The sequence below is a fragment of the Glycine max genome, chromosome 20 (genome assembly GCF_000004515.6).
Source record: "Glycine max cultivar Williams 82 chromosome 20, Glycine_max_v4.0, whole genome shotgun sequence".
Lineage (NCBI taxonomy): Eukaryota > Viridiplantae > Streptophyta > Magnoliopsida > Fabales > Fabaceae > Glycine > Glycine max.
The window spans coordinates 44,127,072-44,198,220 of NC_038256.2; the positions used below are offsets into that span (position 1 = coordinate 44,127,072).

Genomic DNA, 71,149 nt, shown 5'->3' on the forward strand with positions numbered 1-71,149 from the left:
TTTTAATAAAATAAATTCCGAATTTAGAAGTAATTGAATTAGTAGTGTACGTAAACTACATTAAGTATATCTACCACTACCTTCCCTCTCTTTCCATTTTATTTTTTGGGACGTTAATTTGATCTCCCATGTTCTAACTAAAAAGGAAAAAGAAAAAAACTTAACTATGTTATTGATTTCTCAATAATTTGAGTTACATGGAGTTTTATGTCTCTGGTTCCTTAAGTTTAAATTTATTTTTTCAGTTTCAAAAAATGTTCATTTAGTCCCTTTTATGGGTAAAAAAATATCACTACAAATTAAACTATGCATTTAAATTTTCAAAAAAATCAGTCACGAGAAACTAAAAAAAATAAATATAAATTTAGGAGACCAAAAACAATAGTAACTTAAATTTGAGGGCAAAAATATATTTAAAAAATAAAATAATTATTTATTCACTCATTTCTTTTTTTATTCCATATTTTTACATTTAGTTTTGGGCTACTCTTATGGTTTACAAGTATTTAACAAAGTGTTTTGGGCGTGAATATGTTCCAGATTTTTTTTGGGCAAAATTTTAATAGTTTGATCTATGCACTGTTAATAAAAAAATATAAATATAACATGTAATATGATATAATAAAAAAATATATAAACAAATAATGTGATGATGATAACACTTATGATTCTAAGTGTTATCATTGATGTTTTGGATTTGTTTCAGACATAATTATAATCTTTTGGTTTATGCACTATAACCAAGAAAAATATTGGTACGATAAATAATTAATATGATGCCATAAAAAAAAAATAATGAGTTAAGTAATGGAGTATATATTCACGTATCACTACTCATGTGAATGATAGTCTTAACTTCTTGATAAAACTCTTATAAATTAACTTGCACATAAGTTAGTTTTACTTTGTGACATGTCATTTTTTTCTTTTAGAAATATTTCTTGATAAGTTTACTCAAGCATTTCCTGATCCATATGTAGGCCGGTCGGTAAGCCCATCATAAATGGGCCGTGTTGGCCCTAGTAGAACTGATGGATACATTTATCTTTATATAATGGCGCTTGATCTAATGCACTCGCTATATATCTAACACTTTCACGTGAGAAAAGATCACCCATGCATCATTGCTCATTAATTTTGGATGGGCATAGAAAGTAAGAAACTAAAGTAACACAACACCAGGGGACTATGGATTGAGATTCAAGGATTTTAAGAGCTTTGCTTTGCCTTAAACGAGAGACACTCAAAGATATGTTGTTCTCATCAGCAAAGTGTAATATAAAAAGCATCTGGGCCAAGGCGAGATAATGTATCAACTGTAGCTGATTTTGAAATATCAAAAGAGAATGGACCCGAGAAAGAAAACTAACTCAAAAACGTATGTGCTAGTCAATCGCTTGCACATATTAAAGTTGATAATTACGCTTCAAATTTCAAATGTGTTAGCATATGCCCAAAGCCCCACTTGTGGGTGTGTGATGGTAGTGTTTATATCCGTTAATTACTACTGTTGTCATCGTAATATATTGATATATGGTCCAGACAATTGCAGAATTTATTTCAGTGGATATTTAAAGAAGTACATCTTCCTGAGTTTGCTTTTTATTATTTTTAGAACTTTTGAAGTTATATAGGAGTTAGTTTTAAGTTGTAATACTTGGTAGGGTCACACCTTCAAAAATCTAAATGAATATTAACTATTATATATATATACACACAGGCATATGACTTTGTGGAAATAATTAGTGGGTTACAATAAAATTTCGTCTTGAGATCATAATAAAATTAATGTACATATATAATAAATAATGAAATTATTAAACTTTTACTCTCTATTATTTTTTTATAAGTTGTTGGTGTTATAAAATTTTTAATTTATTTTAAGGTGCATATTTTAGACGAAAGAAATTAAAATTCATTTCTCATGTACAGATAGAGTATCATGTAAAAGCTTGAGTACAAATCAATGTTGATTATTTAATTTCACATATGTACTCTCATATATGTTCATGATGAACAATTTTTTTAAGCTGTTTTAAGATTTGTGTCTGGAGAAGCTTCTTTGTTGTTCAATAAAATTACGCAGTACAACATTTGTTCTTTCCTTGAACCCGGCCGTAACATTTTTCTTTTCTCTATTAGGGAAGTGGCACAAGATTATCTTTTTCTAAAGTTCAGATGAGCTTTCCAACAAATTGCCAATGATATCCTCAGTCATTTCGCATGTCTCATGAACCCCATAAGGGGTATGTTTAGAAAATTACATTAGAGAGGCACATTTCACGCCAGGAAAGGCCCCAGCAGAAGCTACTTGGTATATTTTCTCTTTTTCTAAACTCTATAATTTACTTACAAAGTAATTATACCAAATGTAAACTCTTGTTCCAACTTCAGCCCTATATATACGTGGATCAGACGAACCAATCCCGCAAGGCATCCTTTGCTTACAAAGCTAAGAAGTTGAAGAATACTACCTAGCTAACCTTAAGTTATTAAGCCGAATCATCACCATGTCACTGTCCAATGGAGATGATTCAACTGTCACTTCCAAGCAGCAAAAACCTCAGCTTCCGAACCCTTTTGATCTCACTGACTCTGAGATCCTTGAGAAAGTTTATCTGACCCACCTCCATGATGATGACAGGTGCGATGTAGAAGTCCTTTCGGACATTGTGTCAACTGTTGTACTTAAGGTATATATATATATATATATATAATTCACCTCTTCCATTCATTCTCCCACACCCAACAAATAACAATTTTTTGCTAATTTATTTCTCTTTCTATGCATAAATTTATAATTAATATCACCTTCACAATGTAAACGATGTATTATAAATGCACACTATATATATGCATGTTAATTTATCATCTAAATCTAATTAACGTTTTAATTGGTTATCGCGAGTCACAGACGAGGTTAGCTGAAGGCAAAGCATATCAGACCGTTTTCCAACCAGAATATCGTACAATGAAGCTGATTTCTTGTCAGGTTATCTTATGGTACAACTATCATTATTGTTATTCCTTACTTTATTTGCATGTTATTATTAGTGAATGTGTCACGCGCGAGTCACGCTTTATGATATTATGATATATCTTGTGTTTGCAACGTACATGCATATATAAAAGCCGATTGAATAATGAAATTTGAATCCAAATAAAACAACTTAACTATGATGACAGATCATAACGACACCACGTGGTGAACGCTACGTGCATCAAACAACAATGTGCATTCTTCAGCACCTGAGAAGCTACTCGTGGGAGGCAAAAGCACTGGTAACTCTAGCTGCTTTTGCTTTGGAGTATGGGAACCTTTTGCACCTGAGTGATGTTGCAACGCCAGAGAAGCAACTCACAAACTCGTTGAAACAACTGAACCAAGTTGAAGCTAGAAAGAAGCCTGCCACCACTTTGGTGGAGTTGGTAATGGAAGTGCTTCATGGCATCCAAGAGTGGACAAGATTATCAGGTCTTGATTATGACATAGTGGAAGTGCCTTCCTTGACAGAAGCCCAGCAAGAGGTCCCTGTTGTTGTGTATTGGATAATTGCTTCCCTTGTTGCTGCCACCGCCAACCTCGTTGGTCTATCGTATGTTATCTTTCTCAACTTCTGATAAGATCATCAGAACAACTTTTAGAATAATTTCATCACTCTCTGCATACTTATCGGGTCACGTCAAAACATTTACTAGGTTGTATATATGTATAGTTTAATTTTTAAATATATTTTTAGTTTCTATGATATTTTTTAAAAGAATTTAAATTTATTATAAAATTTATGTAGTTTTTTTTTTACATTTTTAACTAATTAAAAATTAGTTTATATATAAATTTTAAAATAAATATTATAAAAATTAATGATTCAAATTTATGATTAGATGCAATACAAAATCTTTTATATCGTTATATATTTATATTATTTCTGTCCTAAAATAAGTGTTAAAATAAATATGTTTTGAGTTATTTTATATTGTGTAATAAAAGTTAATAAATAAATAAAATAAAATAATAATTTTATAAAATTAATCTTATTAAATAGATTAAATAAAATAATATTAATGTTAGATTAAAATCTAAGTTGACATTTATTAGTAATATTATGGAAAAAAATAATTACTGGACACTGAAACGTTAAATACCACACTTATTTTAAAATAATTTTTTTTTAAATGCGATACATATCTTAGAGATGAAATGAGTAATATTTTTCTCAATTTAACACATTAGTTATATAACTGAAGTTCTTTATTAATTTTGTTTCAGGGAATATAAATTATCAGCTTTTCTGGAAAGGCTTTCTTCAGCTGCTTATAAATTCAAGGAACATCTGAAATCGAGCCTAGTGCAAAAAGGTTATGCAGTTAGTGCTCCCCAGTGTATATTAATTTGGGAGCACGGTTATTTTTAATTTTGGATCAATTGACGAATAAGTATGATATGAAACTGATCTAACAGGTTATGTCTATTTGTTGCAGGTTATGCAGATGAATACTACAAGCGCAGGAATGCAATTTCTAAACCCAAAGATATAGTAGAATTCTTGAAGCTTCTGATCCATCACAATGGATCAAAGGTTCAAATATATCACGGCAGCATCAAAACCAAAACTGTTAGTCTCTAGAACATTTGGACTTCCTTAACTTTTGTCTATTGTTTAAGAAGGAACCACCAATTATTCTATCCCCCAAAAGTTGATGACTACGCCAACATATATATATTTTTATGAAAGAATTTATGTAGCCTTTTGATTTTGTTATTTTTCCTAGGGGTCATCTTAAAAACAAAACTAATGATTATGTCCTTTCTCTTTTTATTATATGTATATCATACAGGATATCGAAGTCTTCAGCCAGAAATATGTCTTGTTGTTCATTTCAAGCCTCGACAAGATTGAAGATGAGATCTCACTTTTGAACTCAATCCATGACAGATTGCATGAGAATCCAAATGAAGTAGTAAAAAATTACAAGAAAGGGGATTTCAAGATTTTGTGGATCCCCATTGTGGATGCCTGGGACGTACAGGCAAAAACACAAGTTCAATATCTTGAAGGATACCATCAAATGGTACGCAGTGGAGTTCTTCACTGAATTGCCAGGCACTGACCTGATAAAAGAGAAATTCAACTACTTGGGAAAACCTATTATCCCAGTGCTCACCCCTCTTGGTGACATAATGAATGAAGATGCAATGAACTTGATTTTTCAATGGGGTATCGAAGCGTTCCCCTTTAGGAAAATTGATGGCATTGAGCTTACTCTAAAATGGAAATGGTTCTGGGACGCAACAAAGAAAGCAAATCTTGGAATACAGCAGGTAATTAAACATATTATGCATATTTCCCTGTTGTTATTTAATCACCTCATTAGACAAAAAAATATATAACAAGAATATCAATATAAGAGTTTAATGATAATGCATTAATAATGTAAAATAATTTTATATTATCATTTAATTACCTATTAATTAATTATTAATATGATTTCTATAATAATTTTATAAAAATTAACAAACATATCTAAATGGTAATTTCTAATTAATAATATAAAATTATTAATAGTAGAGTATTATTATTTATAATTAGAATTTAATACTTATGTATTTATTATTATTATTATTGAATTACCTTAAAATAATTATTTTAAAAGTTAATAAATTTATAATGATGAATTATATATGATCCGATAATTGATAATTGTATAAAACTTTGTATACTTGTATAATCATCTTTCTCTTATAATTAATGCATTATTTTTTAGTGATATATAAAGGAGATTGATACGAGGAAATTATCTGTGTGTACTTAATTTTGTTTTCAATGTGAATTAGGTCACTGGCGACAGGTACATTTTCATCTCTAGAGGTGCTGACAAAAAGTCCAAGACTTCACAGTGGCAGTGGAGAAAACAAAAGGGCATGCAACTATCTTGAACACTGATACAATAATAGATCACTATCAGTTGGGGAAGGAAGACCCCACGGATGTTCGTCGTTTCTGGATAGAAATAGAAAGGAAGAGACTGAAGAAGCACAAAGATGCAGTGGACTGTGAGATTCGAAAGATTGTGAAGACCTTGCTTTGCCTCAAACAAGATCAACAAGGATGGGCTATTCTCACCAAAGGCTCTAACGTTAGGGTTTTGGGTCACGGTGAACCAATGCGCCAAACTTTGGCTGAGTTTGACACATGGAAAGAGAAAGTGTTTCAAAAAGAAGGGTTTGACGTAGCCTTTGATGAGTACTATAAGACTAAGCTTGATGAGTTATATGCTCGCCAAGAATGTGATTTTGTTAAGAATAATGCAGATGTGCTAGTAACTATAGCATGCCCAAATCCCACATGTGGACGTGTGATGGAGGTGACATCTGTTAATTACAAGTGTTGCCATCGTGATGCTACGAACAATGTCAACATCTGAATTATGCGAGGGGATCGAGGAAATTGAGGTTCTTAGCAACCTCCATGAGTTTGCTTTGGTAAAACTCCGTTAATTTGAATTTCTTTTTGTTGTGTCTCGAGTTAATTACTATGTTATATGCATGTCTTTTGTGTCAAGATGAAAGCCTGAATGGTGTCATGCAGCCACTTGATTTGCCCTTGGGTCATGGGAAAATAAATAATGGCTCTGTTTCATCTGTATGTCAAATAGAAAACTGAATATATAAACTTAGCTTTGCCTATGCATAACTTGCGCCGTTATGTTTTTTGTTATGCTCTTGCTTTTGCTTTTGTTTTTGCAGCATTTTTTTTTCCTTATACTATTAACGTATAAATGTATAATGTTGTTTACGAGGGGTTTAGATTCTCTCTGTACTTCCAGCAAGATCGGTTGATACACCCACCTATCATTGGAATGTGACATCTGAACTTTTTCTTTTCCTTTCTCTTCCAAAACAAAAGGTTGTTTAGGTTAATTACTTTTTAATTACATGTCATTAGTATCAAAGTTGGCCTTAGGGAGCATGACTCTATCTAAACAAAATCTAGGAAAGATAATTAGCTTTGGTACGAGATGTTATTCCTGTTGGATGACATCGATCCAATTTTTTTTCATTAATTGTATGTTTAGATAAAAGTTTATTAACTTAAATTTAAATTTACAAATTTGTGAAATTGATTGAAAATCTACGGAGATAATCCTTTAAGTAATTAAGCATCGACTGATTATGATTGATATGGTAGATAAGTTGTGCTATAACATATCTATTCCTATAATAAGCATATGTCAATCCCAACCCGTTTAAGTTTACTCACGCTTAAACAATTTTGTTCGAAATCTTTCCAAAATCAGGCTCTAATAAAAAGCTAAAACTTATAAAGCAGGCAGGTTTTTTAAGCATCCCCACACCATGCATGGTGTAACATCCCCAAGTTGAAGGGAGTGATGGTCAATACAAAAGAGATGAAATATAAATTAATAAAGATGAATTCTTAGTAGAAAAGACACATCAAAAAGAATTTAAAGATTATATAAGTATAAAATTGTATATATTTAAATATGACTTAAATAAATTAATTAAAACTATCTATACTAATGAGATACATTTATTTTTAATATCTCATCACTTACATAAGAATATTATAATTAAACATGCTTAATTTAAAGTATTTATGAGATATATGACATCTTAAAAAGTTTCTTAAAAAATATTTAATAAAATTAAAATACACTTAAAAAAATCTTGTATTAATTTATAAGAATTATTATTGATTCTAAAAGTAGTTGAATATTATATGTAATATCAAAAGAACCATCCATGCTATAAGCAATGAGGAAGATACAAGTTAAAATGATAAAATAGCACGAGATTCATCTTCTTTCCAAATCCAAAAATCTTTTTCCCTTTTTATAGGCAAAATAGTAATGACAAGATTTCTTAGTTCTACAAAAAGATCTTCCTTCTATTGAGTAAAAGTCTCCTCCACCTCTAAGTCTAAATCCATCATTCACCCTCCAATTCTCCATGATTGCAATGACATTTTATTTATATCTGGAAATCTAATATAGTCTTAGGAAGGCGTTTGGAATCCTCATATTACCAATCCACTTGTCATGCCAAAATCTAATCTTATCACCACCACCACCTCTAAGTTTTAAAGCAATGGAGTTCGAAAACCAAAGTGGAAGGGAGTGTGGTTACTGGTTAGGCTTCAATAGAAACAAGATCTTTCCATCAAACATATCCTTTGTAAGAGAGTCATGCATGTAATATAAGAGATCACACCAAAAACCTTTGTCAGTCACTAAGAATCTCCATTTCTATTTACCTAATAAGATAATATTAAATAGTTTCAAAAAAATTTATTCGAAGTACTTCTTATTTCTTGGGGAGCTTTTCAGAACCAAAGTACCTTCACAAGATTAATATATATACACTAAGGTGACATACTTGCAATCTTGCTAGTTACGAGCCACTAATTTACAGCCAATTAGAAAGTTCAATTTAACCTTTTGTCAATGCGATGAATCGAGGAACATTGAAATTGCTACAGAGTGTTAACAATATTTGTTTCCAGAGGGTAGACTATGGGCAATATAATAGTTAAGATTTTTTTTTTATATATATATACAAGAAACCAAGTTCCATTTTCGGATAGTCTGTGGCTATATAATATAAGTCACGTAGTGAAGAAACAAAAGGAAAAAAATATTATAAAAATATCGTATAAATAATATAACTATTACTTAAAATGATACTCTGAAAAGGAGTTGTTGCATAAATTTATCAAAGCAATTCAGTTGTACTATTCCATAATTATCATAGTTATAAGAGAGAAAAAAAATATTTTTAGTCTTTGGGAAGAATTTAGTATTAGTTTTCCCAAAATTTAGAAGAAACCATTTTAATATCTCAAATTTATTGATGATGAGGGACTAAAAAAGAAAACCAAAATTGTTTAGTGTAAAAAACTAAAAATATTGGCGTGTGGCAAGGAGTGGTTCCCTATCCACGGTCATTTTAGCGGCAGATATTTGTCTCTGCGGCGCAGGGTAAGAAGCAGAACACAGAACAGAGCATAAGCTACTTCCATTGCTCCCAACACCATCATCTTCATCATTATTTTCTTTCTCTTCACTCATGTCACTGTGATTATGGCTCTTGTACCCACTCGCCCATTCTTCGATTCATTTCATTCTTCTCCCAACTTCCACTCTCTCCGCTTCTGCAACTCCCTCTTCCGCCACTCCCTCACACCCTCTCCCAATTCCACTTTCCTCCGTCGCAAACCACTCTTCATCTTTCGTTGCAACCCTGCCAAGAGTTTCTCCACCGATAAACACTGGTTGAAGCGTTGGAACGACCCCACAAACAACCACGCCCGTCCGAAGCCGCCATGTGCTGTTTTGGACTATTCTGAAAATGGGCACGCGTCAAAATCCGGTCTTGCGAGCTCTGACGAGGAGGGTGGTGATGGAAATACCGGTGGAAGCACCATGGATAGGATTGTGGAAAAACTGAAGAAATTTGGGTACGTTGAAGATGGGATTCAGAATAAGGAGAGGGTGATAGAAAAAGGGTCAGTGGAGGATATATTTTATGTGGAGGAAGGAATGTTGCCTAATTCACGAGGTGGGTTTTCTTCAGAATCTCCATTAGGGTTTGGAAGCTTTGGAAGTGATGATAGAGAAGTGAGGTTTCCGTGGGAGAAGCCGGTGGTTGAAGAGTTGGAAGAGAGGAAATCCATGAGGAGTAGGAGTAAGACCTCTCTGGCGGAATTGACTCTTCCTGAGTCAGAATTGAAGAGGCTTCTCAAGTTGACTTTTGAGAAGAAGCACAAGACCAGAATTGGGAGGAGTGGGGTCACTCAGGCTGTTGTGGACAAGATTCATGAGAGGTGGAAGACTTCGGAGATTGTGAGGCTCAAGTTCGAAGGCGAGGCCGCGCTTAACATGAAGAGGATGCATGAGATACTTGAGGTTTGGTGTTTATCTTTAGTTGATTCTATGTTCAGAAAATCTTGCTTTTGTTGCAAAACCTGTGGTGTGCATGATGGGAATGAGAAGCAAATGTGAGAGTTTATTGAAGTGAAGGATAATAGCGGCTTTGTGAAGTGTGTGTAAACTTGTTTTGGATAATTAAAAGAAGAGTGATTAAATTGCTCATGTCTTTGCAACTTAGGAGTGGTTAAAAGAGGAGTGGTCTAAGTCAATGTAGGGAACTAGGATTGACGGAATATGCCGTGAATTGCTGATAAGATAATCCTTAATTGCTCTAGTGAGTTTAGATTCATTCAACACTTTCCCTTTCCTGGGATCGTAGCTGGGCAACTTGATTATGAATGTTATATTAACCGAACAGATTTTCTTTAAGCTGTCCCCAGGACCTGTTCCGATGTTTGCAATTTTTTAGTTTTATTTGGGCTGTGATATCCACTTTTGCAAATTCTCTTGTCTAGTGATAAATGATTGATTCACCGTCTAGATCACTCTCTTGAGTTTACTTGCGAATTTGGAAATATTTCTCTTCTTCAACCACAATATTTGTCAAAGAGTCCAGATTATCCGTAGGATCGTTTGAATGCTCTATGATTGATTAGATTGTTTGTATTGTCAATGCTGCCTGTTGTGTATCATTGTGTGTAGATTCCATTTGGAGCTTTCCAATTTTTCTTTATATATCTCCTTTGACTATCAGTAACCATTGCTATATTCTTGTTTATTTTTAAAACCACATTCAGAGAAAAACTGGTGGTCTGGTGATTTGGAGGTCTGGCAACTCTGTTTCCTTATACAGGGGTGTGAGCTACGAGGTTCCTTCAGTACAACAGAATAAAAAAATATATAGGAAAAGCGAGAACTCTTCTAAGCTTTTACCAACACCTTCTTATAATTCTGTGGGGAATCCTTCAGACATTGCTTCTAATTCTGGGACAAGTGCACCATTGGCAAAATTGGAATCTACAAATGATGAGAAAGAAAGAGATTATCTGCCCAAAGTCAATTATGAACATGAAGTAGACAAGTTACTGGACGGTCTTGGCCCTAGATACACAGATTGGCCTGGATGTGATCCATTGCCTGTCGATGCGGATATGCTTCCAGTAACTGTTCCCGGTTACCAACCTCCCTTCAGAGTTCTTCCTTTTGGAGTGAGAGCAACACTTGGTTTAAGGGAGGCAACTGCTCTACGAAGGATTGCAAGGACCCTTCCTCCACATTTTGCTTTAGGTTTGTCGTTGTTTCCCTTGTGCATGTGAAGTTTTGAATTTTATTCTGATTATAATAAATTAATCATGATATATAGGTAGAAACAGACAGCTTCAAGGATTAGCTGTAGCCATGATTAAATTGTGGGAAATAAGTTCTATTGCAAAGGTTGCACTCAAACGTGGTGTGCAGCTAACAACCAGTGAGAGAATGGCAGAAGAGATCAAGGTGATTAATCATGCATTTTCCTGTTCCACTAATCAAATTTTTTTACTTTGTTTTTGTAGCTTTGTTTTCTTGAGCACTTTTTCATTATTCCGGAGTCGGTATGCCATTTCCTAATAAACTTTCCTTTATGCATGAAAATGTACATAATTTGTGTCATTTCCTAGTGGCATCCTGTAGGCGGGCATTAAATGTTAAGAAGTTGAAACCAATTATCATGTAAATTTGTAATTCTCATGGGTTTGAACTTTGGTATTGACGAATCAATTAATAAACCTTGGCATCTGTTAAGATCAGTGTTTCATATTGACTAAATTCACATGAATCCAGTAATCTTTATCTCTTCCGACTTCTTTCATGATAATGTCACATCTGACCTGCTAATGCTCTCCCTGTCACTTTTTCTGTTGATATTTTATTAAAACTCTGTTAATGAAACCTCTGTGAAGGATAAGCAAATGGGATAATTGGTCATTCACAGAGATAACCAAGTAATTACTTTTATCCCATTTGCTTATCCTATTAGCAGAGGCTTTTGAATGATTTTATATTGTTTCAAAGTTGCCTTAATTGTGGTCACTCTTCGTCTTAGTTGCGTTCTCTTTGGGGGATCTTAATTGCAGCCTCAAGGGTTGTGTTTAGTCACACTACTGGATGATGATTTGTTGAACAATGACTATTTTTGTTGCTGACTGCAGAAATTGACAGGTGGTATTCTACTCTCCAGAAATAAAGACTTCTTGGTCTTCTTTCGAGGAAAGAATTTTTTATCAGCAGATGTCACTCAAGCCTTGCTGGAGAGGGAAAGAATGGCAAAAGTAATGCAAGATGAGGAGGAGCAAGCAAGATTGAGAGCGTCATCATTGCTCATACCGACTAATAATACATCAGAGCTGTCAGCAGAGGCAGGGACTCTTGGTGAAACTTTGGATGCAGATGCAAAGTGGGGGAAAACATTGGATGAGCGTCACAAACAAAAAATAATGAGAGAAGTAGAACAACTACGGCATGCCAACCTTGTTAAAAAATTAGAACAGAAGCTTTCCTTTGTAAGTTCTTTAATTTCCTTTCATATAATCATGGAAGTCTCTTATTGTCTTGCCTATGGCTTTTGCATTTAATTATCTCATCATCCAGCATGATTGTAATGCTCTTTCTTCCAAGGGTTTCCTTGATGAAACTTTAAAACTCTTCATTGAACTGGTATTGTTTTTTTGTCACCATGACATTAAATGGATTTTTTTTCAAGGTCCGTAACTGGCCCGCAAAAGTCCATGGAAAAATAGACCGATCTGTGGGTCCAAATAGTAATTTGGAAAAAAAAATTTAAAAAAGTGAAAAATGTATAAAATTAGAAGAAAAATAATTGACTTCATCTTTTAAGCTAAAATCTATCACACTAAAACATACTTAAATTTTAAACACAACAAATTAACAATAATAACCAAAATTAATGATTAAAATATTAACATAATACTTGCACATTTGACTTAGGCGGGTTAAACAGGTAGTCCACAAGTCCGAGGATAAAGCCCGCTATATCCGTGGGCTTAACAGACCGGACTCAGAAACTCAATAGAACTATGCGGATTTTAAAAAAAGAGGCCCGCTATCCGCAAGGTCTGCTGGTTTAACGGGCCGGTCCGTGGATCTAGATCCATATACCCAACCCTAATACAAGGTGGAGGATCAGATTTGTCTCATTAAATCATGATGAGGCCAGTCAGGCGATGATATGAAAGAGAATGAAGTAAGGATCATGATAGGCAATGGGTTAAGTTTACAAGAACAGAAGATTAACATCTATGTTGTATCTGAAATTGATTCCCACATTATCAACCAGGCTAAAAAGTTTGTTACAGCAGCTACACACTTGTTTAATTTTCTAATGTGTTTAATTAGACTCTCATATAAACCTTAGACAATCAATGGTTTCAAATATCACTAGCATTGGAACCCAGGTAATGCACGGATTTTTAGTAAAAAAAAGAGTGAGAACAAAAGGATAATAGAATAAATAAAAATTTTAAAAACAAAAAATAAAATATAAAACACATATTAAAAAACAAAAAAGTGCAAACTGTCCAGCTGTTGACATGTGGCGACGGCTGGACAGTTTTTTTATATATATAGATGACACCATGTCTGGTTCCTGGAGGTTTTAATAATCTTTATTGTCTTTTTCTGTATCTAATTTCACTCTAGGATTATTCTCAAATTTAGAATATGCATGATTGTAATCCCTGGATTTTACTTACCAGGCTGAAAGAAAGTTAAGGAGAGCTGAAAAAGCCTTAATGAAGGTGGAGTCGTTTTTGAAGCCATCAGAATACAAAGCAGATCCTGAAAGTATAACTGATGAAGAGAGATTTATGTTTCGCAAATTAGGATTGAGGATGAAAGCTTTCTTACTTCTTGGTAAAGCTCTATCTAAATAAACTTGTTCTTACTATATTTTAGGACCACTTTACTTCACTTCAATACTAAGTTGTATGGAACAAATCAGATACAAAAGGTTGATTTTATAAGTCTAATTCATGTTAATCTTATACCTGAATATTTCATCTCTAAAAGTTGAGAATCCATTCTTCAAAGTTTTTAAATCAGCTTTATTTCCCCTTAACCCCTGTCCTTCAATCATTCCATTCCCCCATCATTATGTGATGCTTATAGAAATTGAATAATTTGTGGATTCAGGTAGACGTGGGGTTTTTGATGGTACTATTGAGAACATGCACTTGCATTGGAAGTACCGGGAACTGGTCAAGATAATTGTGAAGGCTAAAACCTTTGAACAAGTAAAAAAAATTGCACTAGCACTTGAAGCTGAGAGTGGAGGTGTTCTGGTCTCAGTTGATAAAGTTTCAAAAGGATATTCTGTAATTGTTTATCGGGGTAAGGATTACCAGCGTCCTTCAACATTGAGACCCAAAAATCTATTGACAAAGAGAAAGGCTTTGGCACGCTCAATTGAGCTCCAACGACATGAGGTATGTATGCAAAGTACTCTTATTCTATAATATCAATTTTCGTGTAGATCTGGAGATAAACATTTGCAACAAACATACTGTACCTCAAACTATAATTTTATGACTATCTAATGTCAGCCCACAGGACCACTGGATTATGGCCTTTTTTTTTTTTTTTTGGGAAAGGGCCTATTTTTATTTATTTAATATATAATTTATACACTTTTCTTTTAATGTTCTAGAAACCCATGTAAGAAATTTCCTTCTTTGTGCTAAGTATGGCTGAAATTTGATTAAGTTGCTGGTCTCCCAGCTGACTGCTGTTCGTTTGTTATACCATATGAAACTTTCCCTCAAATGAAAGTTGCTTATAATTTTTAGATTAAACGCCGTAAAAGATGCAATTTTTTTAATCAATTTAGACATAAATGTCATAAATTTAGTCCCAAGATCTTAAAATCCCCAATTGTTTCACCCCTTCCATCCATTTTTTAACAATGTTAACCTTAACCGGATTTGCCTCATTACAAGATGACATGGCATGTCTAGCTTAGCAAATTGGGCGAAAATATCATCATTTGGCCAAAATGGTAATACTCTAATATAGAAAATTATGGACACACTTAATTCCTAAATGATGCCTAAAACTGGCAAAACAACATCATTTTGGATTAGTTGACTGCTGAATACAACAAAAGCTTATCCCATTAGGTGAGATTGGCTACATGGATCATATGATGTCATTGGGCTCGGTTAAAGACCAAATTTTCAGATATGTCATGTTTATCTTTTAACATTATTCAGAGGCTTTTCAAGTTAACAATATTAAACTTAAATAGATGGAGGGATGAAAAAATTGGAGATTTCAAGTTTTAACTTTTGAAGACCAAGATGATAAAATCTATCTTGAGGGTATATATATAAGGTTTTACTCGTATTCTTAATGTTTTTCTCCATCTCTCCCTCTACCATGCAGATCTATATGCACATTCTATCTGTTAAGCCAAATAATGCCTTAACTCTCTTTCTGTTGACAAACAGGCACTCATGAATCATATTTCAACTTTGCAAAGTAAAGTGGGGAGGATAAGATCCGAAATAGTATGCTCTTACTGATCTTTATATTTTTAGCATTTCTTATTGCAAGCCAAGTTGTATGTTTTATGGAAACCCCGTTTTCCTATCTTATTTGGCTTTAATCACTTTTCATAGGAGCAAATGGAGAAGGTAAAGGACAAAGGAGATGAAGCATTGTATGACAAATTGGATTCTGCCTATCCTAGCGATGATGAGAACTCAGAGGTTGCTCTCTCTTCCATAATAACCCCCAACCTCACCTAAAAAACTTATATGAAAAACTGGTTTTCATTATATACTTTTGTGTTAATACCTTTATGTAGGTGGAGGATGGTGAGCAGGGTGATGAGGCATATCTCAAGACCTATAATAGCGAAAATGATAGTGAAATTGAAAGTGAAGTTGAAAGTGATAATATGTATCCTCCAATCTGAGGAATTTGCCTCACGAAGTTGAAGGTCAAGGATCATGCGATTTGGGGTATTCCTTACGCCTGTGTGAATCATTAATGGCACTCAATACATTGGACCACAGGCTGATTAAGGAAGAATATGATAGCTCCTTCATATCAAGCCACCGAGAAGATCAACATGCTCAATTCAATGATATTGTCATAGAGCACGCAATTAGACACGATCCTGAATCTAATTGGCTACACAGCATTATAGTTTCTGAGAGATGTATGTATATGCATTTTAACATTTGTTCGTATGAAATTTTCTGGAATTGATTAAGTTAACGGATCAGTTAATATATGGTCTAGGAATATAGGACCAATGTTATAGAGGAAATATATGCTGATTTTTGGGAACTTTGTTTTATGGAGCTTATAAAAATTGCATGTAATATTGCTAGGAATTTACTATCTAACACATCCTTCAAACATTTTTTCAATAAATTTAATAACTTGTTGAAAACTGCAAAATCAAGAAAGAGAATGATTAAAAAAAAAATATGCTCAAAACTCAAGAGTATATTACATAATATATGTTCCAAGCATTTCACTTTACATATAGATACCAGGAAAACGACACAATAATCTTCCTTGTCAAGTAAAATCATACGATTAAAGATATAGAACAAAACACGATATATTCCAGAGATAGCCAAATACTGCTCCAACGTATCAGGCAACAATATTGGTTACATTTTTCGGATGGATTTCTCTATTTTCTGAATAGATTCCTTCAATTCTTTTTGATCACTTGGCCTTGAAGGTGACATAACTATATCATTCCAAACAGAACCAGGTTCCATTATGGGGCTGGGTTCTTTGTGAAGTTCGTAGATGGAATCAGCTCCAGCATTCAAACTGCCTAACGTTTCCAAGCACTTGATCTCTTCACGATCCACTAGTAGATTGTGATCACCATCCTTCCGCCCTATAAGCTGTAATGTACTACAAGAAAGTTATCTTCATGACATTTTAAAACTGATAAGGTGTAAAATCAAACATTTCTGCACAACAGGTATGCAAAATTGTTCAAATTTACCTTTGGTGGACCACCAACAGCATTTGTGCAATAGAGTCTGGCATTATCAACAAGTTTGCAATATCTTGGAAATGCATTAGCAAATCTTTTGTGAGATTTCAGTTGTGAATTCACTCTCACTGCCCTCCCTGTCATAATAGCTCTCCTGTCAAAATTCCAATGTCATGTTAACAGTCATACTCATATCAACAAAACCAATTCCCAGACTAGTAACATGGATGATTCCACAAGCATACATACCTAATGCCTCTAACAACAGCAAGATAGCCATCACAAACCACACCAACTAGCTCAATTCTGTAAGGCTTTTGGGTGTGTGCTTCTCCATTAGAAATTTCCTCTGATTGATGCTCTTCTGCATCATTTACTTGCTCCCAGTAATTTTCAGTAATTGTCCCATCTTCAGCTACTTTATACCCTACCCCCATTCGGTACCTGTGTTTGTGAACATTTCTTGCCATAGCAATAGTTTGCTCCACAAATGGTTCCCATGATAAGGTACCATCCATGATCACATCTCGACCCTCATTTAGAGCTGTCACCAGCAGAGATGATGCAGCATCAGTGGAAGATTGATGCACCTGTTCAGATTTTGATAAATTAGATGCAATCATCAGTTAAAAATAGGTTACAATTAAGGATCTAATATATGTCATCCATTTCATCATAGCTAAATTGCAAAAGGACCTTTACGTGAATGACAATTTCTTAAAATTTATTTTGGATTTCTATAACATTAGTCACATGCTGCACATACAATAGTGGTCAGTTTAGTGGGAAGATATGATAATAATAACATGGAGGTCATGGTTCACACAGAAGCATACCAATTCAGCAGTTTGGAGCATGTCATCATGGTGACCTCTGGAGCTAAGGGCTCTATATATGACGTCACTCTCCTTGAAAGCATCTGCCTCAACCACCACAGCATTTGAAGCTGCTCCTGACCAAAATGATCTGCCAAAGCCAATTGATACACATAAACAATCTTACTCAAACTAAGTTGGAAAGTAGAACTTCTTTCATACTTAAATATGTCTTCAACCTTAATAATGGATCCTATTTATGATACAGTCATGGTCACATGTGCCATAATGCTAGCGGATCCTAATTTGGGTGTCCATATGATTTACTAATAATTATTCTTACTTTCAGTAGTAATAATCAGTAATGGCTAACACATTCATATTATTAAGACTATTAGCATTAGAGAATGATCATAGTGCAAGAGCAGAGTTACTCTTTAAGAATGTCTTTAAGAACAGTGCTCTTTCCAGCTCCCATGCCACCCCCCATGAACAGCAGGACTGGACTCCTCTCACTGTGGGCCATGGGCACCATCACTTCTGTACATTGCGAGTCACCATTTATTGCTTTCATCTCTTCCACCAAAGTAGAGATCACTCTTGTCACTTTCAGATTCTTGGTTACTCTATCAAACCTCTGTTCCCTGTAAACACCGCACCATATTGGCTTCAACGAACATCGTCAATATTTAAATTTAAATACATGTACACTTGCATAGTGCCAGAAATAAAATGTTATTAAAACTTGGAAAACTTTTAACTCCATTACAATTTTATTTTATCCCTAGCAATAAAAAATAAATAAAAATAATTACAAGAGGTTTACAACAACTTAGATATTCTTGTTTAAATAACTGAACTATATTCCTTTAGTTTAACTAATTAACATCATCAAACTGATGTAACATTTCAATTTTTAAGAAAAGAATTTAATTAATGTTTAAAAAAATAAATTTGAATTATTTGATTAAATGATAAAAAAAAGAATTTGCAAATAAAATAGAAATTTACCTTGTAGCTGCCAATAGAATTCCCTTCAGCTTTTTTTTCTGCTGAGACTCCACACCCAAAACCTATCATTCAACCAATTAAAATCGTATGCTTTGTTTGTACGAACAATAAAATAGAAAGGAAAGAGAAAGAAAAAAAGATAAATAGAATGAAAAAAATGTGTTGTTTAGATGGATAAAAATAAGGAAGGCAGTAGAAAAACAATTCTCTACTATTTGGATGAGTGAAAAAGAGAATAAAAAATATAAGAAAAATATTTTTATATCAATTAATTAATATGTTTATTGTTATTATTATTTTACAAAAAGTATTTTTTATTATAATTTAAAAAATATATTTATAAAAAATTATTTAATTTTTAAGTAATACATAATTAGTAATTTTCATCCAAAATCATGGATAAAATGCAAAGACACAAAATGAGAAGGGACTCGCGAATTTTTGCAACTTTTACTCATTAATTTTCCTTCAAACAAACAAAAATAAAATACTTAAAATTACTTCTAATTTTTTTCCTCTCAAATTAACCAAAACAAACGTGGTAATGATTAATCTAAGTTTAAGGGTGGATTTGGTTGTAAGAAATGATTGAGAAAGGACGGGGAAAGAAGCAAGTGAAGAGAAATGTGTTATTTTTTCTAGATGGTAGAATGAAACGGAGGGAAAGTTTTTAAAACATTTTAGATTTAAATATTTTTTTAATTTTTAGAATGAAAAGGAAGGAAATTTTTTAAAATATTTTAGATTTAAATATCTTTTTAATTTTTATAATGTAGTTTTTTTCATCCTTGTAGGATTATTTTTTCATTTTTAACTCTTATAATTTATATTTTTTTATTTTTCGTTATTATAACGATTTAGATAATATTTTTTTACTTTATAAAGCATTATCTAAATTTTTTTTAAAATATAATTTATAAAAACTAAAAATAAAAAATATTTTATAAAAGATAAAAATAAAAATACTAAATTACAATAATTAAAAAAAATACTTAAGTCAATATTTGAAGTTTCCACATACCACAGGTATACAATTCTTCTCTCAACTGACGAGAATTACGAGGAAATAGGTTCTGTGTAGTTGTTTTTCCCATTTAGCCATTTTTTCACGAGTTAAAACTGTGCACGCTGTACACGTTTTTCCCCAAAGTTAAAGCACGTGTTAATATTAATGACTAAAAGGATACTAACTCTAATCCTATTTAATACTATTATAAATTTAAATTTTATTCTTAAAATATTCTTAAATTTAAAGGTTATAAGTGATATTTATATTTAATATTAATACTCATAATTCAGAGTATCTAGTAAATACACTTAACAATAAATTAAAAGTATAAAAAAAATTCAATCCTAATAAATTTAAAAATTAGTCATGATTTCTATATAATTAGAATCAAAGAAAAAGGATAATTAACAATAAATTAAGTGTTTAGAATTAATATCCTGAAAGAATAAAATAATTTTATATTATTAATCAATTATATCATTTGAATTAATTTAAAATAATAATTTTAAAAATTAACACGTTTATTATATATGATACGAATGATTGTGTAAAATTTTATATATAACAATATATAATTCTTTTTCCTTTTTTAGTCAATTTACATTTTTTAAAAATAATTAATTTCATTAATTAATGTTATAAGTTTATCAATAATTTAAAATGTTCTTCTAAAATTAGTCTTAGTTTTTTAACTTTTTTTTTCACTTTCAAAACTTAATTGCTTCCTTCCTATCTTCAATTTCGATAAAAGAAAAGAAGAGTTCAACTCATTATTTTTTAGCATTTACTATTATTTAGCTAAAAAATTTATTAATTAATAAAGAATACTTAGAAAATTTAATATAACATACAATTAATAAAAGAGAAATGTTAATTAAGTCCTTAGAACACATGTTAAAAAAGTAAAAGAAAAAATATTTCATTAAAAATTGAAATTCAAAAAAACGTGTTTTTTTTATTTTTTTAAAGAGCTTAATGTATTATCATCCAATCATAAATCATTATTTAAATTATTTTAAGATAATTATTATAAAAATTAACAGATTTATCATATATTATAGAAATTATAGATTATGATTATTTACAACTTTTTACATAATCAAATAATTCTTTTTCTCATTTTAAAATATGTTTATATGATTTTCAATAAAATCTTTTCTTTTTTTGTTAATTCTTTTAACAGTTTAACCAACGTCCACTAATTAGCAAAAACTCATTAAAAAAGGCGATGGAATTACAAGGGGTTAGAATGTGGGGAGGGAGAAACCTGAGAGTAGGAACCCCACCAGCAGATGGCATTAAAAAAAATAAAAACCGATAAATTGGTTTGGAACAAAAGCGGGGCCATGAATGGAACATTAACATTAACATACCTGACTAATGACAGATGTAGCTTGGTTCCAGTGAAATGCTAAATAACTGAGGATGCATCTCTCTAACTCCTCAACTAATTTCGCATATAGAGAATCAGTGTTCTCCACATTGCCACTGGAAATATATTCAAAGATGCTTTCATCGCACCCTTTGGATTTTTTCAAATACTCTTGGGCCAATATGCATAGCTCTGGAACCTCATCAGCATCTTCAAACCCCATTTGCCTTGCTGCAATGCAAACACATGAGTAAAAAAAAAAACATTACCTGACATAATGCATTAATGCTCAACCTAACATAATGCATTAATGCTCGACCGTCTTTATGTTGATCCAACTCTTCACATCAATTATTATAACCACCTTAATAAAAGAAGGCAAATGGTATACACTGGTTAAAAATAATATCTAAAAGGTGGTTTGATTTCATTCTTGGTTCTAAAATCCCAGTTTTTCAACAATTAATTTATCGTCTAAAATTTATCTAAGTTTTGAAATTTTTTTCATAAAATTTTGCATTCCTCTCTCACTTTCTTCTCGTCCAACCAAATATAGCATAAAAAATCAAGCAAACTCTAAGAATATAGGAAAAGTGTGAATTTTTCTTTGTCACATAAAAGTACAGTACGGAGAGGAGAAAAAAACAAAATTAGTAACGTTGTTGATAAGTGCATCCATTACAGGGTTTGTAATAGTGGTAGAGCAAATTAAATGAAAACCCCTAAAACATACATACCAACATAGTGGGAGAACTTTTCGATCTCCCCGAGACGCCCAGATTCCGTCCTACGTAGCTCGGGAATAACCTTCTTCTGCTCTCCCACCACCGTGGACGGTGCCCGCCGGTAGCTTGAGGCGGCGGCGGCGGCAACTAAACCGGCGAAGGAGGCAGCCAGAACATGTGTGAACTTGAAAACTTTCCCAATAGAACTGTCTGAAAAATTTGTTGTAAAATACATGTTATAATTAAACTATATGCAAATTGTTGCAGATTAGAAGAGAAAGAGGGATTTGACTTTTGTCATTCACCTTGATCCATCTTGATGGGTTTTTCAGAATCACAAATGGCTACCAACTCTCCATACCATTGTTAAATATTGCCTGAAATGATGAAATGGACATAAGAAATTAAATAAAGCTGAGTCAGAAGATATGGCAGGAAGAATGTGATTCTGTGCGCTCGTATATAATTGTACCTCGTGCTTGTTCAGATCCAACGCTCATGTTTTTTTCTTAAATTTTCTTTTCATAAAATACTTGTTTTTTTAAATCATGGTCGTGGCCAGTGACGTGATAACAATTATTCTTTAATATTATAAAACAGAGAAAATTACTATAGATAATATTAGGTTATACCCATGTGATGCATGATGAGAATTATTTTAGGTTGAACATAAATTACAATAACTAGGAACAGGTCTGTATGAATGCAGGTTTTTAAAGTACAAAAACTTTTTAAAACAGAGAGAAAAAGGAGAATGAAATGTGAATAAAATAAAATAAGATGTGTAGAACTATTTTCTTTTGAATAACCTATGGGTGCATTTTAGTCCTTTTCTTATTACATTTTCTTTTTTTGCTTATTGCTTCACGGGTCATGTACTCATCTTTTCTTTCTATCAAAATGCAAGGCTTATACATGGTCCTTTAACAAAACAATTAAATAAAAGTTACAATAAATGAGTTACAAGGTTTTGTAGTCCTTTAAGAGGTAAAGTAAAAAATTAATAGTTAAAATTATAAATGATAAATATAGATATTTAAAAAAAATTTGTACAAAAACTCAATTTATATTTTATTTTTGTGCCAGCTAGTTAGATGTGATATTGATAATAACAATGCTTTATAATCTTCAAAATTAAATATGTAATTTAATCGTTAAGGTTGTGTTTATTTCATGTAGAGAAAAAAAATTTAAAAAAATTATCTTTTCTTTCTTTCCTCTTAAATGAAACAGATCTTAAATTATAATTATACAATTTTAATTATTTTTATATAAGTTGAACATCACATTTTAATTTATAATTTTTTTTTTCATTTATATGATATAATAATTTGTAAATTTGTAAATAATTAGGCATAATCACGTCTTGTCCCTTTTGAAATTCTTGTGACCTCCCACGGCTCGAACAACAAGAATGCATGATACAACAACAGGAGACAAAACAGCCATAAATGATGAGATGGCAAGGACTTTGCCAGGGAGCAGTGTGTCGTGGGGAGAAGTGAAAGCTGTTGCTCCATCGACGTGGCAATTCGCGGAGTGTCAAAGTGAAAGCCATCCAAAGATGAAAATAATATTCAACAAAATTTATGTATTTTTTTAGTGAAATTTACGCTTATTATACTTTATTTTATTTCAAAAAAATTCTTCTATTATTATCCTTAAAATCAATCAAACCACAGAAGAGATGACATGGTAAGAAGTAGCCTCCTTTTCTTGCTCTTTAGCATATTTGTTAAAAAAAACTATACATTTTTCTTAAAAAATTTAACAACTTAATATTTATAAAAGAAAAAAAAAGCACAGTAATAAATAGTTTTTTTTAATAAAACAGAGTAATTAAATAACTTTTAAAAAAAAGTTAAGTGTCACTTTGAAAGGTACGCGTTAGAAATGAAGACAATTTCACATCAACTATTGAAAAAAAAAAGAAGTCAAAAGTAGTAAATATTTGTTTCTCGCTGTCACAAGTCTGGTAGATTAGATTGAATTTTTAGTCTCGTCTATCATATTTTTCCTATGAAGTGTCAACTATTTTCTAGAAATAGAAGAAAAATTGGTGGCCATTATATCACTCTTTTTTACCATCACGTACGTAATTCATTCAGATGTTGTATCAGTCTCATAGTTACAAGATTTTTCCACCCAAGAAAGATGTTTTTAAATACTTTTTCTTATTTACATAACGTAAAATAAAATACTTTTATATATAAAACTAGGATTGGGTCCCGAATTTTTAATAACATAAGAGAAAAAGAGAGAAAAAAAAAGGAAAGAGAGAGAGAAAAAAAATAAAATGTTAAAATAAAAAATACGAAATTGTTTCAACCGTTAACACGTGGTGACGATGGTCCAATTTTTATATAAATATAGATATAGATAAGATAGATTCTTAAAGATAGGTAAGTTGGATGTATAGAAGAAAAAAAAACATAGTTAAGTTGGTATTTGAATGTGTCAGTGATTACATAAACGCAATCAACTAAATCAACTAACAAACATTAATATAGGAGTATATTTAGAACACATTAGAGTGGTCGAATTTATGTGATGCAACAAATGTTACATACAAACAATCTAGCTAAGCTGGCATTAGAGTCCGATATGTGACGGGCTTGAGTCAGTTTACAGTTAAATGGACTGTGATCCACAAACAAACCAGCATTTAACAAACTTGTTTAAGCTATAAACAAATTGATCACGTTGCATAATTATATATATATATATATATATATATATATATATATTAAATATTGTTAAATAGATCAGTCCACACGCTTGCCAAGAAAAAATGACATCATTTTTCATTTAAATAGATAAAACATTTTTTAAATTATTTTTATGAAAAAGCGAGTTTGTTTACAAAATTTGGAGTAGGGTAAAAGGCTGAAAAATTTAATAATTAAAAAATTATATAAGTAAATTTAATATCATTTTCAGCATAAACATGAAGTTTACTGTACTTTCTTATTTATATATTATTCATTCTTTTCATTTTTTATTTAATATAAAATTTCATCATTACACTTAATTTTAACATATAAGATCACAATTTTTCACAGCAAATGTTTGTCTTAGTTGCAAGAAAGAAAAAAGTAAAAGTATAAAATATTATAATTTCGTTCTATAAACAAATATTAATTTATTATTTTTTGGTGGGATTCAAAGTTGCAAACTGCCAATTATAAACATTAAGTTATGACATGGAACTGATGGAAGCCCAAAGTGTTAGCTGCACTTACATGCAATTCGATCTGCAAACTAACACAAAATCTGGAAATCAGGAACCAAGTATTAGACACCATATTTTGATTTAATGTTTATTGATATGTAAAGAAAACAATTCCAGGGACCGTCTCTTTCGGATTAGCTTCCTACTTTTAGTAACCCTAAAACATCAATTGAACCCTCTTCTTCCAGTGACTGCTGCACGTGTGGCATCCTGTGGATCATACCTTGTCTATTTTTCGTCAACGAAAAGAAACAAAGTTTCACCCATCAACAATCAACATTGGAGTTTACAGCCCTGATTTTTGTTTTTGTTTTAGTTACAACGCAAGGCTAGATTCAATAATCAGTAATTATATACATTTGATTTGAACTAAAAATGCTCCAATGAAGCAGTTTTAATAAATTTACACTCGCACACACATATATATGTACATGGGCAAACTTAACCGTGAATTAGAGTTGGTTTGCATATTGATGCCAAGAAAACGACTTCACTGCACAACTCGTCCTTCTCCCTTTGTCTTCTTCGGTCGTTAAACCATAGGAATAGCAGATAAACACAAAACTTTGTAACTCTTAACTTTGTTAGATACTCCAAAGCTTGGCTTTGGGAGGAACATATCATGCAACAATATTAAATGGTTACCGTTTTCTGATGAATTTTTCTATTTTCTGTATGGATTCCTTTAATTCCTTCTGATCATTAGACCTTGAAGGTGAAAGAACAATGTCTTTCCAAACAGAACCTGGTTCCATTATAGGGCTGGGTTCCTTGTAAAGTTCGTAGATGGAATCAGCTTCAACATTTACACTGCCTATCCTTTCCAAGCATTTATATCTTTGGATATGCAGATTCTGATCATCATCCTTCCGCCATTTGAGCTGTAATGTGTTACAAGCTGTTACCTTTTGACATTTAATTAATACTAGTAAGTGTGAAATTAATCATTTCATCACAAGAGCGTGCAAAAATGTTCGAATTTACCTGTGGTGGACCACCACATCATTTGTGCAATAGAGCTGGCATCATCAACAAGTTTGCAAATCTTGGAAATGCATTAGCAAATCTTTTGTGAGATTTCAATTGTGAATTCACCCTCACTGCCCTCCCTGTCATAATAGCTCTCCTGTCAAAATTCCAATGGGAAATGTTAACTTTCATATATATCCACAAATTCAATTCCCAAACTAGTAACATGGCAGAATTCACAAGCATAAATACCTAATGCCTCTAACAACAGCAAGATAGCCATCACAAACCACACCAACTAGCTCAATTCTGTAAGGCTTTCGTGTGCGTGGTTCTCCATTACAATTTTCCTCTGATTGATGTTCTTCTTCCTCCTCATTTACTTGCTCCCAGTAATCTTCAGTAATTGTTGTACCATCTTCAGATACTTTATATCCTACCCCCATTCGGTACCTGTGTTTGTGAACATTTCTTGCCATAGCAATAGTCTGCTCCACAAATGGTTCCCATGATAAGGTACCATCCATGATCACATCTCGACCCTCATTTAGAGCTGTCACCAGCAGAGATGATGCAGCATCAGTGGAAGATTGATGCACCTGTTCAAATTTTGTTAAAATTAAATGCAATCATCAGTTAAAAATAGCTTACAATTAAGGATCTAATGTATGTCATCCATTTCATCATAGCTAAATTGCAAAAGGACCTTTAAGTGAATGACAATTTCTTAAAATTTATTTTGGATTTCTATAACATTAGTCACATGCTGCACATACGATAGTGACCAGTTTAGTGGGAAAATGATAATAATAACATGGAGGTCATGGTTCACACAGAAGCATACCAATTCAGCAGTTTGGATCATGTCATCATGGTGACCTCTGGAGCTAAGGGCTCTATATATGACGTCACTCTCCTTAAAAGCATCTGCCTCAACCACCACAGCATTTGAAGATGCTCCTGACCAAAATGATCTGCCAAAGCCAATTGATACATATAAACAATCTACGTAAATTTGCAAAGCTAGGCCAATTTAAATTTGTCTGCAAGCTTGAATTATCCTATTCAGAGATTCATATATTCAGGACACTGTTATTGTCACATGTGCCTTACAGTAGATCTTATTGTATAATATTGAATTTATGTGGCATGACATAACATTGTTGACTTGTATTTGTATAACTTTTATAGAACCATGAATTTAATGACAAAAGCATTATTATTGTGTGGAAATTTAGTGAAGAAAAGAACAAAATATCCATCATTTACTCATTTTTCATATTTTGGGTGGTACATATTTATATCATTTTGCACAAAGACATTTTGTAGAATTGAAAAATGATGATAGGGCAAGAATAAAGTTAAGGTGATGATTACTCTTTAAGAATGTCTTTAAGAACAGTGCTTTTTCCAGCTCCCATGCCACCTCCCATAAGCAGAAGCACTGGACTCCTCTCAGTGTGGACAGTGTGGACTATGTCGTTTGTTTTTTGTGAGTCAACCTTTATTGCTTTCATCTCTTCCACCAATGTAGAGAACACTCTTGCCACCTTCAGATTCTTGGTTACTCTCTCAAACCTCTGTTCCCTGTATACGTGTACCATCATCTTCACCTCAACTAACTTGGTCTAAAACATTAATATTTCAATTTACACACACTTATATAATAATAATAATAATTTAACTTTCTCCATAAGATTTCCTTATATAACATTTTCGATTAGAAATGTTAATAAAATATAAACTTAAATTAGTTAATATATAATGAGAAAAGTTATCTTGAAGAAAATACAAAATAAATAGAAAAATATACCTTGTAGCTTCCAATAGAATCTTTTTTAGCCGTATTTTCTGAGGTGACTCAACACTCAATACCTATAATTGAGACAAGTAAAACGTAAGTGTGTTTCACACACACACACACACAAGAAAGTTACAATGTAATTGAATTAAATAAACAAAAATATGACTAGAAGAAAGAAAAATATAAAGCACCGTAAGTAAATACAAATAATGTAGTGATATTTTTTTTATTTTATTTAGTCAAAATATAAAACATAAAATTAAAAAATAATTCACTTTTTTCATTTTTTTAAAATAACTAATAAGACTTATTTCTTTAAAAAAATTGATATTTCGAAACAGCATAAATTTTAAAACAAATACAGTATTTATAAAAAAGTATTAATAACCTTGCATATTTACGTTTGAATAAATCTCCTGCAGTATATTACAAATCATCTTATTATTGTGCTAAAAAATCATCTTATTATTAAATGAAAAAATATTAAATACATATGTATTTTTAATTTTATTACTTTTTAATAAGTATTACAAGCATATTAGTACATTTTTTTATAGAAAAATTATACTTGTACAATAAAATACATAACTTAGAGAGAGAAAGAGAAAAAAAGAAAATAAATTTGAATTTGAAATCTAATAAATATTGTATTAGTTTTTTTTTAAACTTCCCCAAATAATATAACCAAATTTTTTCAATAAATACGAGTATGATACAAATACTTTAATATATTGAGTTAATACTCTACTTATATATATTTCCTATTATCACCCCTAAAAGTAAAACAAATGTTAATAAATATATATATATATATATATATATATTTTTTTATTATATATTATATATATATTATATATATATATATATATATATATATATAGTACAAAAAAATACTTGAAGTACTACACTATATGCAAGTTTTGTTCTAAATTATATGTATAATGTACCTGACTAATCATATAAGAAGCTTGGTTCCAATTAAATGCGAAATAACTGAGGATGCATCGGTCAAACTCATCAATCAATTTCTGGCATAAAGTGGTAGGATCCTTCTGATGAGCAAGATATTCAAGGATGCTTTCTACACACTCCTTGGGTTTTATCAAATACTCATCTGCCAATCTACACAGCTCTGCTGGAACCTCGCTCTCTAAGAATCCCATTTGCCTACCTGCAAAACCAAACACACCCAAAATCATTCAACAAATTAATTAGCCCATGTCATATGTTATTATGGAAATTAAAGCTCAAGCATTACTGTATGTATGTTTTATGTTGGTTTTCTTTTTTAAGATTTATATATATAACAATATATGTAAATCTATGGAAAAAACATAACAACCCTAAAGGTTTAATGGCTTGAACGGTGGAAAAGGTCGACAGTTCTCTAATACTGTATTATCCATAGCAAGAAAAAGTCAAAGCAAGATATTGGATTTCAAATGTGGTGTACATGCACGACAAATTTTCAGCTGCACTTCTTTCTTTTAATGTCATAATTTGTGTTTGTTTTTTAGGAAAATTAATGCCATAACTTAGGAGCACATGGAACATTAATGTCCCTTTAAAAATAATACTAATTATATATTTGTCCATAAGTTCATGACCTTAACCGCCCTAGAAGCATACATGTCACGTTTCTACTTGTCTTTTTCCTGCTAATTAAGCAGGAAGATAAAACAGAGCTTGTAAAATAGAAACTGTTTTTTTTTTTAATAAGTGTAGTACTTAATTTGAGTGGTTATGTATGTAGTACTTAAATGACAAGTCAGTATAATACTTCTTGTCTTATTATTTATTTATTTATTGAACAAGAAAAATTGGATCATTTTTTGAAAATAAAAAAGTCATTTAAAATTTTAATTTTAAGATTTGATAATGTATATAAATTAAAAAAAAAAAGAATTATACACTGTAAACAAATTTATATAATCATCTAATTATAACTTATTATCATGTATAATAAATTGATTAACTTTTAAAATAAAATAATTATCTTAAAATAATTCAATGATAAATAAACTCTATAAATTACTAAATAATTTAAATTTTAATTATAAAAGAACTGTTAGGCTCTAAAAAATTTTGAATCATATTCTATGTGTCTATAAAGTTTATGTAATGTGAAAGAGACAACAGTATGCTGCCGTTAACCCCTGAAAAGCAAGCAATGAATGCAGCAAAAAATTTCAGAGAAAGAGTCTAGAACTTGTGTAAATTTCTCTCACTGTGTTTTGATTTTTTCTTATCAAGTAAATTGAAAATTTCAAAAGTTATGTATAGGCAGTGTACAGTAACTTTGAATTGGACGTGGATTTTATTGGAGTACATATATTTCTATCAAAATTATATTTTTAAAAAGAACAAAAACTTATGAAACACGAGTTATTATTGAATAAATCCATTTTCCTTGAGGGTTGCGGTCTAAAATCTAAATGAAACGAAACAGGCCGGAAAAAGACTCTCTCATCCCGAGAAATTGAGAGATGCAGGAGAGAAGAAGATCTATTCCATTCACTGGGCATAAAGTTAAATAAAATAAGATAAATTATAATTAATTTGATAATATAATATTATATTAAATTTCAGAGATTAAGACATGTCTAATTTTGAAGAAGAAGAAGAAAAACATTTAATTACAAAATAAAATTTAATACCCTGCTTAGGCACACTTAATTATTCTGGGGCCATGAGAGGAAGAGTGTATTCATTTGGCTTTCTGAAAATCTTTGAAACAAATAATTTTGATCACTCATTCATTATCCAATCATTTTCTTGGCTTTCAATGAATCATAGTACGTATTTTGGTTTGTTCAAGTTCATTAAACGAACTAATTAACGAGAAATTAATTAAGGATAATTACCAACATAGTGAGAGAACTTCTCAATAACATGGGCAGAGTGATCTTTTTTGTGTAGGTGGGGAAAGATGCTCTGGTCTCCCACCACCCTTGCCAGAACTTGTGAGAGGTTATTAATGACTTTACCAACAGAACCATCTGAAACAAATTAAATAAAAGTGAATTAATGTAAATGATTTGATCAAAGGCTTAACTAATTAATAAGTACTACCTTGTAGCTGCATCTTCTTGATGAAGATTTTAGAATCGATCACAGATGATGGTTACAGCGTGAATCGAAGAAGACTCAAATATGTCCAATAACGGAGGAGACGATGATACTTATTTATTTTATCGTTTGTATCAACTTCTCGTTGTTATTATTATTATAAAGTATTGGCCTTGGATCAAATCAAATGAAAGCCACTCATACGAAAGGATAAAAAAATCATTGAAAGAGTTCCAACGTGCTTTATAGCGAGGTTTTCGGTTTTTGCTACAACTTTTCAAAAGTGAACCAAACACGACTTCACACTTGGCTAACCTCCTAACTAATATTTTAATCTCTACAAATGTTAGTGATAAATATATTTTAAACAATTATTTTTAATATAAAATCGTGTAGTCAAACAGCTAATCGAATGATGATGTAACATTGACTTTGGTTAATGAATACTTTAAATGTTGATATTTCATATTTATTGAAATTTCAAAAATATTCTTACATAATATATTTAATTATGATTAAATAATATATATATATAATAATTATGTAAAATAATTTTATATCGTCTAATTAATAATTATTTTGTATATGGATCTTTCTTAAGATAATAATAGTTTTTTTTTAATATTTAACTTTTATTTCATTGTTGTTAACATTTGAAGAAGATGTAGTTTTTGATTAAGATATTATATCAAATACCCCACAATCAAAAATAAATATTTCAAAAAAAAGGAGTTAACAACACAAATGTAAGAGCAAAATACTAAGATTTAAAGCAAATGATCATATTTATTCAATAGACATTCTTAGAACACGTCCAACAAAAATACAACAATCAAACGATCTAATACGCACAAAAAAAATTGAACTAAAAAAAAGAAAAAGGAAAAATGTTAATACATGCGTACCAACAAGGTGGGTTACGTCCAATAAAAAGTTGGATTCACGTTCAATTAAAAAAAAAAAAGGAAAAATTTTAAAATATTTTATATTAAAAATTGCATCATGTCTTTTATGAAGTTAAGTCAAAGAAGATGAAAATAAATTTTAGTCATAAATTTTTATTAAAAGTCATGTGATTAACATGTGCATATTTTTTTATTAAATTATTAAATGATACATAAGAGAAAGAGAGTCGAGATGTAATATGAGTTAAATTATTAACAACTTTTTTGTAAGATGAAAAAAAGATGAGTGTCAAGTATAATTTTTAAAAAAATACTAGTGTAATTTACTCTTAAACAAAAGGTTGAAAATGATAGAGTGAGAAATGATGCAAGATAATCGTTTTGTTTGGCTAGCCATTGTAACGCATGTAAACTAAAATTTTCAGGTTAAAATCAAAGTGCACAAGGTAAATTGAGTAACTTTTAATTTAACACGTTGTTGGTGTTAATTTAGAACTTTTTTACTGGAATTTAGAACTTTTTAAAGCGTAACGAATATTACTTTGAAATTAGTCAAATTTAAGTCTTGGTTCAATTCTTGGATGTATCTTTTTTTTGTAATTTTATTAAAATTTCATTTTTTAAAAAATAATAAATATTTATTCAACTTGTTCAATGTAGAATTTGTTGAGTCAAATCAGATCAGACCGGATTAATCCAAGTTGATGACACGACTTACTTCAATAAAAGATTCAAACTGACAAGAGTTGGATTATTATAGTCTTTAAATTTGTACCATTTCTTCTAGGTTTTTCTTTTTTCGAATTACTTAGCTCTTTACAAGATAAGTCATTTAAATTTCTGCAACTTTTCTACTTCTTTTTCTTTTAATCTTTAATTTACTTTTTTAGTGTTTTATTTGCTTTCCATTTATTCCACTGCAATTTACTTAGTTTTAATTTACTTTTTAATTTCTTTCCCATTGCACTTATTCTTCTTCATTTTACATTTCTTTTTTGGTAAAAAAAAATTTAGGAGAATGGTATCCCTAGCCAAGGTCACTTCTGAACTCAAAGACTACTTAAAATTCTACAATTTGATTGTTTTTTAAGAGAATACAATTTAGTTGTTTTTTTATTATAGTCGAAGTTAACATATAATTCTTCAATTTGGCTCCCGGGACAATGGGTTAAGCATTTTTTGTGTCAGGGCCATGCATGCTTTAAGGTCATCAAATTTGGCTATTTCGGACATTGCAGAAGTATAAAAGATAAGATGATCTAACTGATGATGTTGGTGCCTAACTGGAGATTTGCCTGTCTACATTTTTTTAAAGTGCCATTGCTGAAGGCATAAAACTGCTCTAGCTAAGGGGATAAGGCTTTCTTTATTAACCTTTCTTTTTATTTTTTTGTTGGATGATAAGGCTTTCTTTTGTTGCAAATTTTCAAACTCCAAGCACTTCTTAAAGTTGTGGCCAGAGCTACCCCACACATACGCAAAAATATCATGCTTCTTGAAGTTACGACAGCAGCTAGCTTCATTTTGAGAAGTATTAAATAGGAATACATTCACGTAAGTTTGTTTTTATTTAATTTTGTTTCTAGTAGTTTTTTTTTATTTTATTTTTAATTTACATAAAATTACATTTTTTTCAATTTTAGTCTTCAATTTTTTATTTTTATTTTCTATAAATTCAAATTTTAGGAATTAAAATTAGAAAACACACTAAAAATTAAAAAAAATGAACATAAACTTATATGGAGCAAAATTAAAAAAACACGTGAACCTACTTAGGCGAACTAATTTTTTTTTTTTTTTATACATGGAAAAGAAAAGCAAAAGAAAAGGAAAAGGGAACTCAATTGCGAATCCTAATCACCCTCATCACATTTGCTAAACAAACAGAACTCAGAGGAAGGACAAACGATCTAGAGCTTGAGACTATCACAGAAAGAGGTGCCATTCTTGGCAAGCTAGTCCACACATTGGTTGCCCTCCAATGTAAATATGCTTGAAGGATAACTTGAAAAACTAAATTCATATTTAAGCTTTTTTGTGAATTATTATTAAGAATAAATTATACATTATATCACTCTTTTTCTTTTTATTCTAACACTAACTCTTTTAATGTTTAAAAATATTACACCAACATTCTTGTATCTGTTGTTGAGGGCGAACCCTGGTGCAGCGGTAAAGTTGTGCCTTGGTGACTTGTTGGTCATGGGTTCGAATCCGGAAACAGTCTCTTTGCATATGCAAGGGTAAGGCTGCGTACAACATCCCTCCCCCATACCTTCACATAGCGAAGAGCCTCCGGGCAATGGGGTGTTGTTGTTGTATCAATGCTATTGCAGAGTTAGTATAACAACCATACCTTTATGAAAGTTCCTCGCACCAAATGTAGATGTGCAACACAATAACAGGACCATTGAAAAGATGTTACCTAGAAATAATTAGGCTTGGCAACTAGTTTAAAAGGACTATACTAAAGAGAGATTCGGAGAACTTGCCTCCAAATCAACAAGCAAGTACTCATAAAAAAGTACAATTCAAGCAAGCTTGGATTCATATTTTTATCAACCCAAAATACAAGAAACCACGTGAAAGTGTCTTATTCACAAGCAATGTACAAAATTTACAAATTTCAACGGAAAGTAAGCTAGATTAGCACCACTTTCCTTTCAAAGACAAAGCAAATTCTTGGAATAGCTCGTCTTTGATGATGCGTGTTGGGTGGGTGGGTGAAGCATCTTTAACTTTAAGCTTCCTTTCACATACAATTAGTTATATACGAAAGCAAAGAAAGACAACTTTGTCCACAAAAGATAGAATAATTAAATTGGAGCTGTTAATGGTAGACACTTTGCCTCCAAAGGAAATCTAACATTTTCTTGTTTAGTTTAGTTTTTTTTTTTTTTTCTGTTGGAATCTCGGCACCAGCTTCTGAGGTGGATCACCACCACTGTATAATGTCTTCCTGTAGGATAAGAGAGAGATGGAACAAAGTAAACAAAAATTAGATGTCCATTCCATAAGTTAATAATGCTGTTCGTGTAAATCACTATAAGATTAAATAATTCTGATAATCATATAAGATTGAATGTGTTGAACACACCACTTGCTATGTAAAGTTTATAAGACAGGACCATTGACAGTTGGTGGGGCTGAGAAAAAGCAAAAGCTAACGTTACTGTTGTGATCCACTCATATCCAAACTTAATAATGTTGGATAACAAGTTCCACCTTATAGTTAGAAACAAATAAAAGGATGCATAAAAAAAATGAATATTAAGATTTTTTTGTAATAAATAAGTTACTGAAAGTTCACCAGTATCATATTCTTAGACACGACCAGATCATAAATTTTAAATAAATAATTATTGACTTTGACAATCAGGACTTGATCAGTCCCCACACAAAATTACATATAAAGAAATAGACTTCGACTAAGGACTTGCTTTAGTTTAATGTATTAGCTCGACATTTTTTACTTAGACTATTTTGTTCACATGACAAAATATTTCAAAGAGAAATTGACTTGACTAAGTATTTTCTTTAATGTATTGCCTAACTAATGCCTTTGCCATCTCTAGAATCCACAGAGAAACAGTTTCTTTCCTTACACGTGATAAAATATGATAATATTAAAACAGATCTCTCTTGGAGCTGCTAATTGTGGATTTTGACATAATCAAATGTTTCAGACCCTACTCTTCAGAATGTAGATGTTGTATCATTGAGTTAATTACTAATGATATTATGGAACTTAAGGTTAAGCATGATGAGAAAAGTATTCATTACACTTGCTTCCAAGGAAAAGAAGGAAGAGGAAATAAAGAGTATGACAACAATACATATAGACAACGAGGTGCTTCCAAGTTCCAATTCTCCTATATGTATTTATATTTTTATGAGATCATAGATTATTTCCTGTAACCTTTGGTAAATCACAAGTTAGTGACCCCTTGTCCCATAAAACAAGCAAGCCATTTTTACCTATGTGAAGTAGACTATTCTGTATGTTGGAATTGTTTGATGGCACCTAATCTCCTTGCAAACATGGACACCATTGGCCCTGAATCTCTAAATCCTGGGAAAGGTGTAAAGGAATTGAACTTATGCAGCTTTGCTGTGTGATATTGATTTCCCTTATCATCCTTAAGGACAGTGGAATCCTCTTTATTGATACCACAGTTATGTAAATTTTGAGCCTCAGCGAGCAGTTGGTCATCAGTAGATTGTTCTCTGGCCTCTTCAATCTTGCAGCTTTTCAGAGAAATGTGTTTATGGGAATGTGGAAGCATTGCGCAAGACGCAGAATGGACTTCAGAACCACCTCTCTCATTAAGGTGGTCAAAAACTACCAAGGGGGAAGTTGACTTTGGTAAAAAACGATTTATCCAGAGACCTTCCACATTATCACTTCTATGACAGATTTCCTTTCTCTCATACAGTGCATAAGACTCGACATTCTCCTTATCATTTGTGTTTTGTCTAGTTGAAGTTGAATGTAATGACAGTAATGCCATTCCTTCTTTCTCCTTAGTTAGCTCCAAGTTGTAACAATTTTCATTCTCCTATGAGTTATTTTTCCAGTGTTCATGACTGTTGAGAGAATTTATAGGTCTTGTCTGCGTCTGTATGGGTGGACAGGCATCAAATCTCCCTTCAGATATTTCAAGCTTATTTGGTTGCAAATACTGTCTGTAAAGGCTATTGTTCTCTGCATAGAAGGTTGTTGGAGTGGCATCAATTCCATGTACCTTAGTACCTGGCTCAAAATCTTTAGAAGCCTCTCCGACTTGAGACATTATTGTTCCAACATTCTTAAATTTTGCACCAACCATAGACTGAACATTTGATCTGAACCCTGCATTTTTTAGCTCTGGATCTTGATTCTTGTTGCACGTGAGAAGCTTCTGATCTGGCTGTTGAAGATGATGATTGGGATTTTCAAGGTTAAGAGCCAAAGACTTGTCCTCATCTTGAATTGATTGTGAGCATCCTTTGATCATGTTTGAAATCAAGTTCATGAATGAGCTATCCAGTTTAACATAGGATTTAGAACATGAAGTTTCTTGAGTTTGCTTTTTGAATTTTTTACTCCAATTGTCACTTGTTGAAACCTGCTTCTCTTCCTGCCAAAAACAACCCAGCACTGTGGAAGCATTCAACACTTAAATGGCCCTCTTCCTCCTTTGATAAACTGACATTTGAATCCTCATCTGATAAGGACTTCGCCTTACCTTCATTTATTGTCATTTGAATCCTCATCTGATAAGGACTTTGCCTTACCTTCATTTCTTGTCATTTGAATCCTGCTATTAGATGGAGAAGGCATGACTGGATGGTTCTTACTGCATAGTAGCATCTTTTCATTGACCTGGATTTTTTTTATTATTCTCACTGAATTTTGAAACAAGAACTGCGCTTGTTGCTGCACAAGTAGCCTCATAGTTGAAAGTTTGTAAATCATTCTCTGCAGTTGATTCCAGTTTTTGTGAAGGACTGATGCCAGAAGATATTAAATTTATTCCTAGAGCACCAGAACCTTTACATTCGATTGTATGCTCAACCCTAGTATATAATCCATCTTCTATTTCAACCACCTGGTTGACAATACCAGTATCTATGTCTCCATTGCAATGTTTACTTGGTGAAGGATTTTCTTCCATGTTGCATTTAGGTTCATCTGCTTGAAGTAATAAATTACTAACCGGCCTTTCATCAACCTGACCTGAAGGAAAATCATGATGCAGGTGATATTTCAGGCATGCACAAAAGAATGAACTGCAATTTTCTTTAACATAAAGTTTCAGCAAGTGTCCTTTAAATATAAAGGAAATGTGTTAAATTTGGATCCTGTGTTCAGAAAAAAAAAAACCTGCCAGAATAATGGGAATTATTTTCTATGATCCAGGATAATTGATATAAATTGTTTACAAATAACAGAATTTAGAACGTGCTTTTAAGCAAGAGTAACAAAACTTTCCTAAAATGCCTAAATTATTGTCTTGTTGGTACCATAAAATGATGATGACAGGACATATCTGAAATAGTAGATTTGTTTCCCTTTATCTCAGATATTATAGCTGTTCCAATGTTGGCTTGAGCACAAATATTCTTCTCCAAGTCATTCATTACATTCTCCTTCTTACTGTTTGGCAAATTAGGTGTTTCTCTTGCAGTGTTCATTTTCTCCATATTATCACCAAATCCTGCCAAACCATTGTTCCGTCGGATTGAGCAAACATAGTTTATGGGAAAAAAGTGACAAGAAGAAAGCTAATCAAATTGATAAGTTCCAATTAACAATTTAACTAGTTAGGATAACAGGTTTATATATTTTTTTCCTTCAGTAAGGCTTAGTTGAACTCAATGTTCTATGGCAAATCCACCTTTCCCTACATCTAGAGGAACCAGTGTAGATGTTACTTTTACCTGTATCAATAATCACTTGTTGGATGCCTAGCAGGAGTATCTGTGGAGGAAACATCACTCTTTGAGCATATTACAGCAATAGGTTCTACAAAAACGTCATCTGTTGGTTTATCTGTGGCAGAACTTTCATCAGTAACACTTTGGAGCAGAGCAAGAACCATAATGCTTAGTTCAACATTCCCCCAAAAGAGAGGTCTTTTTATTAGTAAAACTTGAATCAACACATTTGAGACCGAAACCTTTATCTGGAGACCAAACTATTTCAGATAGGGGGTCAGTGGCAGAAAATGTCTTGTCTATTCGACAAGCTGCATTTGCACCTGCACCCGAGTCATCTTTCCAAATACCTTGATTAGAATAATTTAGAACGAGTTCAAAATCAGTCTTTGGTTTTATTGTCTCGCTTTTGGAACTCATCTTCATCATTCAATAGTCAATAGAAGATCCTGCAATTTTATAACAATCAGTCATGCAATATTGCAACGATCAAAGTTAGCCTTTTATGTAGTAAACTGAATAAAAAGTCTATGCAACTAGCTCCTTAAAACGTTCTTGGCATTGAAGGAAAACTCAAGAATTTTCTGAAACTTAATCCAGACATAAAAACATGATATTCCCAATAATTTTGTGCATGACTGTGATGCTTGGAATCACAAACAACAATTGTTTACAAAACTTAAATGGGCATTGCCCAAAATTATCCATCAAATAAATATTTTTACAAAATTCAATCCTTCCAAATACAACACTATACTATTGGCTCTTCCTACTATCGGCTCATGATGTATACACTCTTACCATAATACCCATATATTACTTTTTTGTTTTCCCAAATTCTGCTTATTATCTATGTGAAGTGAAGAGTTCAAAACAATGCATTATCAGCTTTATGTACTCTTATTTTTATTTATATACTACATATATCTTCCACCGGATGCAATCTTGTTTGAATGGGATATAATCATTATAGGTAACAAAACTCTCTTTGAGTATTAATTAATCCAATACTTAAACTCGAGATTACTAGTTAAGATGAAACAATCCCGTGTCAGTTGAACCAGTGTACTCTTAAGACATTGATATGGGTCTACTTACTATTCATGATATTTTAAATCCAGGCACAGCAAGACAGGTACAAACTTGCAACTAAAGTTGTATATTGTTGTCTTCTCTTCGTTATAGTTGGGTATAAGGAAATCCATAAGCACGGGGAAGTAGATAATTAGATGACATCAAGACCTTTCAAGCTAATTCAAAAGTCAATTCTTGATACATATTAATTGCATACAAGACCAAATATTATAAACTTCTAATTATATAAGAAATGAACGTGATGCACACCCTACAATCACATGAAAGAAGCAACCAAAAAAATACAAAAGATAAACTACCAATAAAGTGTTATATTTCTTTGATCATATAAAGTTGACTATAACTCTTGTATATGAAAAGATCACGAATCTTCAATACAATAAGTTCAAAACTGAACAAGGCATTAAGCAAAACTAATAAGTTCAAAGAAACACACCTCTTGAATATGAAACGCCAAATGGATATTAATTTGCTTTGCTCGTGTGTCTGGCCGTTAGAGAAAGAAGAGAATCCACTTGCAGTTGCCAAACGTCATGGTATGGCATTAGCTATCACATGAAGCTGTTCATGCAAGGTCTAGGATCTGCCACGTAGAAACATGCAATTCCACTAACGCCCGTGCATTATTCTACAGGATGTAGTAGGTTGCCCAAGTTTCCATTATTTGCTTTTAGTCCCCTTTTTTATATATTTTAAGTAAATACGATATTGATTTGTATAATTGTAAATCACAACGGCTTGTTTTGTCCTCTACTTATCATAGAAGGTTGGGATGATAAACATTGGATTTTATTGTTTTAATCAATAAAAATGTCTATCTCGATGAGTTAAATAGTATATTTGAATTATTATAAATTTTTTAATATTTGAATTCAATTTATTTGGATAAACAAAAAATTGTACTCATCAAAATTTAAAAGGTTTAAATTTATTCTTATATTGTAAAATAGAATTAATACATAATTTTGGGTTCTTACTTTCTTATTCCAATATTTTCTCACTTCTCTTTTTTAGAAATAGATTTCACCTATTATCTTCAATTAATCCATAATTTCTTTTAATTAATGAGAAATGGTCATGTCATCCTGGAGCAACAAGTGATCCATACCCCCACTGGGGTTCCTCCAAATTTAAGAATAATAAGTGAATAATTACCCACTGGGGTTCCTTCTATGAGTGGAACATACACTTGCACCCATCTTTGCAAGGAATTAATGTTGGAGATCTCTCGTTGGTATAATGGTGATGAATGTCTAAGGTGCCCTAGCTCCACCAGCTAAATTAATTGTGTGTTTTGAATCTAAATAACACACCACATCCCACATTAGAATATAATCCCATGGTATAAAGTTTAAACTATAAAGCATGCAAGTATTTCTGCTTACAACAACAATAAGATATTAGAATATCCCACATTCTCATAAAAACCTTTCAAGAAGGTTCCTGAGAGATTGCCTAGACACTTTGCTTAACAATGGCAGCCACATTGCTGTTAGGGACAGCAGTGGCATAAGCGTTAGAATTAGCAATACACTGACGAATCTGACTGAGAAAGCGACGGGACTTTGCTCGAAATGTTGTGAAAAATTAGACGGTTTCTAGAGCACCCCGTAAACCACATTGCAACTGGGATATATCATGTCACCGTTCTTGGCAAAAGCATTATGCATCCAGTCATTGTCTGCATCCAATGGCACGTAAATTTTACATATAATTCATAACTTAATAAATGATCTATTTAAAATGTATAAATAAATAAATTCTTTTAAAAAAATATGTGACCAGTTAGGTACTCATTAGATTTCCCATAAAAAGTGTTGTTACCTTTGCGACTTTTTTAATAAAGTGTGTGAAAACAATTATTATGAGAAGCATTTACATAATATAGGATTGTCTTCTAACATTCGATTGTTCGGTAGAGGGAAAGCCACCTTGAATAACGCCTACAAGTGTTAGTCATTTTTGACATTTAACATCGGTTATGTATACAATTAATATAGAAAAATGGACGCATAACCCGTGTGCCAGTCATATAAATTGTTTTCATATTACACTCAGGATTACTTGCTGCTTTCCATGTGGGTGTGTCAATCCGGGGACCATTTTGCAATTTCAGCAGCGGCAATGGATTACGGACGGTGCCCTGCCACTACGAATGTTTAATTAGTTACGATAACAACGTGACGATAAGCATTTCCTCGTGAGGTCATGTGAACATTCTTGTCGCTGATAACGTTTGCCTACAAAAGATTTGAACTAAATCACTTTTAACTATTTAGTCCGCCATGTCGAACCATTTCACAACTCTCTAATAGTAGGTTTTAGCTAGCCGGTTGTTGCTTACTGCACTTTTTTAGAATGTTTTTTTTTTTTCACTTTTAGATGGGCCAATTCAGATGGTAAAAGATGTAACGGATACAAAATGTAATTTTATATTATGGATTGATCAAACAATTACGGATACACTCAATAAAATAACTAAATTTCATTTTGTCCTTTTATAGAACTGATATGGATTGGTGAATCCGTAAACTTAATATGAATTGATCAATCCTAATACGTATGAGGTTTACGGATTGACCAATCTGTATTAGACTTACAGATCAGCTCTAAGGAAGATTAAAAATGAAATTTTGTTGTTTTGCTGGTACAACGGTATCAACTTTATGGAAGGTCAAAAATAAAATTTTGTTGTTTTGCTGGTGTATCAGCAATTGTGCAGGTGCACAAAGCAATGCTCCAAAAATGGCACAAGAAGCAACAGTCCAACTAACAATATAGCATGTCACTGTCCATTCGGATCATCAGGAACATTATCTTCCCCCAATTTTCTTTTTCTTTTTAATGAGTAAAGAATTTTGTCATACATGACACACTGAATAACTTTTTAATATATCATTTAAATATTTTCACCCGCTCAAAATATTTCCTTAAGCTCTGCCACTGTTGAAAGGGAGAAGACACATATTGGTTATGCTTCCCTGTTTCTCTGTTCAAGTTATTTGCAACTCCATTTCTCTCATTATTTTCCTGCATCTTGAACGCCAAAACCATCCTTCGGAAAAGATGAATTTCTCTAGTAATGTCCTTCACACCACGACACATAAACATTGTTAATGGACAAGGGTTCACTACCATCTACGTGCTTGATTTGTAAGTTGTAACTTCCTTCAATATCCAACAGTGATACGTACGTACAAGGAACCTCAGGTATTGGTACTCAACAACCAAAGTACTAAGGTTTCGTTCATTACCCATGATATATTTTAAAAATGCTGACCAGGTCTCGAGTTTTTTTTTAAATTCAAAATTTAATCCTTGTAATTGGTAAAAGAATATAGCCATTTGGACCAGGCTTTTTTTGTTATCCCTTCCAATCTGTTTATGTGCTATTCCTTCCAAATGATACCATTTTCATGGAGTGGGTTTACGATTAAATATTAACACAACTACACAATTGTCATGTGAGATATAAACAACTTGAAAAAAAACAATAAAAAAATCAGATGGCATGTGAACTCATTTGAAGAAACCCACCACACCACAAATATGTCATTTTAGTATCTCTAAGTATCCAATAACAACTTACAAGATGAACTAAAATTGTCCTATTTAAAATAGGGAAATTCACACACACAAAAATAAAAAAAATTAAGATGAGATATAAGATTAACTTGATAGGAAAGAAAAAAGAAAAAAAAATTATGAGTTCAAATCTTTTTATTAAAAAAAATTAGCATATCAATAATTAATATTTATTGATAAAAAATAAAAAGATTAAAACTACTCATTGTTTATGTTAAGGGATCAAAAAGAGTAATTAAGTATAAAAAAATACTCATTCCGTTAAGGGATCAAAAAGAGTAATTAAGTAAAAAAAATACTCATTCCATATAAAATAAAATGTTACAATGAGCCTGATTATTGTGGTATTCTAATTTATATTAGCACGAGTTTTAAAATAGTTATAAAATACACTTAGAAATATTTAAAATATTCATGCAATATCTAACACAACACATGCATGTCTAAGATGGGTACAAGTTGACATGATCATTGCTATGTAAACTTTTATTTAATTAAATTCTATATATAATTATATTAATAATAATTTAAAAATCAAATCTCTACATTTTTTTTTATAAATTGGGGAAGGAGGGGGCGGACCTACCCTTGTCACTCCCTATATCCATCCTTGATAATAGTGTTATTAATTAATGGAGCATTTTGAGTGTGTTTGTGTTGTGGATTGTGTGGCAAAAGTTGTGACAGCGATTGCCAACAAAATCTCTCTTTCGCTCTTTTTAAGTTACCTTTTCAAAGTTCTTTTAGATGTTCTGTTGAATGCTTTATGTTACTGTGTTGAGAAGTAATGCTAATATAATGGGTTTTATCGAGCATAGGGATCAACTTTATCTTTGCGTTTGTGATGGCATACTCAATATGTCTCTATTCTCTTTTGACTCCTCTATCTATCTGGTGGAATCTCAATCCGAAGTACACTATATTTGTGTGCCAATATTGTATCTAAAATCCCAAAAATGATGTTATTTCCCTCATCATTGCACGGAGGGGCAAAGATCCATGAAAAGGTTAAGCTGGAATTTTTTTTTCTACGTATATACTATTTGATTTCTAACAATAAGTTATTCATGATTCATGTCGTTCTTTACTACATCATTATTGAATACCAGAATATATTAAGAAGGCATATCATATGACTATTTCAACGTTTTGGGTATGCTGAAAGGTGTTTAAAACCTAGATTCTTAAAACTCCAAAATTTAATATTCCAAAAAATTTCTATGGCAATTAACATACTAATAGTTTTCTTATACAGTATTTGTTTTTTATATCTTCAATTAAAAAAAAAAGACTTCAATTGACCACTATCATGTGCCTTGGTTTCAATGGGTTCCATATAAGATGATGTCATTGACAGTGCCTTACCCAAACTCAAGGAAACATTTATAATATAAAAACTCATCAGTCACCAGGGTTATAGGAAGCATCTCTTTGTTAAACATACTAATTATAGTAAAAACAAATCTGAGTTACATCTCTATCTCTGATTGTTTATATAAAAATAAAAATAGCTGCATAGTGAGTTTCTCTCTGCCACCAAGCTTCGGAAGCCCAAAAAGTTGAAAACAGAAATATTGTTACACATTGTATCATTTCAGATAATTTTTATTACACTATTTCAACACCTTCATTTTTTAAAATAATAAAACTAGAAAAAAAAACATATTATTACACATTCTCATTATTTCTTTATTTTTTTTTTCAAACCAGAAAAATACAAATATAGAGCAATAATTGCTTTAATAGAGATCACAAGTATTTTTTTTTAAAGATAATCATATATTTGAGTTAGGTAAAATCATAATGCACAACAATATTGAGTCTTTTAGAATATTTAAAGCGGTTGCATATTAAACTTTTGATTAAGCTAAAATAAATTTTAATGTATAAATAATGTTACCTTACTATATTATGATTTCACTACTTGAGCTAATTTAATGCAATCACCTTTAACAAATTGGTGCAGTATAAGTGTATCAGCAAAGGTGGAATTAATAAATTTACGTAGGGGGAGGATTGTATTGTAGCAAAGGACGTTAGGACTGAGAATAAGATCCAAGTTGAACGGACCCATATGGTATTATGGGGTTTTGATGAATAGTCTGACCCACACGGCATTAAAAGTGAGGAATGGGCTAAGAGTAAGGCAATGGTTATGATGGCAGTCATAAGCTTGAAAAAAGACTAAAATTCAAAGCTTCACTTTGATGAGTTTGGTACTCTCTAAAAGAACTTCTACCCTACTCCTTCCAACAAATAAAGCGAAAGGTCTAAATCTTATATTCTTTGCAACTCTCCACAAGCAAAGCCAATCGACAAAAATTCAACTTTAAAAAGATAAGGCTCAACTTTTTTTACATATCTATTAGATTTTCCCTTTTCAGTCTTCATTTCACACCAACAACTCTGTTTTTCAACGATTTTGGTGAAAAGAAGAAAAGGGTCGGCAATCAGGGACACTGTTTCACAAACCAATTCCAAAGAAAACTTAATGATCAGTATTTTGATTTATTTAACCACATTCTTATTTCCACAAATATTTTTTTTTATACATTCACTTTTAGTCTCAACAAGAAGCAGATTGGATATTGTTAAGCATATAAACATAAACAGAAAGACTATGATGGCTATTTGAAACATGGAAATTTTATGTTTGATCAAAGCAATTATGCAATATGCTGGACAAACATATTTCAAAGAGACAATAAAACCGAAGTGAATCAAGTCAACTTTGAGTTTTCCAGCAGATAATGTGATGATCTAATGTCTTTTTGCTGCAGATTTTAAGAAAGAAACACATGAACTTTAATGAAAAAGATTAAGAGAAAAGGGCATTGAACTTACACGTTACTTGGCAATTGAATTCTGTTGGAGATGAAAAAAATGAATTAAATGGTTAGTTTCAAGATCATAGCAAAAAGAATGAACTAGATTGTTAGTAGGAAGAACATGATTCATGGAAGATACTTTGAGCTAGGGGGAATGAAGCCTGGTCCGAGATCATTCTCAAGGGTGATGATGATGATCTTTGCTTCAGAAGAATGGTCTCGAACCAGACACCATTCCCCTCAACTCCTTCATATGTTTGAGTGGAGAAAAATGTGGGAGAGAAAGACTTGATTTGAGACAGAAGCAGAGAAAACTGTTTGATTTTGATTTGGCCATGCATTGTTTTTCATGGGCCCTTATATACGTGAAGATGGGGAATGTGTGGGTCAGAAAACGGGGTGTCCCACACAACATGGCTCCCTCATCTTGTCAAGCTTTTCATACAGATTTTAAGTATCATTTATAGAACATTTTACCTTAGTTTTTAGTTCAAATGATCTATGTAAACACTATAACCTCCCTTGGGGAAGAGAATTTTTTTTTTACTCCTTTCCTTCTTTTTTGTTTTGTTTTTTTATCATACTTTATCCCCCTCACGAAGAGAGAAGGGGGAGGTGAGTGGAGTTTTCTAAAAACCTAAATGATTGTTCACTTTCATTGTTATTATTCACTCCATGTGTATATATTTGTGCCAAAGTTGTATATCTGACGTAGATCTCAACTGTTATTTTTTGAAAATTCAAACATACTAATTATGTCTTGGAAAATGAAAAAGGAGTTAAATAAGGTCTATTTTCCTATTTGTGATGGTAAATGGTTTCAAATCAATAAAAGTTATGGTGGATTAGTGATGCAAAAGTAAACAGATCTTTTAGCATCTGTTAAAGGCTTAGTAGCAAAGTTCCCTTTAAGTCCTGCCTGCCTTGCCAAACAATACCGCCAAGTCCTATCACAGACGTGGCTAGCAAATAGCAATAGCATAAATCCTATTGGTTGGAAGACTTTATACCATCTACACAAGTCTTGCTGTTACATTTGACACTAATAGGTACGTCTAAGTTCAGATTACCTCAAACTTTTCCTAGTCAAACTTAGGTAGAATTACATGTACATTTTTGTAAAATTATGACAGCAGGGGTTTTGCTCCACAAATTGTTCTGATGGAGCCAGTTATGTAGTGTATACAATAGTGACTTTTGGTTCTGTACATACTACATAGAATTTATGTCTTTTTATGCATTATTACTTATTTAAAATAGGATGAAGTTTCTTGCTTACAGAGTTGATGTTGTCAGAGTGACTTAAGCAGTGAGTAAAAGTGATAGAACACAAATTATTGTGTATCACGGTATTGAGATGGGGTGTTTAAAGGGGTTCTCTTTTGCTTTCCACTTAGAAAAAGGGGCAAATGAAGAGATGAATAGGAGCTTTCGTTGATGAATCACACTCCCAAATGGCGTCAATCCAAGCTTTACATAGAAAGAAATACTGTTAGTCCTATTTATAGCTCAAGCAGAGGTGGCGGCAAGTGGATAGTGAACAGTAAAATAGAACATGTTTTGAAAACAAAAATTAAAGATTACTGAAAAGTGAGGGCAAAAAAGTATAGGTAGTTATGGGCAGGGTTGTTCTACCATGAGTATTGTATATGATATATGCACAAATTTATATAGTTTGCCATACTATATGGGGATTTTAATTTCTTGATATGTTTTCAGCATATCTAATTCCATCAAGTGCTAAACATGTAGAAAGTAATTTTGTGGTCCTAATGAGGGCAAAAAAGGAAACAAAATGCACCTAGGCAAAATAAGCCTCACATTCACACACACATACCCAAAACTGATTCGGATCAGTGAAGAGCTAGCATATATGTAACCAAGAGAGTTTGACCTAGTAGTTAAGTTGAACTAGGAGTTCTGCCTACGTTGACTATTAACGCTCAAACCAGCAACTAGAGGAATTATATAATGTAATGTCACACTTGCACTACCCAAAAACTGGCCCAAAGAGTGAAAGGAACGAAACAATTGGGAAGGAAACTGAGGAAAGTTTTAAACTAAGGGAATGTAATGATACAACCAATCACTAGCATGGCCAAAAATGAAAAAAAAAAATATCACTAAAATATTTGCACCATGCACACTCATTGATTGAAGGCTACGATGGTGGCTGTCCTCGTCGAAGTGTGTGGGACTATGTGGGAACTGGGACAGTTAATTGGAGAATAACAAACATTAAAAACAGGCACAACGAAACAAGTTGAATAACTGATGATGCGGGGGAAGATGGAAGGAAATAAAAACTCACATGCAAAAAGTAATAGTGAAAGGACGATGGCAACATGTCATGGAACTTGTGAAGGACAATGGACCCTCAAGGCCCAACACAAAGAAATTGGTTACTCATTTATTCACATTCACTGCTTAAGATTACGGTGTGCATTTTCAGTTACTCAACACTCAGAATGTAAATATAATGGCTAATTTCACATTATTATGAAAGAAGGGTCATTCTTTCTCTCCTCTCACTCTCACCTATCCTTTTCTAGTAGATACCCGAGATTATGTGGACTCATCATTGTAGGGTGGACACCGAGTCAGAGGGATCTAATTCCCTATGCACCACTCAGGATCTTAATATGTGTACAGAGGATATGGAATAAAAAGAAACTTCCTAATACTTCATGAGCCAATATCAAAATTTAAGTCATTCTCATAAAAGAAAACTTTATCAAAAGCATTTTGTTATGCACAATTGATGATTATATTTTATATGTTTCTTTCTACATTGGAGGATTTATCTGTGTGTAGGTGAGAAAAACTAACGATTAATCCATACCTAACTTGTGGAAGTGAACAATTCTTGCTTTGTGGAATGTGTCTCAGGTCTCAGATAGAGAAAATTGTTGTGACTTATGAAAAAAAGAGAAACAAACTCTAAATTATTTTAGATTTGAATTTTGAGAGACTAAATTAATAAAATTAATCCATAAAAGGACATGTTTGTATTTTTTTATATAAATTATATTTTGTTTTATGGACAAAAATGTATTTTTTGGTAACGAATTCTTAAAGTGAAAATAATACAATAATTAAATAAATAGTGTGAATAGTATAATAATTAAAATAAATAATATAATAGAAAAAAGTAACTTGAAAATCATGAAGGTGAAAGTTAAAATTGTGTGGCTTGTTATTAAGAGACATTTCTTTTTTAACAACAGACATTTATCTCATTTAATTAACTCCGACTAAATTTTATATCAATGATTACATGCACCAAATGGCGGATTGATCCTATTCCTTTCAGAATCATTAGTCTGTGCTACCAAACTATGGAGTTGTAATCCATTTCGATCATAGAGTCACTAGATATTCCTAGTACTAAATATGCAACACTGCAAGTAGAACCTTCCTTTTAGTTCGTTCACGAGTTCAACTTTAAGCCTTCCAATTTCTTGTTGTTCCACTCTTATTATTAAAGCTGATAAAATAGATATCCGGCCTGATGCAATCCACAATCTATGACAGGTAAGTAAAAAATAGAATAAATTACAGTCACACTTCCAATTTTATTGCAGACAATATAGCCTTTTTTTTTTCTTCCTCTTATTTCTACACTAACCCAATGTTACACTAACTCCTTTAATTGTTCAAAGAACACTACATGTGTATCTTATAAGAGAGAAGGTTGTTGTAAACGTTAAACAAAGATATTTATTGTGTTTAATTCAAACTCAAAACTTACAAGTTTAAACTCTACATTTGATTGGACAGATTTCGACCAGATTGAGCCATTCTCTCACTTCTACTTATTACCATTTACCAGCAGCTCACGACAATTGTACCCATATCTAACATAAATATGGTTTAAACCCCCCAAGAAATTAAAGGCTATTTCCTTGATCAGAAAATCCTTCAATGAAACAAGTTTTAGCATACGCTTCGACAAACTAAACTACATTGATAAAAAGGAAGCAGCATCCCTCAGACCAGCAGTATTGCTTTTAAAAATGGGGCATGTTCTGTTCAAAAGGGTCTCTCTTTTGCCGTGTAAAAACAGAACCATCTAAGCAATGGACATTTTTTTTTCTTCTGTTTAATACCGTAACTACTAGACATTAATGTCCCACCTAAAGGCAGCAAGCATTAGGGTCCTTGAGCCTAGCTATACATTATTCCTTTGGTATTATGGCCACAGTATGCAAATGTCAGTTTTGCCATTGAAAGGAAATGACCATCTAAAGGGATAATCATCATTTTGATCTTAATTTTAAACAAGGTTCCCTCATGTTGCAGGTAATGTCCATTTACTCCCATAAAGTTGAATGTTACAATGATAGCTATGGCACTATCTTATCTTTTCATACACAACTACTAGTACTAAAACCCCACACGGTTTTGTTAATAAGAGAAAAAGTAGCAAAGCAAATTGCAAAAATGAAACATAATTATTGTTAATCGAACAGCATTATTTAATGGCGACTTAAAACAATCTGATCCTGGACTTCAGACAGACAAACAAATGCTCAAATTGCTCTTATGAGCAACATGATTGAATTTTACAAATAATTTGAAATAAATTACAAATAAACACTTTCACTAATTACACAATGCACACAGCAGCAAGTGCTCATAAGTTAAAAGGAAAAACAAAGTGAAGATGCTTGTTGCAAGAAACAAGACCACAGTCCCTGGATACATATAAATTAGAAAAATGAGAATCTAATCTCACTGAAAACTTCACTGGCTGCCAATCTCCAAGTTTGCTTGTCCAGTTACCTCGGTTGCATTAATTCCTTCAATATGCTTGGTCTTGTTTTTGGGGTCAGATAAGCCATTTACATCACTCTTATCACCATAGTTGTTGGTCTTCGGTGTGTGATGCTTTCTCCTGATTCCAGCTCCTTTCTCCTTGTCACCTTCAGATAAATTAACTGCACCATTGTTGCTCTTTCGCCGACCCAGCTTTGGAGATTTTGCTCGCGTGGCTGGAAGCTGGCCCAGACATGATACTCAACTTTCGTCAAGCACAGAAGTTGAAAAATATGTCTACATAACTAGATCTTTCACAATTTCAATGAGCAGTTTTTCAGCTACTATTGAAATTTGGTTTGAGAGCTTAATATAAACTTTACATTGTTTTTTAATGATAATAAAACTGAACCCTATACGTGGTATTATTAAAAGTAAAAGAACAGTACAAACCTTCTTCAATTCAACCTTAGGAGGAGGCCCTTCATGGTAAAAGCTTGGCATAGGGCTTGCTTTAAAAGTTAGACTCTTCCTTAGCTGCTTGATAGCTTCCTCCATCTCTTCCTTAAATGTTTAGAAATTGATGAAGGAATCAGAGAGAAAAAACTAACTTATGAGCTTATAAAAAGAAGTAACAGAATTGCAATATATTTCCTAGTGTTGAAGATACTTGAGAAAGTGTTGCACCTTGGTCCTAGCTTCACTTTGATTCTTCTCAGCTTCCATTGCTTGCTGCTTTTCCTCTAATTTTGAATAAAACTATGGAAGGGACCATGCACCAATCAATTTGAGGTAGGATTAGGAAAAGCTATCCAAACAAAGCTAACTAATATACAAGTTGTTACCTCCTTCCGTTTTTCTGCACGTTGAGTAGACCGAAACACGGGAGCAGAAGCAACAGTTGTCCTGGACTTGATTGATCTCACAGAAGCTGCAGTTCTTTACACGGTCAAGGAGTAATAGCAATTCCAAATTCTAAATGGAAGTATAACCAGTGCCAAAATAAGAAAAACTTGACATGAGAATTTGACACTCTTCACTGCAACATTTTTAAGAGGATACATTGAAGCAACTGAACAAGAATCATCATCATCAGGATGCTTCTTGTTATCAGGTTGCAATGGCATTCTTGAAACTACAGGAGATTTCAACTGCAAGGAGAAAGCAGACAAAACAAAAGCTTCAAGACTAATTGTGAATAAATAGTAATGAGACAAAATTAACCATAAACAGTTTAGCAATGAATTAGACAATTCATATTTAGTTTCATTAAATTGCAATGTTATCCCAGTCCTTATAAGATGGTTATGTAACTAATCTGAAGAACCTCTTAATGAGATAGGCATCAAAAGTTTAAGCTGTCTGGTTCGGAACTATAGATGAATATGCAATAGATAATATCTAAAACTTAAAGGAGGAAGCAGATTCAACATCAGCATATACCTGATTCTGTTTAAACAGATTGGGAGATAGCACATTTTTTTTGTTCAAAGATTTTCTCTCGTTACTGCCCTTGTTGTCTTCTTCAAAAGCAGGACGAGTTGCGATCGAAGCACGCTTCTCAGTTGCTAGGGAAAACGGTTGTGGAACTGTGGGCCTGATTTGGGCACTGCCTGTAACAGGAGGTCTTGATCCATTCTTCCCGGTATCTCGTGGCTTATGTTTACACCTTGTTTTGTGAGATTTAAAACTTTTCTCACTGAGGACACCCTCAGAATCTGAGGTTAACTTATCCTCACATTTTTTAACATTAGAGACATCAGAGACCTTAACAGAAATTTCTGTTGTACATTCCTTCACCTCATATTCCTTTGCACTCTCCTCTGAACTATGATGTTCAGTAGTCTCATTGATTTGTTCATAAGACTCTGTAATATTGTGATGATCACTTCCAGCTTCATGACCTGAATCATGGGAAATGCCATCTGAATAGACTACAACATGATCTGGCTCCTTGATGATACAAATATCTGTATCTTCTACTCCCATTGCACTGCAACAAACAAATGTCAACCAAATTAATTGAATTGATTGAAATGCCACAATCATCAGCATAGTGTGTTTTACAGTTCTGTATTGACATACATAACAGAAAAATAAGTACATATATGATTGGGAAGGGGTGAAGTTGGAATGTACGTATTTTTGGGTAGAAAGATAAGAAATTATAACCCCCTAAAAAAAAACACTCTGCATTAACCTGTTCCAAAGAATCTCTCTCTAAAACAAACCAATTGTCTTGTACACTTGCAGCTTTAAGGTTGAAATAGATGTTATAGAATGCTTCCTAAAGGATATAGTTTAATTAATAATTACTAATTGCTATCATAATTTTTACTTAAATGGTTCAACAAAATAGTACTGTAATTAAGATACTTAAATACTATATATTATATAAACTTCCTTCATTTGCCAAAACACAAAAGTCTAAAATAAGAACTTATTTAAAACAACAGTTTTAACAGTTGTGAGAAAAAAATATAGAATAAAAACTTTTTGTAAAGAAAATGATATTCTAATAGTTCTAGCATGAAATCTATAATTACACATTTCTCTGTATTTGTACCAATAGTTTTGAGAATTAACTAGGTGCTATCTTTGAAACTTGAAACTATTGTTCTCTCCTTGATCACATTCATTATAACTATGCCAGCTTCACTGATTGGGCGATCTTCTCCTCACTATATAACCACAGTTGATTCTACAGTCACATATACACACTGTTACAATTGACATGCCTAAATCTACTTATAAAATTTAATAAACCCAAGGCAAGATGAGAATAATCTCAAAATATCATAATTGTTGTGTTCAACCAAAAAGGTGAAACCAAGGGGCAAAAGATTATTTAAAACTAAAGTAATGAGCATGACAGGTTTTGCATGGAAGCATATGTGCACTATTTAACATAAATCAAATGGAAAAGAATCAATTGTGTACCTAGTTCCAGGCTTAAAAGCACTCAGGAATAACTAAAACATGCAAAAGGAAAGCAATCAAATTGGTAGGTGGGTGTCTCCAATCAATGATTAAGACTCTAATAATTCAAAATCAACAACTCAACCACATCCAAAACAAGACATCATATTTCGGAGAAAAAAATGGTGTTAAGCAAGGAAAATAAGAAGAGCCCAGCATAAAAATTTTAAATTTTAACCATGCAGATCATCCCAAGGAAAACATAATACATAGTTTAAAGAAATAAAGACACATTGAATTTTCGCAAGCTCCAAAATCAATGAAGAAAACATCCTACATGTTGGTTTCTCACCGACAAATTCAATAAAAGAAAAAACCATAAATCACAAACGTAAAGGTCTATACACTAGATTTTTAGTTAAAACGAAAATCCTGAAGTTCAAATGCAAATGTTTACACTATTTTTCCAAAGCTGGATCAAAACATGCAAAAGCTATAGGTGCAAAAAATGTTTTCCAGGAACTAAAAACCAAAAAACTCAAACTTCGAACAATATTATCTACACTTTTGCAATAGAAAAAAAAAAGGAAAAACAGAATTCAAAATTCAACATGTATACAGATTTTCCTTCCTCTTCCTCAACCCCATTGGACATATTCTCAGCAAGTAACCAAAACCTTCACTTTAATTTTTTTTTACCATCAACCAAACAGAACCCCATTACAAAAACACCAACCCAAAGGGTCAATGACCCAGAAAATAATAATAGCAATAATTGAACAGCCCATTAAATTAAGCAATATTTAAAAAAAAAAAAAAAACAGAAACAAGGATTAAAAGGGATCTCAGAAAGAAAGAATGTGCATTTTGATGTATAGAGATGGAAAGGAAGAGTGGAGAATGACTCACATTTTGAGTTGGATCTGGAAAGAAAATAATGCAACTGTGTTGGTGAGTTGAGTTTCTGCTTCGAGTTTTGTCCTGTACTATGTTGTGTTGTCGCGCCTTTTATATGAGCCTCGTCGGTCGAACGCCGTTAAGAAACGGCGTTAACTTTCCATCTTTCTAATTTTTTGAATTTGGATTCATCCACTTTGGCTGTACTGAAAAATTATATAAATAATTCTTCTCTTAAGCCACTGGATAAAACTATAAGACGAATCCTTTAAATGAAATTGAATTATTCTACCAAATACTTTTTGTCTTTACCTCTCTTTTTTCTTTATAATTGATGATAGTGCAAAGTTTAATCAAATAGACAAATACCCTCCCGTTTTTGTCTTTACAATTGGATACTTGTGTTCAGATAAATGATTGCATATTTCGGGGTCTTTTCTTTTCTCTTTCTTCACCACAAAACTTGATAGTTTATATACTTTTGCAATGTGACTTTGTGAAGCCATTAGTCATGTAAATAAGTGAATGTTTCATTAAACTGTACAAATTTAAATTTGAATTAGAATGAACTTTATTTTATTACAAAAAAAAGAATAAACTTTATTTTGTAAATTGATTTTGTAAAAATATTTTTTTCCTTTTCCATTTCAAATTGAATTACAAAATAAAATTAAAGAAAAATGCAATATACAATTCAACTCAAGGGAAAACCAAATAAAAAATAATAAAAATTTTATTTTGAGTGAAAGTTAAGAGTCATCAAATTAAAAACCAACCACATAACCTTAGAATTTAGAATGATTTTTTTTAAAAATTTGTTAACTCGTTCACATTTGTACCAATAATAGAGTTAGAATGGAAGTCCAATTGTCGAATTCATATGGACTTTGGTCGTACTTAAGTGATGCAAAACACAATTATTAATCAACTAGAAGAGAAAAAAAAGATAGGAAATTGTAATTGTGAAAATTAGAGTAGAGGGAAAAGAAAAAGATAATGAAAAAAATAAACAATAATTTAAATGCAAAAAGATGAAGTGTGATAATGTTGGGATCTATCATACCAAAACTATTATCCAGTGTTAATCATTTTCTCTATCTAATGAAATCTTTCTTTTCACTCACATCTACTAAGTTATTTTTTGTTTCTCACACGAAGAGCCTAATTTATTTATCATTTCTCCAACTTTATTTACAGAGATAAAAATAACAAAGAGATGCAAAAATTGGACAAAACAAATATCATTTTATTTCCAGCAATGAAATTTATTTAGATATCATTTTCAATTCTTTAAGAAATAATTATTTTTTAAATATATTACCCTCTAAACATTTCAAGGATGATCAGATCATGATAAACATGAAGCATAAGAATAATAGAAACAAGATTACATTAAATAGATAATAAAACAAAATTACATTACAAGAATTTAGTCACTTCCAACAAAGATGTTTAGTAAATTAATAATTTTTATAATAATTATTTGCTGTATACTTATGAGTATTAAAATTAAACTAAAAACATATTGTTACTTTGTTTTTCTTTTGTCTTTATCCGAATAACTCCACCAATTTAATCATGAGGCCTAAGTGATAATTAAATAGAACTATTATTATAGTGGCCATTCTAGGATATGTAAAATTATTCTTTTAGAATATATACTCATTTAATACTCAATAAAACTTTGTGTATGAATTTAAGTGAGTTAGATCCTGTGTCACCCTTGGAGATCTTATTATGCATTTCTATATAAAAGTATGAGTTATGCATGATTGTTTATACGGAATTTAACCAAGTTAGAAAAAAAATTATACATGAGAATAACGATTTTATTTATGAGGGGACCAACAAGTTATTCAAACCTGTATTGATTATTGAAGAATTTTTTATACACACCTGTGAAACGTGTGTTTGAAATTTTCCATTTTATTGTTGTTTGATTTATACTCTATATTCCTAATCTTGATTTTACCCGTAAGTTTAAACTCTCATTTAGTTGCATACTCTCATTTAATTGTATTTTGATAACGGTGAAATTTGAGTTAATTTGATAGTTAATTGACTATGATTAAAGTATTTTTATTTTACTCTTGTTTTTAATAAAATAATGAAGAAATTAATATCATTGTAATATTTGACCATCAGGAATCAAACGAAGAAAATTTCAAATGTTTTGAAGGAAAATTGATGAAAAAACTTAAAGGTAAAACCTTGAAGAAAAAGTTGAATATTAGGACAACTCGTTTAGCGCGGAAGACACCAATCCCTATACACCTACACACGCAAACACATAGACTAATAACTCTCTAATCCATCCTAATCTATCTATGTTCATTATCCTCTTTTCTTTCTCTATCCATCTCTCTCCTTCTATCCATTTGTAATATATCTATAATTAGATTGAATATACTAATAAGAGAAAAAAGTGATTCTTGAATACCATCAGCAAGTACAAGTCAGAAAAGGTTGGGATTATCAAAATTGTTAGCATAATTAATTTTTAAAAACAATTTACCAACATACTCCATTATTGAAAGATAGTGTATCAAAATGTTTATAAATTAAAATTCAAATATAAATAGATAAATAGGAATAGTTATAATCTCGTTCATGATATAAAATATTAATTATAAATTTGTCTTTTTCGTTGTATATTGACACATGCTTTCGCAGTAATATCATTCAATAAACAGAAGTGTCTCCCTCAATCTAGCTAAGTACGCTTACCTCTCTTAATGTACCAATTAAAGGTGCAAACCTTTCTTATGTGTGACAGTTTTAGCACAATTAGCATATCTTAAGACTAATTCACGGTAACCAGTGAAGATCACTAAATTATGATGTCCATGTCTTTGCAGAAAAGCAATTTGAGAAAAGACATTCCATCTAAAGCATTGCTTAGACCCTATCCATGACTGTTCCTGCTTAACCCCTCGATAAATGCCCAACACCATCCCGCAATTTATTAAATCATAAATAATTCATTCAAAACCCAGTACACATCCATATTAACAGTTAAAATAAATTAGTGTGGGTTTGAAGTTTTGAACTTGAAGATGTTATTACTCTTTGTTTTTGAGTTCACGAGTTCTTGAATTTTTGTCTCTAGTCATAAATCATTTACAATTTATTTAGTAGTAATATCTAGTTCATATAACAGACACAAAATTTGAATTTCACCAACATGGTTTTTTCAAACTAAAGCTTGAACTTTCAATCAAAAGCATATGCATCAAAAGCAGTAAAGCTTTAGGAAGTGCATGTGTTTATTGTAAAGTATAGAGAGGTTTGGACAAGACTGTACGTCCTGTCCCAGCAACTGTGCGGTTAGGATTGCTTTTTCATTGAGGATTTGGCAAAGCTCGCTCAGGAAGTGCGTGTATAATTTCTTTAAATATTAATAACACAATTTCTAAACAACATTATCAAATAGAAAATGATAGACACTGAAAAAGCAACCAATTTTAGTTTAAATAAATAGCTAGTGTTTCATTTTATATAAAAAAACTGCATTCATATTTTCGTCCAGCAACCACTTCAACATAAAATTGAAATATAATGAACAAATATACATTTCACCATACGTATCTAAGGTAATTTGTGAGTCAAAATTGCTTTACCATATTATACTTTGAACAGTATAATAACCTTCAATAATATAAAGGCTACATTAAAAAAATTGTTTAAAGGCCAAATAGATCACAAATTCAAGTCAAGTAAAGCATAAATAGTGAATGTTTGCTCACATTGAGCTCGAGTCATGTTGGTATATTTGAGAGTCAAAATTCAGACGTATTCTTTTGAATCTCTCCGTAGGCAAGAACAAAACTACCCACCTCAAGCATGCCAAGTTGCCAACTTTAATCTTCATCCAAACTTTACTAACTTCCTTCTTCTTGAGGAAGCACTTACAACCCTCAATTTCATTTTCTCACTCAAAAGATCCATGAAGGGCTATTCCAACTACCAAACTAAAATATATGCATTTTCCCCCTTATTTTATAATCACATTTATTTATTGAATCTAGCTGTTTCGACTATGGTAATCATAGGTGGGAATTTAAAATGCAATGTGGACAAATGAGAAAAGTATGTCTTTTGTCTCCAGACAAAGTGGTCCAACTACTAAGATATAAAGAAGCTATTCTGGTTGGGGTATATGCAACTGGATTCTACAATATCATTAGTTCCTTTGTCTTTTAAACACTCCGATGAAATAAAATTCACCGCTGTGACTCCTTCCACAGGCAGTTATCATTTTACTCCTGTAAAAAGTGGTTCTTATAGAACGACTTTTCAAATTGTATGGTTCAACCCCTCATTCTGATAGATTGAAGGGGGTATATCCAAAATTTGAAATGATTTAATCAGTAGGCTGTAACAGAAGTAAATTACATGTCCTTTTCCTACAAAAGTTCACATGAACTCACTACAGAAGATGTTAGTGACTGGACAATTTGGCTAGGGTGAGTGTTAATACTTTTACACCATTTGACATATCTTGAATGGTGGCAAACTCTTCAGGCTTATGGCTGTACCCTGCAAAAACAAGAACAGGAATATTGATAAACTCCTTTCTTTATAAAGGTGTTAGGCGAAAAAAAAACAATTTTGCATATCATTCAGCTCTATCAAATTGAAAACTTGAAGGCACATCCGCATAGATGTGAATAAATAGCAACAAGGTGGGGTGGGGCTCGCTGCCTCCAATCACACTTCCCCAAACCTGTATAAATTCAATTTTATGATTTTAACTTTTCTATTGTTTACCTATTAACAGGACAGGGTTCAGTTCAAGTTTGAGACAGGTATCTGTATTCTCAAACCAACACAGGTATCTGTATTCTCAAACCAACTATGCGCCCTCCATTTACATGCTGGGGAATTGGGTTTTCCAGCCAACATTTGGGTGTGGTAGGACGGGGACCAAAGGCTATGAGTGTTTTTGCCATGTCTAATTTAACATGAAAAACTTGTGCAATGTTTCTGAATTCTAAATTCATCCATTGGATGTTTATTTACACTATTAGAGCTCTACTTTTCAATCACTGGTGATACTTAAAATTTATTATAGAAGGAGCTCTACTATTGCACGAGCACATAGCACACATGCACACACACAAAAAAGCAGTAAATACCTTTGTAACATGGAATGAAAATCATGCCCATTGGAGACAGCCTGCAATTAAATAATTTGCATGAGCAGCAGATATTCAATTCATATGAGAGCAAACCATTGTATGTTTCTTGTAACATAATATAATTAGATTAAATTATGCCAATAAAGATCTGTTCAGCTACTGTATGTTTGGAAGCATTAAAATTATAGGGTATATGTGGCAAAAGGATGAAAAGAGAGAAAGGTGGCTCTCAACAATATTCTTCTTAATGTATGACAAGAAAGAAACACTAAGGACCAATTTATAGTAATAATTAGGTCAAGTATTAGTGTAATGCTACTAGTGCAAGACCAGCCCAACTAACATGACAAGACTCCAAGAAAAATAAGAATCTCAATGTTCTACAGAATTAAAATATATACAGTTTACATGCAAGTCAAATTTGCGAGAAAATGCCAAATTTGGTGGGTGGAAAAAAATATTCAGCATGCTCAAAAGTAAGACTTTCTTTTCCTAATTTCAATTTCCACCTGTTTGTTCACTATTTTGTTTTCCTTGTTTTATTGAGGTTTAGTCCTTGAATAAAGAGAAAGTCAAATGTATTTCGACAGTGCATTATCCCCAGCTCAAAAACTACAGAACCTTTAAATGAACATTTTTCTTGCTTAGATCCTATCTTAATCTCATTTTAACATTTGAATTTTTAAGAATGAATGTTTTTGGGCAATTCATAAGGAAATAATATCTGCTTATGTAAAACCAACTGTCATCTCTCTCTCCAGATTACCTGGCCATAAACAATGAATCATGATAGGCTCTACTAATCATCAACTTGCTTGTCAAGTTTAGTTCTTTTGTTGCAGTTTCTACTGCCTTGATGATTGCTTCATCAGAAAGGGCTGGTGGATCCTGATTGATGACATGAAAATCAGAGAGCTTGACACCTCGTGTTTTGGTTATTTTAATTGCTGATTGGTGAATTTTCTCAACCACTTTATTTCTTCTTTCCTCGTCAATGTCTCGTGTGTCTGCAACAGGAAGCAACTGAAATTATCCATTAGGTAAAGAAAAAAAGAAGTAAACAATTCTATGTAACAAACATAAGAAACAACTATTGCATGGTAAAACCAGTTGTAATTAATTAAACATTATAAGAATGCCTGGTTCAACCCAAGTTGTCCTGTAAATACACACCAATTTCTAGGTGAGATTTGCTGGGGATGCTGTTGATTGCTCCAGGATGCAGTTCCAGGATACCTTGTAAAATAAAAGAGGTTAGTTTAAACGAAAGTTCTAGATTAATCGAGACACTTCAATAATAACTTACCAACAGTGCCAACAGTATCAATTGAACCAGAATCCAACACATGCCTCTCTACAGCCAGGGCTAATTCAGAAGCAGCCAGACCAGCATCATTTCTGCTCCAATTGATATATAAAGTATACTTAAATCATCAGAGTTTGTTAATTAAGAAGTTTCAATTGCAAAAGGGATCAAAGTAGTGGACTAAAAAATATAGTGGAATCAAAAGACAGAATGCTACTATTTGTTAATTCAAAATCATGGAAAGATCTTGACTATTGAAAAGAAGAGGAATATCTGGCTGTTACAGTTCAAGTTACTGCAACAATAGAACAGGATAATGGTGTAACACTGAAAAAGAATAATATCTGTTTTAAGATGGCAGACACCTGTTAGGCATAAGGACAGCACCCGCATGGCCACCATTGCCTTCAAATTCAACTGTTAGACTTGCTGGAGCTGCAATGGCAGTGACTATGCCTATAGATATACCTGGGTCAAGAAACAGATTACATCAGAATATCAGATCATTGAAGTTATGGCTAATGAAATGACTATGTTAGCTCCAAGATGTGTACCTTCATCTTCCAGAATAGGTCCTTGTTCTATGTGCAGTTCTACAAAAGCAGAATATGTTCCTTTCTTTAAAAATACACTGGATAAGTCATCCTCATTTTTTGAATACCCAGCAGATCGTGCAGCATCTAGGAAAGATATGTTTTGAATATCAGTTGTTGTCTTTAAAGAATTTGCAAGATCCTCACTTCCAGCCAATAAGCGGCTGCACAAAGGCAACAAATGATAAAACTAGAAGTAGAATATGGGATGTAACTTGGTTATCAGATATAGAAAGGTAACATGAGAGGACAAAAGCAATTATGGATTTATTGATAAAAATAGCCACAAATAGAAGTCCTATTGTGATACAGTATAGAAATGCAGTTTCTGACCTTCCCAAGCTACCTATTCCAAAGCGTGTTGGTTCTTCTGATGTGAATAATATGACTTCCAATGATCTTCTAGGTTTAAAACCAGACCTGTGAAGGTTTTCAATCAATATCAGTATATCACAAACATCACTACTCCTTACAAAAGTGGATAGTGGTTGGACATTGTAAGTCTCATCTTGGGGAATTTGGATCTTTTGTATATATAAGTAATTACAAGGAATTGGTTATCTGTGGAACATCTCATTTCTACATAGTTGTATAATTTGATATTTCAGTATTATCCATAGCATAAAAATACATACCTTATTGTTTTTTGTAATTTGGTTTAGACCCATAATACGGTTAAACATCAAGTTATCAACAATACAACAATCCATTGATATCGTTCTAGTAAAACATCAAGTTGTCAAGCTAGAGAAATTCTGGAAGTACAGTTATATAGATTTTAATAACTTATTGGATAGAAAATATAGGTTAGCTTTGTCTTGATTCACTGTCTCTAAGGCCACAATGTTTGAAATTATTGCACTGAGAGAGACAAATGTCTTCATTTTCAATTGGCTAAGATGCTATATTTACATCCCCGATTCCTTATATGAAATTACTTGTGCAAAAACTAATGCGGGACACCAGGACAGTGAAAATATTTTAGTAATTTAAGGTGCTGAAACATCCAAGCTTGCTAGCAAATGATCAGAAGATAGACAGCAAATAAAAAAAATTGTATTCTGAAGATTCAATTAAGTCCTACATCAGCAATAATAAGAAAAATCAAAAACCTTTTCGGGACTCTGATGGCTTCAATAGCACCTAAAACACCAATAACTCCATCATATTTTCCAGAGTAAGGTATAGCATCAATGTGCGAACCTGTTGCAACTGCAGCAAGCTCAGGTTCAACGCCATCCCTGCATAAATCAAGCAAAGATAAAGTGGTGAGTGTAGTTAGTAAATTACGGGCATATTGCAATAAAGATAGGAAAGGTTATGATGTTAACATGAGCTTGAAGACCCAGTTAAAATATCAGAGACAGAGAGACAATTATAAATATAAATATTGAGGTTAGAAGTTATTGGATGAGATTTCATTTGGAAAGTTTTTGCGGAACAAAACAAGCAGACACTCACCAACGACCAAATATGTTACCAACAGCATCCTCTCTCACAGATAGACCAGCAAGTTCCATCTGGGTTTTTACATACCTACAGATGCAAGACAAGGAGTGAAAGTCTATAAAGCCATACTATGGTGAAGCTCATATATCTATCATATTGAATAGTTTACTTATAAGTAATGTTATATACAAAACTAAGATTAAAAAGACAAAGCTTACACCTCCTTAATGTTCTTTTACACAGAACCACTACTAAAATATACAGCCCAACCATCACAATAAAACTCACAAAAAAATGGAACTTGATCCACAGTCACACACATACCTGCGACCTAAAACATCCTTGTCAGTATACAAGACCCTTGTTACTGATGGAGCAGGAGAGTCAGAAAACGCTGCAAGCTCATCTATCTAATAACAAGTCACAGTTAAAGATGTTAAGAAACAATCATCACAACACAAGCCCAGTTGGGTGAGTGAGTAGTGAGTAGTACCTGGTTCTGCAGAGCCTGAGCATCAACGGAAAGTGAAGAGTGAGGTTCGTGGATTGTGTAACCGGAGAATCACTCCATGGTGGCTGTGATCGAAGGGTCATCATGTTGATGTTGCTGAGCTGAGACTGCAATGAGAAGAAAAAGTAGGAGCAGAGAGTGAATCATTTTTGAGGTATTAAATTGTTGTTGCTTTTACCAGCCACACCTACCTCATCGTCAGTAATAAAGGATTCCTCGTTTGTTTGCACGTGTTCTGTTTCTGTGCATTCACGTGCAAATATCACTTTCTTTTATTTTAGTTTTAGTTTTAGTGAAAGGGAAAGAGCCTAGGCCCACCACAAAACTTTATATGATTCTCAAATCACTCGGTTTTAAAAAATAAAAATAATTAAAATTAAAAAATATTTATAGATTTTTTTGGTAAAAAAAATATTTATAGATTTACAGAGGAGTAAATTATACTGCTACTCTTTTAGGATATAAATATCCTCCTATCTTAAAGTTAAAAATTATATTATTTCCTCCTGACAAATTTAAATATGTGACACTTGACTCTTCTTATTTTCTTTTTCTTTAAAATTTTGTTAATTCCCGTTAAAAATCTTAAGTAATTGAAGTGAATGATTTTTTTTCTTCATTTTACTTTTTTTTTATTCATTTGCTGTTTTTTTTTTGTGTTAAATTGTCTTGTATTAACCAATAGTCTATATCAACAAAAATTAGTTGAGTTGGTTAAATACAAGTGATTAATTTACTAAAGTTAAGTTTAAATTACTTGGATATTACTTAAGGTTAACTTATAATAAAAATAATTTTTTCAGATTTTATTTACTTTTTGGATGATCTTCAAGTTAATGAGATAAAAAATTTTAGTATGAATCAGAAGATTAAGATAAAAAAAAATATATTGATTTAATAACATTCGTAAATTATATATAATCAATAATTTATTGAACAAGTAGTTTCAATAACTTAAGAGGAGGTGAATTAAGTTTTAAAATTTTCCTAATAACAAATTTTAACCCATTTTTAAATTATATATGATAGACTTAAATGCAAAAGAAGAATAAACAATCAATTTAATAATGTTCTTTTAATTGCGTAAGACAAAGTAAATTGCAATAAAATAACTGAGATAAGAGAAAAGAGAAATGCAAACTCAATTTATATTGGTTCGGTCACTTCTCATACCCATGTTCAGTCCTCAAGCAACTCACTTTAGAGTTTCCACTACTTTTATAAATCCTTTACAGTTTTTTTAACACATCTTGGGATTTCTCACCCTTGTGTTCAATATTCTCACAATCCAAGAGACAAACGGTCTCTTGATTACCACTAAATTTATGAGATGAACAAAAAAATTTCTCTCCTTTAGAGTAGATGATACAAATAGAAAATCTTAGAAGAATTTTCAAAAAAATTGCAAGTGTTTGGCTAATAGTTATTTAGAGAGAATTTGACAATTAAGTTTTCTGAATAATCCCTCTTGTACTTATCGAAGTCAAGCACATATATATAAGCCCCTTGTGCCTTTTTAAAATAGTTTGAAAATATGTGTCTTTTCAAAAAGTTTTTCTGAAATTTTCTCACTTGTAATCGATTACAAGTTTTTGGTAATCAATTACATAGTTATATTTTGAAGAGTCATGACTTTTCAAGGTAACTGAAGTGTCATTACTGATAATCATCGATTACAAACATTTGGTAATCGATTACAAGATTTAAAATTCAAATTTCAAAATCTTTTTTGAAAGGTCCATTCACAATCTATTTTTGGTAATCGATTACTAGTGCTTTTAACTATTTAAAATAATTGTTTAAGGCAAAAAATGATCAACTAGTGTGAAATTCTTTTAACAAATAAACTAAGGTCTTATCTTTTTTCTTGATTTTGTTTGTTTGACCTTGAATTAATCTTAAATCAATCTTATTTGCTTAACATTGAATGTTTTTTGAAACAATCTTGTTTGCTTATACTTTGGCATAAAAAAAACCTGTATACATATATTCACATAATCTTTAACAATGATTGTTTGAATAATTATAAGTTTAAAATGATTTTTTTCATTGTTTTACTACCATGATTTGGTTATCTCAACATTGAGTAGGTTGCATCTTTAATAGATATATTACATTAAATTGTGTAATTATACATTAAGATTGCATTAGAACCTAAATTTGTTGCCTTTGAACTGCCTCACCCAAAAACCTTAGCAAAAATCTAAATATTAAGACTTCCAATATCACCAACCTAGTGTGCCAAACAAGCAATTCTTAAAAACCCAATTAAAGCACTTGAGAGAACAATTGGGATAGTTTCCCTCATGTAAGACTACTAAAAGTTGAATATTTTGAAGAAAAAAATAGTTCCCTTTTTATTTTATAATAAATGAGTTAGCTTAGAAATTGGTTTATGTAACATAGTAATATATTTTGTTATTTTTTTTAATTCAGCAAAAAAATTCCCTCAATTTTTTATATTTGTTTGTAAATATTAAAACAAAAGTCGTTTATAATTTATGTCAAAGTCAAACTTGGAAGATCAATTGAGAAAGGAAGCAATAGAGAAAGATTGTATAACGGGGAGACAGAGATTGCAGGGCATAAGCATCAATGGAGGAGGAAACAGAGAGGTTCTCCTGCTCCAAGCTTCTCATTCCAAAAGGAGAACCCATTTTCGTGAAGGCCACTTGGTTTCCCACCCACTTTCACCTCGCCGTCACCGACGGCATCACCGCCTGGCACTGCCACCGTACCACCCTACCCTTTACGCTCTTTTCTCCGTTTCCGCCACCCATTTCCAATTTTATCCCAAAACAATCATCAAGTTTTGATTTTTCCTTCTTTTTTAAAAAATAAAATAAAATTTAAGCATCGGCGGAGGAAGTGAAGCAGCGTGCTGCTCAGTGGGACCTCCCAGTTTCAGAGTACCTGAACTTGTCTGAACGCTATTTGGGGCTTCAACAACCTGGCTCTGTCTATGCATTTGATGATGCTGGTGATAGCCATAAGAGGGTAACTAACTAACTAACTCTTATTTATGTTAAGTACTTTGAAATTTATTCTAGGGTCACTACTTAATGTATGCTTGTTGTTTTTACTATTGTTTTTATGTGGTTGATGTGAATGTTGCAGTTGTCATGGACGTTTGAGAAGGAAGGAATGACTCTGCTTTGGAGATGGAAATGCTTGCTGTCTCCTGATTCTAAGAAAAGTAATGTCGAAATATTGGACTTTCTCATGGGTTCAAACATAAATCTAAGTGTAAGGTTCTGCAGCTTAACTTGTACACTCTCTTTGTGTCATTATGTTTTTGAAACAGGTAATTTCAGGTTCACTGTATGACATTCACTTGTCTGTTTTATGTTTCTCTGTTTGTTTGTTTATGATGGCCATTGTGTTGGATATGTCTTTCTTACCCTCTATTTATTCCAGAGGAAAGAAAATGAAGGAGGATGAAAATTTTTGAATTGAAGAAAATATGACAGAAAATAAGATTTTAACTTTGTTTCTAAAAGTTTATTTTATTTTGTTTTTCTATTTTGTCTTCTACCAAATAAAAAAAAGTATTATTATCTGTATTTCCTGTATTGTTTATTTTCTTTCCTATCATCCAAACAAAACATTAAAGAAATTGTATAGTTTATGCTTGACCAGGAAAGTAAGTTACTCAGCAGATTTTTATTTTTTTTGTTACTTAGCTTCTACATGCTGGTGGATTTTATATAGCTTAAGCATTATGTTTTTAGCAACTAATCTAAATATATGGGATGCTATGATGACTGGTCACAAATAGGACTCTATTGTTCAATGGGCTGATGGGAGAGCAAAAGGCTGCCTTGTCATTTATGATATTCTTTATTTTAGGAGGAACAGGATGAAATAGTAAAAACCTGTATATCATTGTTCCGTTGTCATTAGATTCATTGATTTAATTTATATTTTCTGTTCTGTTTGAGAAATCATCATTTATAGAAAGAGTGATAAACAATCTTGTTCTAGTCTTAAGAATGTGCAAAACAGCAAAAATAGCTAGAACTCAACTAGGAAGGATATAAAGTATAAACTCTTCTTCAGTCTTATTTTATCAAGTTTCTACTATCTCCTTGAATTTATGAGGGAAAGCCTTGGCAAAATGGTAAGATTGTTGACTTATGATATGGAGGTCGTGGGTTCAAATCCTAGAAATTGTCTTTCTGTTTGTAGAGATAAGGCAGCGAGCATGTGACACTGCTTGCATAAGGCACTCAATTTCTGCTTCAACAAGTCTTATGCATATGACAATCAATTTCTGCTTGAATCAATATGGAGGTTCTAATATCAACTTTTATTAAGAACAAGATTAGGGCAACAATCTCTCATTCAAATTCTGAGTATATATATGCAAATCATCATTGAATAGTGTAGGTACATGGAACTCTCCTCCCTATTCTTTAGTTGTGAACATCATAGTTTGGCATGTTCGTTTATATGCATGTACAGGACAAAGTTGTCACAGAAAATGAATTGTTTGAGAAGATGAAAGTGGAAGCTGAGAAGTGCTTAACCCAGAGTGAAAGAATTGCCAATGAGAGGCTGGAATTTGAATCTGAAATCTATGCAAAGGTAACTTGTTAACCTTTACTTTGTGGTTGTTGGGTTCTGGCATAGCATGGCTCAGCCCTGTGTCAAGAAGGCACAATGGTCCTGGCAGACTTCTGAGGCTATTAATTGATTAAACTAATTAACATCTTCTCTCTATTTTAGTCATTCTTAACTGTATGTTGAAATTGACTGGTTTATATGGCTCTGCATGGGAGCATTTTCTGTTTTCTTGTAAAACTAACTGTTATAAATATTTCAAATAACTTGTTCTCTTTACTACTTTTAACAGTTATAAATTCTTAAAAGGTAAGATAATTGGATTAGCAATTGAGTGTAGGGTGTTCCCTTTATTTATTCTGGGCCAAGTTTTTCCCATTAATTTCTGAGCTTTTGAATACTTAAAGCACATCTTTAGCTTTCAAAATTACTTGAATAAGTTGTATTTATTGGAGTCTTATACTATGTTAGTTTTAGTAGACAAAAAATTTCCGTAGCTGTTCTTATCATATGATAGTATCCGAACCAAGAGATTAAGAAGAAAGAGCAGAATTGATTTATTATTGATGATAAAGAAATAAGAGAAACAAGATAACCCAGGTAATTCGAGGAACATGGAGTCTCCTAACAATTTCCGAATATTTTCCCCTTCTCAAGGGATGAATCTGAAAACCTATTTGAGAGTTTTAATGGACCAAAAACTCTGTAGCCATTCTTATTATACAATCATGATATGAAGCAAAAACTTATTTGAGATTACTACTTCTCCCACTCTCTCTCTCCCCTCTTTCCATACTGAAGTTTTTATTTTGTTTCAAATTTCCGTGGCTGTTGAACAAGGATATAATTTTTGTAAAAATATACATGCAGCTCCTCTGTTTTGGGCAACTGCTTTTACAATGATGGTATTTCCTTTAGTATAAATTAGAAACTAGGTAATTTAACAAGAAATATGCTGGCTTAGTATACAAGCCTTCCACCAATATTATTGCAGGGTCTGGAAAGGGTCAGATGTAAAAATCTAATTACAAAATATTTGTGTGGTGAACACCAAGCATTGGTTATAAATGACATAGATGTAAGTTATTTTCTCTTGGAAACTCTTATACTGTATCTAAAGTATTTTGATACCTTTTTCTTGATTTGGTTGTTGAAGATATGTTCGTCAAAGTATCTTTAAATAGCCAACAAAAAATGTTTAGTTTATGAATTTGTTCTCTACTATAACAAAAACCTGTGCAATATGAATGTGCTTCTATGTTGTTTATTATCTTTCTGAATAGTGTCACACTGTCACTGCCTAAACCACATGTTTCTCTTTTTCTTTTCTTATTTTTCTGTGGCAATGCCTAACTCACAGGCTGAGGGCCCTTTCTTTTTCTAAGATACTAAAAACGTTTAGTGCTAAAGGCTGCACCAAGTTCCAGACAGTTGTAGAATGTTCAGTATTATTGTGTTGGAAAAGTCATGTATGAGAACATGCATTAATAAATAAATAGGTAGAAGAGTTTAATTTGAGGGCACCTCTTTCATCAATATCTGGTTATTGAAGGCTAACTTTACTAGTGGAAAGGACGATTTTGTGTTAATAGTACATTTTCTTATTACATTTTCTTGTGGTACTAATTTTGCATATTTATTTTTGCTTTCCTTTTTCCAAATTTCAATCAAGGATGACCTTCTATTTTGTTTTGTTTTTAGTTTCTGGGGGTGTTAAATTCTAAAAAGTCAAAACTGAGAGTGCTTCGAGATAAGCTGTCAAAGCAAGAGAATTCTGAGAAATCTCCTGAAGAGGAAGACACAGACAAAACTGAGAGTTTTGACGAAGAAAATGATTTTGAAAGAAGTGATGAAGATCCTCAAAAGGATATTACTAGTTCTTCAAAGGAAGTTATGGCAAATAAGCCTTCTCATCCAAAAAGAATTAGACACAAATGACATATATTTGCAGCAATCAAGAGTTGTTTTCCATCTTGGATTTGACATCTTTACAGAAATTAGTTAACTAAGATAAGACATGTTTACCTTGTTATCTATTATTCATGCCCCATAATCCATATAGAACAGTGTAAACCTTTGTCTTGTCTTGTGTACAGTTTTGTGTATTTCTCAGGTTCTATGTAGAAGTATCAAATGTTTACATAGGCTACTCAATTGTATGCGAAAACCGTTGCATGCCACTGCCAACTGAGCATCTCACACTTAATTTTTTTTGGTACGATTAAAATGGGACAACTTTTGATATCTCCTATTCCTTAAACAAAGGATAAAATCAACATTTCAGTGGTTGACGCCTAAATCAACTATTAATTTTCTAACACATTTATGATTTGTTAAAAAGTGAGTTGTTGTGTATAAGAAAAAGTAAAAAGTAAATGAAAAATAGAAATAATTGCATGTGGCAATCTTTTGATATTTGAGTAATGAAATTGTATTTTGAAATATTTGTAACTTTTTTAAAGTTCTTTTAAAGAGACTAGTTTTCAATTGTAATTTGGAGATGTTTTTATTTTATTTTTTGATCATATTATAGGTGTTAATTATATACTTATTTTATTGATGATTAATATCTATAAAAAAAAAAATCTAACTATTTTCAGTGAGATTTTGGCTTTTAATCACGTTTTCATTTACAAAATTTGAATAGGGGAATTTAAAAATAATTTTACTTGGACTAACTTAGTATTGGTTATAAATGTTCTTAATTTTGTTCATATAAAAAAGATACATCCATGTTCTTGGATTGGGTTAAGATATTTTATTTCATATTTGATATTTATCTTGTAAGAAACTTCTTTTTATTTCATTGAGATTTAACCAATTATAAAATAGTTAATCTTTTAATGGAATAGGTCAACTTTATCCATATTTTAAAAAAGGTAAACTTTTTCTTATAAATGATTAATTAACTATTTTTTTATAACGGCTAATTAATTAACTACTTTGATGATCTGTTAACATAAAAAATGTCACGCGTTCGTGGGGGAAGTGTTTTTACACCTTTATCCGGCTCTGAAAGTTTTTTTTTTTTTTTAATTCATCTTAAAACCAAATAAGAGTTTGTGAGAGGAGAGGGAAAAAAAATAAGAGAAAATGGAATTATCTAAGAAAGCAAGGTTTTAAGTTGGCGTACTCATCAACGTATGCTAGCATGGAAGAAAAATCAGAGTCAATGTTGGCTTTCAAATCCACAATCGATATTTCACATTTCAACATGTAATTGCACTTCTAATTCTAAAGACCGTCTGTAATTGTCAAACT

General features: G+C 31.9%; 6 protein-coding genes, 2 long non-coding RNA genes, 1 other non-coding gene and 1 pseudogene across 12 annotated transcripts; 3 read left to right on the plus strand and 7 right to left on the minus strand.

Moving 5' to 3' along the window:
* Positions 1-2,445: 2,445 nt before the first annotated feature.
* LOC100795874 (protein SIEVE ELEMENT OCCLUSION B-like) lies at positions 2,446-6,680 on the plus strand (annotated as a pseudogene).
* Positions 6,681-8,941: 2,261 nt separating this feature from the next.
* Positions 8,942-16,239, plus strand: LOC100796394 (CRM-domain containing factor CFM3A, chloroplastic/mitochondrial). The gene is made up of 9 exons (XM_003556314.5): positions 8,942-9,927; positions 10,689-11,178; positions 11,255-11,385; positions 12,081-12,431; positions 13,644-13,800; positions 14,080-14,372; positions 15,393-15,452; positions 15,564-15,653; positions 15,752-16,239. Exons 1-9 carry the CDS (start codon positions 9,103-9,105, stop codon positions 15,860-15,862), a joined length of 2,508 nt encoding a protein of 835 aa, XP_003556362.1. The 5' UTR covers positions 8,942-9,102; the 3' UTR covers positions 15,863-16,239.
* Positions 16,240-16,383: 144 nt separating this feature from the next.
* Positions 16,384-22,312, minus strand: LOC100796923 (calmodulin calcium-dependent NAD kinase). Of its 2 annotated transcripts, none has more exons than XM_003556315.4 (9): positions 22,150-22,312; positions 21,857-22,054; positions 21,121-21,350; positions 18,739-18,800; positions 18,162-18,371; positions 17,749-17,878; positions 17,162-17,502; positions 16,922-17,066; positions 16,384-16,817 (listed from the first exon to the last, which is right to left on the minus strand). In XM_003556315.4, the coding sequence occupies exons 1-9, from the start codon at positions 22,157-22,159 to the stop codon at positions 16,572-16,574; spliced, it is 1,572 nt and encodes a 523-aa protein (XP_003556363.1). In that variant the 5' UTR covers positions 22,160-22,312; the 3' UTR covers positions 16,384-16,571. The 2 variants fall into 2 exon arrangements, with proteins under 2 accessions (XP_003556363.1, XP_014628172.1); XM_014772686.2 differs by having other exon boundaries at positions 16,384-16,827; positions 22,150-22,293.
* Positions 22,313-25,284: 2,972 nt separating this feature from the next.
* LOC100777974 (calmodulin calcium-dependent NAD kinase) lies at positions 25,285-31,110 on the minus strand. Its single transcript, XM_041013442.1, has 8 exons — positions 30,922-31,110; positions 30,714-30,848; positions 28,797-29,020; positions 27,859-27,920; positions 27,423-27,632; positions 26,890-27,019; positions 26,298-26,644; positions 25,285-26,202 (listed from the first exon to the last, which is right to left on the minus strand). The coding sequence occupies exons 1-8, from the start codon at positions 30,932-30,934 to the stop codon at positions 26,079-26,081; spliced, it is 1,245 nt and encodes a 414-aa protein (XP_040869376.1). The 5' UTR covers positions 30,935-31,110; the 3' UTR covers positions 25,285-26,078.
* Positions 31,111-33,985: 2,875 nt separating this feature from the next.
* LOC102664673 (uncharacterized) lies at positions 33,986-39,971 on the minus strand. 2 transcript variants are annotated; one of them, XR_420404.4, is made up of 4 exons: positions 39,775-39,971; positions 38,247-38,692; positions 35,802-38,023; positions 33,986-34,782 (listed from the first exon to the last, which is right to left on the minus strand). It is a non-coding gene; the product is annotated as an uncharacterized lncRNA (long non-coding RNA). The 2 variants fall into 2 exon arrangements; XR_420403.4 differs by lacking the exon at positions 33,986-34,782 and having other exon boundaries at positions 35,542-38,023; positions 39,775-39,969.
* A 4,366-nt stretch (positions 39,972-44,337) lies between these two features.
* Positions 44,338-46,534, minus strand: LOC121174320 (uncharacterized). The gene is made up of 2 exons (XR_005890358.1): positions 45,891-46,534; positions 44,338-45,788 (listed from the first exon to the last, which is right to left on the minus strand). It is a non-coding gene; the product is annotated as an uncharacterized lncRNA (long non-coding RNA).
* Positions 45,891-46,000, minus strand: MIR166D (microRNA MIR166d). Its single transcript, NR_048777.1, has one exon. It is a non-coding gene; the product is annotated as a microRNA MIR166d (primary transcript).
* Positions 46,535-50,208: 3,674 nt separating the features above from the next.
* On the minus strand, positions 50,209-54,411 carry LOC100797456 (uncharacterized). Of its 2 annotated transcripts, XM_026127274.2 has the most exons (8): positions 54,338-54,407; positions 53,096-53,210; positions 51,953-52,502; positions 51,572-51,660; positions 51,355-51,448; positions 51,197-51,268; positions 50,963-51,073; positions 50,209-50,752 (listed from the first exon to the last, which is right to left on the minus strand). In XM_026127274.2, the coding sequence occupies exons 2-8, from the start codon at positions 53,146-53,148 to the stop codon at positions 50,498-50,500; spliced, it is 1,224 nt and encodes a 407-aa protein (XP_025983059.1). In that variant the 5' UTR covers positions 53,149-53,210; positions 54,338-54,407; the 3' UTR covers positions 50,209-50,497.
* Positions 54,412-57,940: 3,529 nt separating this feature from the next.
* On the minus strand, positions 57,941-63,511 carry LOC100797997 (ureidoglycolate hydrolase). The gene is made up of 12 exons (XM_041013450.1): positions 63,308-63,511; positions 63,139-63,224; positions 62,827-62,901; positions 62,478-62,606; positions 61,699-61,785; positions 61,327-61,529; positions 61,138-61,240; positions 60,773-60,864; positions 60,640-60,702; positions 60,233-60,473; positions 59,464-59,504; positions 57,941-58,864 (listed from the first exon to the last, which is right to left on the minus strand). The coding sequence occupies exons 3-12, from the start codon at positions 62,883-62,885 to the stop codon at positions 58,767-58,769; spliced, it is 1,116 nt and encodes a 371-aa protein (XP_040869384.1). The 5' UTR covers positions 62,886-62,901; positions 63,139-63,224; positions 63,308-63,511; the 3' UTR covers positions 57,941-58,766.
* Positions 63,512-65,851: 2,340 nt separating this feature from the next.
* On the plus strand, positions 65,852-70,055 carry LOC100798519 (DNA repair protein XRCC4). The gene is made up of 5 exons (XM_003556318.4): positions 65,852-66,059; positions 66,180-66,322; positions 66,443-66,571; positions 67,790-67,912; positions 69,590-70,055. Exons 1-5 carry the CDS (start codon positions 65,921-65,923, stop codon positions 69,824-69,826), a joined length of 771 nt encoding a protein of 256 aa, XP_003556366.1. The 5' UTR covers positions 65,852-65,920; the 3' UTR covers positions 69,827-70,055.
* Positions 70,056-71,149: the final 1,094 nt, after the last annotated feature.

Coding starts and splice junctions, on each gene's coding strand:
- LOC100796394 (XM_003556314.5), top strand. CDS start 9,103: ATGGCTCTTGTACCCACTCGCCCATTCTTCGATTCATTTCATTCTTCT. Junction 11,179..11,254: donor TCCTCCACATTTTGCTTTAG/GTTTGTCGTTGT, acceptor CATGATATATAG/GTAGAAACAGACAGCTTCAA. Junction 15,453..15,563: donor GGAGGATAAGATCCGAAATA/GTATGCTCTTAC, acceptor CACTTTTCATAG/GAGCAAATGGAGAAGGTAAA.
- LOC100797456 (XM_026127274.2), bottom strand. CDS start 53,148: ATGAATGTGATCAAGGAGAGAACAATAGTTTCAAGTTTCAAAGATAGC. Junction 51,449..51,571: donor TCTTGTTCAGTTGCTTCAAT/GTATCCTCTTAA, acceptor GACCGTGTAAAG/AACTGCAGCTTCTGTGAGAT. Junction 51,074..51,196: donor AAAGTGAAGCTAGGACCAAG/GTGCAACACTTT, acceptor TAAACATTTAAG/GAAGAGATGGAGGAAGCTAT.
- LOC100777974 (XM_041013442.1), bottom strand. Junction 27,921..28,796: donor CTTCTTATATGATTAGTCAG/GTACATTATACA, acceptor TCTCAATTATAG/GTATTGAGTGTTGAGTCACC. Junction 27,633..27,858: donor ATTCTATTGGAAGCTACAAG/GTATATTTTTCT, acceptor ACACGTATACAG/GGAACAGAGGTTTGAGAGAG.
- LOC100798519 (XM_003556318.4), top strand. CDS start 65,921: ATGGAGGAGGAAACAGAGAGGTTCTCCTGCTCCAAGCTTCTCATTCCA. Junction 66,323..66,442: donor CTGGTGATAGCCATAAGAGG/GTAACTAACTAA, acceptor TGAATGTTGCAG/TTGTCATGGACGTTTGAGAA. Junction 66,572..67,789: donor GTTCAAACATAAATCTAAGT/GTAAGGTTCTGC, acceptor ATGCATGTACAG/GACAAAGTTGTCACAGAAAA.
- LOC100797997 (XM_041013450.1), bottom strand. CDS start 62,885: ATGGAACTTGCTGGTCTATCTGTGAGAGAGGATGCTGTTGGTAACATA. Junction 61,786..62,477: donor GCCATCAGAGTCCCGAAAAG/GTTTTTGATTTT, acceptor AAACCTTCACAG/GTCTGGTTTTAAACCTAGAA. Junction 61,530..61,698: donor GGAATAGGTAGCTTGGGAAG/GTCAGAAACTGC, acceptor GCCTTTGTGCAG/CCGCTTATTGGCTGGAAGTG.
- LOC100796923 (XM_003556315.4), bottom strand. Junction 18,801..21,120: donor CTACATCTGTCATTAGTCAG/GTATGTTAATGT, acceptor GTTGAATGATAG/GTTTTGGGTGTGGAGTCTCA. Junction 17,879..18,161: donor CTTAAAGACATTCTTAAAGA/GTAACTCTGCTC, acceptor TGGCTTTGGCAG/ATCATTTTGGTCAGGAGCAG.